Below are 72,089 nucleotides of genomic sequence, written 5' to 3'. Positions count from 1 at the left end.
TGAGGAGTACCTGTAGAGGATGCTGTTGCATCCTGTCCAGATTCCTTTTACCAGGCTGTTGCTTCTACACTCCTGATACTGTGAGATGTCTGCTAAGGGCTCACAGTGGACCCCCTCTTCTTCTGAATTGCACTTGTCCAAATTGAGGCATTTGCTTTTCTCACCTCTACTACTGTGGTATTTTTTTTAAATTTTTGTTTATTTATTATTTGACAGAAATGACAAGTAGGCAGAGAGGCAGGCAGAGAGAGTGGGGGTGGAAAGCAGGCTCCCTGCTGAGCAGAGAACCCGATGCGGGACTCCATCCCAGGACCCTGAGATCATGACCTGAGCCGAAGGCAGAGGTTTGACCCACTGAACTACCCAGGCACCCCCGTGGTATGTTTGTATATGTTTAACACCCAGCTTTCTCAAAAAGAAATGTATGCCTCTGTCTATGTCTCTCTATCTATATGTCTACTTTTATTATAAATTTTACTGATGTGAAAGATGTGTAGTATACAACAATAATAAAATATCCAATATTCTTTATTCTAAATTTGGTATAGCCAGATGATTCTTACAGAATGCTTTCCTTTTTCTTTTCTTTCTTTCTTTTACTCTTTCTTGTTTTTCCCCCAAACTCTTGTATTCATAGCGAACCTATATATTCAACTGACTAACCAACGTAATTACGTAAATGCTGGTTGATATTTGTGTTTATGTTTATAAATAGTATGGAAATGAAACAGCATGGACGTAGGCCAGGATTTCACTCATTTGTCAATGACGTGACTTCTTTGCTGAATCAGATAATAGTTTTCAAATACTCCAAGAGTATTTCCTTAATTTTTTGGTGCTATTCTCAGTCTAATGGCTACTTCATTAAGGTTTTCTTCATCACCTTTTTAGGACTACCTGATCAAGAAACAATAAACCAAGCCCCACTTTGTAATGTCTGTCAGTTTCTGTGTAAATACTTGCATCATGGCTGATTTCAAGCTACCAATGTGATGTCATGAATCTGGAATTGGAAAGCGATGCTCATTAATAAACCATTAATAGTATTTCTACTTACAGCATATACTAGATGTAATTAACCTCAAGAACATGGATAAAATATGGAAAAATAAGTAGGAAGTGAGGCATGTTGAGTATTTATTACCTTTATTTTTTATATACTTTAATTGTAGATTTATATAATTTAACTTATAATAGTAGCTGTGTTTAACAACCAGCTTACAAAATTTTGAGAAATTTAGAAATTGGCTCTCACAAGCCATATAAGCCCATTCCAGTATGCCACTCCCTGATTCCACTTTTTATGCAGTCTACCACCAATGACTGACTGACACGGAGGTAGAGAAGCCCATGTCTTTTGCCTCTGTGGGGCAATCCATAGGACTCCTTGTGGATTTGGCTAAAGCTAGTCTCTAGTTGAGATGACATTCTTGTTTGGACCTTTTCCCCTCTGCCCAATTATACTTCTCTCACTCCCTTTTTCTGAGAGCATTCCATGAATAAATCATTTGCACAAGAATTCCCATCTCAGGATCTGCTTCTTGGGAATCCACCCAAGACACTGTCTTATTAAGATTACATTTGGTAGGGCTAAAACTTAATTGAAAAGAGTGGGGAGTGAATTGTAAAGTGAGGAAATGGAGACAGCTTGTGCACACAGATTGCGAAGAGCAATAATGAATGAGAAAGTGAGTGGAAAGTGAGTGCGCTGCAAAGCTCATTGACATTGCTGGACCATAAAGTGGAAACCAGGTGGCAGGAGATGAGGCACTGGAATCCGTTCTTCCACTTCTCCTAACATCTTGTTCTCTTTCTCAGCTTCATAGCACTTATCCCATTTTGTAATTATATTCTCACTTCTGTGTTTGTAAACAGTAACTGGCTTCTCCCCATACATTGAAAGCTCTGTGAGTACAGGGACCTTGTCTGTTTATTCTCCATTAATAGTTACTGTCTAATGTAGGGCTTCTTCCGGAGTATTTATTGAAAGAATAAGTGAATGAATGAGTGAGTGAGTGAGTGAATGAATGAATGAATGAATAGTACACAAATGGACAGATAGGGTTACCCAAGCTTATGTATTTTTGGTTTAACATATTCAAAGTGAGTTCTTCAAATCAAAGGAAATTAAAAAATGAGAGAATGTCTTTCATATTTACTACATATTTACCTTTTTGGGGACCTTTCATACATTTGTGTGATCCGAGTTTCCATTAGGTGTTATTTTCCTTCGAGCTGGAGAACTTTCTTTAGCCTTTCTTACAGTGCAGGTCTGCTGATATCAAATTCTCACAGATTTTGCTTATCTGAGGACATCGTTTTTTAATCAGATGGAAATACATTTATTGTTTAAGAAAAAATCCATATATGGTGTATGTTTTCATTTTTGCTGTTAAACCTGTAAGTGTGAATTACAAAAGTAAAGATTTTACATCCAAATGTAACTGTAGTTATGAGGGAATTATACGATGAGGGGATTATAACTGATTTTTTTTACTTCTTTTTTTGGTCATCTAAATTGTTTCATATTGTAATATTTTCTTTTTTATTGTGTAAAATACATGTAATAATATTTATCATTTTTATAATTTATAAGAATGCAGTTCCTTGGCATTAAATACAGTCCTAATGTTGTGTAACATCACCCTCTATCTAAACTCATTTTATCATCCCCAACAAAATCTCTGTACATGTTAAATAATAACTTCCCCTCTGTTCTTCCTCCCCTCCCTGGTAATCTCAATTCTACTTTCTGTGTCCGAGAACTTGCCTGTTCTAGGTACCTCATGTATGTGGAATCATATAGTATTTGACCTTCTGTGTCTGACTTATTTCACCAAACATAATGTCCTCAAGATCCATCCATGTTGTAGGATATATCAAAATTTCATTCCCTTTTATGGGTGAATAATACTCTACTGGACACACAGACCACATTTTGTTTATCTCTGCTTTTATTTTATTTTATTTTTTAAAAGATTTTATATATTTGACAGACAGAGATCATAAGTAGGCAGAGAGGCAGGCAGAGAGAGGAGGAAGCAGGCTCCCCACTGAGCAGAGAGCCTGATGCAGGGCTCGATCCCAGGACCTTGAGTTCATGACCTGAGCCGAAGGCAGAGGCTTAACCCACTGAGCCATCCAGGAGCCCCTATTCCTGCATTTATTGATGGACAGCTGGGTTGTTTTGCCTTTTGGCTTTGGTGGATAATGCTACTGTGAGCTTTAGTGTACAAACACCCATTTGTGTCTCTGCTTTCAGTTTGTTCAGATATACACCTAGGAGGAAATGCTGGGTCATGTGGTAATTCTATGATTAACCTTTTGAGAAACTCTCAAACTGTTGTCTGTAGCAGCTATACCATTTTGTATTCCCACTAGCAATGCACAGGATTCTGATATCTCCATGTCCTTGCCTACACATGTTGTTTTCCAGCTTTAAAAAAAATTGTAGCCATCCTAGGAGGTGTGACGTGACACCTCATTGTGGTTTTGATTTGTGTTCTCCTAATTACTAATGTTGATTATCTCTTAATGTAATGTTGATTATCTCTTAATGTACAATATAGTGGCCATTTGTATATCTTCTTTGGGGAAATGTTTATTCAGGTCCTTTGCCTATTTTTAAAAAAAATATATTTTATTTATTTATTTGGCAGAGAGAGAGAGAGAGAGAGCGCAAGTAGAAGCAGTGGGGAGCGGTAGGCAAGGGGAGAGGGAGAATTAGGCTCCTTGCTGAGAATTAGGCCCCTCCCAATGCGGGGCTCAACCCAGGACCCTGGGATCATGACCTAAGCCAAAGGCTGATGCTTAACCAACTGAGCCACCCAGGCACCCCTCCTTTGCCTATTTTTGAATTGGGTTGTTTGTATTTTGTTGTTGAGTTTTAGGATTTCTTTATACACTAATATTAATCTCTTAACAGATATATGATTTGAAATATTTTCTCCCATTCCATAGGTTATTCTTTTACTTTCTTAGTATCTCTTGGTACATAAAAGTTTTTAATTTTGATGAGGTCCAGTTTGTATATTTTATCTTTTGTTGCCTGTGCTCTTGGTGTTATATTCATGAAATCAATGTCAAATTTGATGTTATGAAGATTTTCCCATGCCCTTCATTTTTGAAGGGTATTTTTTTCTGGATATAGAATAGTAGGTTGATTTTTTTTTTTTTAATTCAGGTCTTTAAAGATGCTGTTTCATATTCTCAAGTTTGCATTCTTTCTGATAAGAAATGTGAGATTATTATGATCTTTGTTCTGTTGATCTCATAGATCATTATTATGATCTATGTTCCCGTTTTTTTTTTCTTTCTTAAAGATTTTATTTATTTATTTGACAGAGAGAGAGATCACAAGTAGGCAGAGAGGCAGGCAGAGAGAGGGGGGAAGCACGCTCCCCGCTGAGCAGAGAGCCTGACATGGGGCTCGATCTCAGGACCCTGAGATCATGACCTGAGCTGAAGGCAGAGACTTAACCCTCTGAGCCACCGAGGTGCCCCTATGTTCTCATTTTTAGGAACCTCTCTTCTCACTGGTTTTCAGCAATTTGACTATGATGTGCCTTGGTGTTTTTCTTTTTGTTTATCTTGTTTGGAGTTCATTGAGATTCTTGGGTTGTTGGGTTTTTAGTATTCATCAAATTTGTAAAAATCATTCTGCCACTATTTCATCAAATATATATATATATATATTTTGTATATATTTTTTGTATATATGTCTTTTTCTCTGAAACTCCAGTTACTATTTGTGAGACCATTTGATATTATTCCACAGATTATTTGTTAAGGTTTTGTTATATTTTTTTCCAGTCTTTTTTTCTTTCTATGCTTCTGTTTGGATGGAATTTACTACTATTTCATTTTATGTCAACTGCTGTCTGAGGAAGTCTTAAGTCTTGAGTTTATCCATGATTAGAAGTCAGGAATCTCAGATTTTATTGACAATTGCTATTCTTTTTGGAGGTATGTATGTATGTATGTATGTATATATTTTAAGTAGACCAGCATGGAGCCCAATGTGGGTCTGAACTCTGAGATCAAGACCTGAGCTGAGATCAAGAGTCAGATGCTTAACTGACTGAGCCACCTAGGAGACCCATATTCTTTTTGGAGGTCTTTAAAGTATTATGGAAAAAAAAAACAAGATCCCTGAAGCTGGATAGATATAGATTTAAATGATACAGATTACAAATGGCTGTGTAACTTTGGGAAAATTATCCTCTAAACATCGGTTTTCTTTTCTATTAATAGGATTTATTTTACCTACTTTATAGGGTTACTGTGAATGCATACTAGGTATTTAGTAAATGCTACCTGTCTTCTGGGCACCCTTAAGTTGTTTATTCTGGTTATGCCGACAACTGTGCTTTCATTTGTTTTTTGGAGTAGTAGGTACTTTAATGAGCCTGTCCTCTCAGGTGCCTTGATCATATATTGATTTATCTTTCTGCAAATTTTACAGTGTTTCTGTGATTTCACTGAGTTTGTTAGAAAAGTGGACATGGCAATTTACCCACTAAGTGAAATTTATTTAGTTAGACAAACAAACAAACAAAAAAAAGGGAAATCACCTGAGTTTAAGGATCCCATTTAGAAGGTAGAGCCCTGAAAACCTAGAAAGATCCTTTATTTACTCAGTTTACCTCTTCTTATTTCTACATTTTCTTCTTGCATAAATATTACTACTTTCATATCTATGGCTCTCTAACCAGGTGTTGAGAATGGTAGCAAAAACAAAAGAGAACAAGGCAATGTAATTGTTTCATACCCACTAAAAATTAGGCTGTGAGAAGCTGGAAGAGCAGGGCTTTGCAGCAATAGGCAGCAAAGAGGGATGCCATGAAGTGGATGAGACTGAATACCTGGAGATGCTGAACTAAGGTTATGACTTCAAAGATCCTCTAGAATAGCACTGACCACTAGAACTTTCTGTAAGGATGGCATGTTCTGTATCCGCACTGTTCAATATGGTGGCCACTAGCTAGCCGCAGGTAACAAATATAACACTTGAAATATGGCTAGGGAGACCGAGGAGCTGAATTTCTAATTTCTAATTTTAATTAATTGAAATATAAATGTTCATGTGTAGCAGTGGCGGCCATATTGGACAGTGTAGTTCTATGGCGATCCTGTTTTTATTATAGGAAGAACTTACAAGAAATCCATACATTTACAGATGGTCCTATCAACTTCCTATTGTAGATGTGAAAATGCTAGATGTGGAAAAGGTATTTGGACAGGCAGTTTATAAAACAAGAAAGAATGTATTGGCTATTGAATGTGGTGGAGTCCTTTGATATACCTAGAGGCCCTTGAATTAGGGAGAGGACTCAGGTCACACTGATCTGGCCCATGAAGTAATGGATATCTGAATTTTTAAGTAATAATTTTTAGAACTTTATTTTTTTACAGTGGCACTGATATGTACACGATCCTCCTGCCCTTTTTTTCCAACCTAAAATAAGTCCCTTCAGGCTAATTGAAGGTGGTGTAAACTGCTTAGGAAAAATGGAGAGAATTTGTGATATGTTAGAAAATCATGTTTAGATTGAAACACTTTTAAAAGAAGTGTTTGTTACTGCATTCTTCTTAAACATCAATTCTCAAATAACAATCACACATTTAAATAGATTGAATAATATTTATGGTCAGTTTCACATGTATTCTCTCATCTATTCCCATCATTGGCCCTGAGTCAAATAGAATGGACATTATTATTTCTGCTTATAGATGTGACCACTGTGGCTCCGAGAAGCTCAGTGACTTGCTCTTGGTCGCTGAGCAGTTGAACCAAAGCAGTTTTACCCATTTTTTATTCTTGCCCTCATATGCTGGTACATACACTAGTTCATGAGGCCACTTGGCTTTTTAAATTGATGACTGTTTTTTTAGCATCTTCAGAACATCATGACTTTGGGCTTTTGTGGCCTCACCCTTATAATTTCTATGCTTCAAGAAGAAGACAGCTTCGATTCACATCAGTTGTCTGAAATTAATGGTACGCTCATATTTTATTTAATAAATATTAATGGTTGGATTTGGCAGAGGGCAGGGGGCTATTTTAGACCTTTACTGTAAAGAAGATCATTATCACATGCCCAAATTTGATTTCTAGAGTGCTTATTTATCAATATTTATTAGACGCTTTGGTTAGTTCTAATTATCCTTCTTCAGGCAGTGTTACCTCAGCTAAGTGTATTCGAATGCACTTATTTAGCAGTTCTGTCCTTCAGCGGAGGTACGGTCTATCTTTGAGCTACAGCTCAGTTGTTGTCGTTTTTGTCAGCACACGATACAAAAGAAATCCTAAATCAATAACACTTTTTATTCCTACGCAATTGATGCAGAACAGCCTTCTTCACGTTGAGGTTTAATGTGTTGTAAATTAATTATCTGGAATGAATACAGGGTCAATGGACCTTGGTATGACCAGGATGTAATGCTAAAGTGTTCCATTTCCTCCTCCACGTCTCAGCATTCTTACTCTGTCTTTTGTGTATGTCCGTTAGCCCATCTTCTTCAGTAAGCTCCCTTAAGAGTAGTTAATGCCCCTCTAGGGATTGATCGATAGAAAAAAATTTGCTTTACCATAAATTTGCTAAACTATTTTCTGCCTTCCAGACAAAAATGGGACATTTTTATTTGTAATACATATAGTGGTGCTTAAAAAAAAAATTAATTGGAATTTGAAATTGCCAAATTCAAACTATCACACATTGTCTCTTAATTCAGAGTGATATCTGAAAGATTCGTGCAAATACATGCGGGTTCCATTATCTACCACTTTGTATCAGAAATGAGGATAATTGTTTGTTTTCCAGAATGCAGTTCAAGAAAAGATAACTTTATCTGTGCCATAATCTAAATGTGGATATGATGGTAACCCCATTTCAAATGATATAAAATCAGGTACAGTGAAGTAAATTTTCCATCAGAAGCCAAGCAATTAAAAAGCAGGAATTCACTAAGTTTTAAAGTACTCAATTTTCTATTTTCTTTAAAATAAGAATGAGAGAGGCAAACTCCATTATAGTTTCGAGGGTAGCTCTGCTATTAGTAGCTATAGAAACAAGGTAACCAGGTAGTGAAGAAGAGAGAGGGAGGAAGGGAGGCACAGAATATGAATAGGGCAAAGGAAACCACCAAACCTAGCTGTACCACTTAAATACTAATATTGTGATTTAGGAATTGGGAAGGAGATTAGCCAATATCTTTGCTAGTTTATCAGTATGAATACTTCATTGTTAATCTCTGGTTTCTCTGACTCGTGGGCCTATAGTGCAGCACCCAAGCAAAATAAATACAACCATCTTCAAAGAGGTGGTAAAGAAAAGAGATATAAATACACAACACCAAATTGCAGGAAGCACACTAGGGTCAGCTTCGTGATTTTTTTTTGTAGAAGCCCTTTCCCTTGTCAGGTGAAGGGATGGAGAGTGGAATCAAATCTGCTTTACTTCCCTTGACAACGACGTCAACACCTCTTGTAAATCTGGCCTCCTCCCCTTGCAGCTGTAAGTGTCAAAGGTGGGGAGCTCAGTGGGACATTGATTTCATACAAGACAGCACATTTTCCAGCCTCCAACTTGCCACATGCCTGGGGAAATGCCTCTGATCTTAGTTTAAGTTCTCCGGGAATATTTTCAGCTCAGACTTTATCCTCACATCTGTCCTGGATCATCAGACGGTATTACACTGTCCCTTGATCTTTAGAAACAAACACCCTAACAATCTAGCTGGATGCTCTACATGGACAGCTCTTCGAGTCAACAGAGTGCGTTTTCTTGCTGGTTAAGAGCCCTAGAGGACCATGCAGGTACAAATATAGCCCCGGTGCTTCTAATTTCAGAGACACAAATTATGGGATATCCCAATAGATATTTCAAATGCCAGTAACTGCTAAAAACCTAAGCTTCAATAGAAGGGAGGCCTATGTTTTCAATGTATCATTTTGAGCTCCTAAGCAGAATGACAAGGAGGTCAGTGTGTTCCCAATACAGAAGCAACCAAATGATTTCAGGTTTTCGGAGTGAAATGTATATTTGTTCTAAGAGGCAGTATCATGTAAGGGTTAAGAGAGGGGTTGGCACACTAGAGCCATGGGCCAAATCGAGTCCTCCACCTGCCTGTTTTTGTCAATAAAGCTTTATTGATAGAGTCATGCCTATTTGTTTACATATTATCTATGACTGCTTTCCCCCTGCCATGGCAAATTGAATAGCTTTGACAGAGACCCTATGGCCTGCAGAGTTGAAAATATTTACTGTCTGGCTCTTTATGGAAAGAGTTTGCCAACTCCTAGTGAAGAGTGTGGGCTTCGGAGTCACACTGTCTGGATTTGAATCCTGGCTTTGGTATTTACTGGCTGTGGTGCCTGGAGCAGATACTCTTTATGTTTAAGTCTCCTGACCTATAAAATGGGTATACCAATAGCAGTTTTCTTTTAGGTTGCTGTCACAATGATATCACTTAATATTATCTTAGGAGTCCACCTGGCTTGGAGTAACCAATCCTATTCTACTGCTCCCCTATTCTTAAACGTCTCAGACAGGGTTCTAGATCTCTACTAAAACTATTTTTGCTTTTCACTGTCTACAGGACAATTTTATATTTTTAGGAATATTAAATTTGTAGGCATTGAAACTCTTATTTCTTAAAAATGTGCACATAGGCAGCCTACTCTTATTGGAAGAAGTTACAAGAACTTTGGTCACCTATGGGATCTTCACTTACTTAAAATTTCTAGCATTGTTCAAATTTTGGCACCAAATGTGTTTCACAAAGGAACCCAATCATTTGTCCTTAAAATATCCCAGTAAGACCAGCAGAAGCAAATCTAAGCCATCCTACCTGGCAGAGGTATAGGATAAGGCAGACAGGAGAAATGTGGATAGCTCATTCTGAGAGAACCAAGCCCCTGTCTTTGAACCCTTAACTTTGTGTCCTTCCAAACAGAATAGGAGTCTGCATCCTATGGCACTAGAGACTGAGGAGTCACAGGGAATTATTCTTAGTGGCTAGTTGTACTAGAAACTGTTGCCAGATTGGCAAAGTACATCTCCCCTGGCTCGATATCCCTTTCCTTGGCTTGGTGCCTCCTTTCCTCATTGTCTTTGGCAGTTCACACGTCGCTAATGCATGACACTCTTCAGGTCAAACTGCCTCCAAAGTGATTCATGTTCCAAATGGTCTTTCCTTATTCACCCTATGGTCCCTGATCAAAACTCTCAGTTTGAGACCCATCTGTACTAAAAATAGAGCTGATCAAACTGACTCCTTCTCAGGGAATATTCACATTTCAAAAGGAGAACGTTTAATACAAATGAAACTCTTAAATGGTGAGCTGTTTCTCAGCAGAGGGACCTTCCTAATGCTCTTTGCTTTTTCTAGGTAAAGTCCCTTTTCCCTCAAGTCCATTAGTCAGCAATTTAGAAGGCCTGACTTCTGAAAGACTGCTGAGTCTTGCCTTAGGCCAGATTGTATCATACTCTTATTCAAGGATATACCCTAAAGCACCACGTGTACAGTAGATTCTCCCTGTGCTATGACGGATTGGAAGTGATGGTACAGTAGCTCTAGTGAGTGCCCCTGTAAGCCTGCAGATGGCACCAGACTGTGCCTAGCGTGTCTTAAATACATCAGTATGGAAACCGAGGAGTTTCACGTAAAGAGCTTCAAAGCAAACAAGTATATACGAGTTCTGTTTCCATTCCCCTCCCAGTTAACGAAATTGCCTGTTTGATGGAGAATTCAGAGTATAGTTCCTACTAGGCATCTGGAATTTGTGATTCTTTCATAAGTATTGCACTTTAACCAATCACTTTTTAAACTCTGTTGATGGGTAGTAAGGAGGGCACTTGTTATGATGAGCACTGGGTGTTGTATGTAAGTGATGAATCACTAAATGCTACCCCTGAAACCAATAACACACCATATTTTAACTAACTAGAATTTAACTAAAAATTTGAAGAAAAAAACACAACAACAACAAACCAGACACCTAACTCTGTCAAGACATTTTCAGGTCATTTCAACTCATCTGGAGTTTGAAAGACATATATAAACCTTTTCATAAAATATCCTGGCTGGTGCCAGGTACATGATATGATTTACTTAATCTGTGTATAATAACATCAATATATACTGGTTATTTGTACTAGAATCCTGGATTTACAGAGCTCTTTCTTCCTTAGAGTCTTATTTTCCCAAAGGTTATTGCATTTTCACTTAGAGCACCAATATAAGTTAGAGGGCAATTTCCATTATTTCATTATTTTAGAGGAGAGACTTGGTGTCGAAGTGACTGACTTATCCAAGGTCAGCCATTTTTCAGACATGGACCTGGGATGACAACTCAGGCTCCTTCCAGCCCCAGCCAATTCTCCATTGTAGACCACACTACTTCAATGGTGTGTTGTCTTGGACTGATACTGAGGCACCATGCTGTGGGTTCATGTTCTGAACTATCTTTTCTTTGTTTGATTGTTTGTATTTTTATTTATTTATTTTTATTATGTTATCTTAGTCACAATTCAGTACATCATTAGTTTTTGATGGAGTGTTCTGTGATTCATTGTTTACATATAACACCCAGTGTTCCATGCAATACATGCCTTCCTTAATAACTATCACTGAGCTCACCCATCCTCCCACCCCCTCCTGTCTAAAACCCTCAGTTTGTTTCCCAGAGTACATAGTCTTTCATTGTTTGTCTACCCCTCTGATTTCTCCCGCCCTTCGTTTTCGCCTTCTCCTAATATCCTCCATGCTATTCCTTATGTTTCACAAATACGTGAAACCATATGATAATTGACTTTCTCTGCTTGACTTATTTCACTCAGCATAATCTCTTCCAGTCTCATCCATGTTGATGCAAAAGTTGGGTACTCATCCTTTCTGGTGGCTGAGTAATATTCCATTGTGTATCTGGAGCACATCTTTATCCATTCATCTGTTGAAGGGCATCTTGGCTCTTTCCACAGTTTGGCTATTGTGGCAATTGCTGCTATGAACATTGGGGTGCATATGGCCCTTCTTTTCACTATATCTGTATCTTTGGGGTAAATACCCAGTAGTGCAATTGCTGGGTCATAGGGTAGCTCTATTTTTAATTTTTTGAGGTACCTTGACACTGTTTTCCAAAGTGGCTGCACCAGCTTGTATTTCCATCAACAGTGTAAGAGGGTTCCCCTTTCTCTGCAACCTCTCTAACACTTGTTTCTTGCCTTATTAATTTTTGCCATTCTAACTGGTATAAGGTGGTATCTCAGTGTGGTTTTGATTTGAATTTCCCTAATGGCTAATGATGTTGAACATTTTTTTTCATGTATCTATTAGCCATTTGTATGTCTTCTTTTGAGAAGTGTCTGTTCATGTCTTCTGCCCATGTTTTGACTTGATTATTTGGTTTTTGGGTGTTGAGTTTGATGAGTTCTTCACAGATCTTGGGTATCAGCCCTTTGTAGTGTCATTTGCAAATATCTTCTCCCATTCCGTGGGTTGCCTCTTTGTTTTGTTGACTATTTCCTTTGCTGTATAGAAGCTTTTTATCTTGATGAAGTCCCAAAAGTTCATTTTTGGTTTTGTTTCCCTTGCCTTTGGAGACCTGTCTTGAAAGAAGTTGCTGTGGCCGATGTTGAAGAAGTTATTGCGCATGTTCTCTTCTAAGTTTTTGATGGATTCCTGTCTCACGTTGAGGTCTTTCACCCATTTAGAGTTTATCTTTGTGCATAAACTTTTTAAAAAAATCTTTAAACTTCGGGTAAGGGAAAGGTCGAATTTCATTCTTCTATATATAGCTGTCCAGTTTTCCCAGCACCATTCATTGAAGAGACTCTTCTTTTCCATTGGGCATTTTTTTCTGCTTTGTCGAAGATTATTTAACCATAGAGTTGAGGGTCCATATCTGGGTTTTCTTTTCTGCTCCACTGGTCTTTCTGTCTGTTTTTGTGCCAGTACCATGCTGTCTTGGTGATCATACCTTTGTAATAAAGCTTGAAAGCAGGTGATGTGATGCCATCAGCTTTGTTTTTCTTTTTCAACATTTCCTTCTGAACTATCTTTTAAAGAAATCATTTGGTTTGGCAACTAAGCCCTTTGGATTAGGTTGCAGATGAACCGACCTTACACTGAATGCCTCCCTATGATGAGAGTGTAGGGCCGCCACACAGAAGAGGTGTTACATCCTTACTTACCGCCTCTGAGCAAGACTCAGACAAGCTTGCTTCTGTGTGGAAGAACTTCATTCTTCATCTGATACATAAAATAAGGACAATAGCATCAGTTTTAGAGATGAGCACAAAATGCCTATATTTAAGACTCTTTTGACATATACGTAGGCATGAATTACTTGGGTAATAAAGTATAAACACTTGATTTTTTTAACATTTTAAAAAAATATTTTATTTATTTATTTGAGAGAGATAGCATGAGAGAGGAGAGGGCCAGAGGGAGAAAGAGTCTCCCCGCCAAGCAGGGAACCCCATGTGAGACTCAATCCTGGGACACCAGGATCATGACCTGAGCTGAAGGCAGTTGCTTAACCAATTGAGCCACCCAGGCACCCTAGACACTTGATTTTTTTTTTTTTAAGATCTTATTTATTTATTTGACAGAGAGAGATCACAAGTAGACAGAGAGGCAGGCAGAGAGAGAGAGAGAGAGGGAAGCAGGCTCCCCGCCGAGCAGAGAGCCTGATGCGGGACTCGATCCCAGGACCCTGAGATCATGACCTGAGCCGAAGGCAGCGGCTTAACCCACTGAGCCACCCAGGCGCCCCGACACTTGATTTTTTAAACTGCAATAAAAAGTAAAGGTTTTTTAATTTTTTTTTTTTTTTTAGAAACCAACACTTGGGAAGGAGCCACAGTAGAGGTGTCGAGAAGACCTCATTCTGAGATGGTGGGGGTGCTTCTCTGCTACGTGTACCATTTGCTAAGAACTTTCATTTCAAAAGCTTTTTTTTTGGGGGGGTGGGGTGCAGGTCACAATCCCTTTAACACTTGTTCTTTATCTTACATCCCACCGTGTGCCATCTTGAAGTGATGTTGGGAAACAAGGTCATTTCTTTAGTTGGTTGCAGTGTGGTTGCTTGTTGGTTTGTGTGGATCTGGCTTCTGCACCTGGAGTAAGTATAGAGTTTGACAACTTCATTGATATTCTCCAGTTCGAATCCGTGGAGACCAGATCCTCTTGGGTCTAGTTGGCTTAAATCAGCAACTATATAAATGTACAGTGAAAATAAAAATATCATCAAATGTCCCACAGGAAAAAGAGGAACTTTTATGGGTAGCTCAAATCAGTTCTTTCTGTAATTTACTTTTTTCATTTTTGTTAATGTCATTCTTACTTTTGACATGTCTCCTTAATGATGAAATTCATTAAAATATAAAACATTGTGTTATAAGCAAGATATTTCAAGAAAACAGATATAATATAGGAAGATTTGACACTGAGACAGGAATCAACAGACAGACTTTTTTTTAAATAATTTACTTATTATTTAGAGAGAGTGTGGAAGATGAGGAGGGGCAAATGGAGAGAAAGTTTCAAGCAGACTCTGCACAGAGTCGGAAGTGGGGCTTGATCTCATGACCCTGAGATCAGGACCCTGAGAACAGAACCTGAGCCAAAACCGAGTTGGAGGCTCAATGGACTGGGCCCCCCAGGCAAATGGGCAGGCTTTTGCACAGGATGATTATCAGGGATGATATAAGAAGACTGATAACTTTTAAACAGTTAAGCCTCTGCCTTTGGCTCAGGTCAGGATCCCAGGGTCCTGGGCTGGGCCAGGGAATCTGCTTCTCCCTCTCCTTCTGTAGCTCCCCCTGCTTGTACTCTCTCTCTCTCTGTCTCTCCATCAATAAATAAATAAAATCTATATAAAATAAATAAAAGAAGAGGTAGGTTCTAAGATAATGTAAAAGGACCAAGAAAAATACATTCTGTGAAGAAGAGCAATTGGTTCTAGGGAGAACTATGAAATGTACATGAAACACACATGGTAGTTGGCTATTGTTAATCATTTCTCCACCTTGAATTCAGTTGTTGATTACTTACCCTTACTGTGAGCTGTACAAGATAGTAACTAAGGCCAATGGGTCAGTAGCAAGCAAAGCAAGTGGAAGAAATCACACATTTAAAACAGCCCATAAATGGTATGGTCAATTCCTGAATAATTGAAAGGTGAAGTATTGAACAAAACCCTTGGGGGCTGTGGAAAGGTACATTTAAAGTAAATATTTTAAAGAAGAAAAAGGGAAGGACTCTATGCTTTTTGAGAAATATTTTATTATTCGTATTTGTACAGGTGAGGAAAGTGAAAATTTGAGGGGAAGTAGCCCAACTTAGGTCACAAAGCTACCTAGTGGTAGAGCTGGGATTCAGGAAAAAGCCTCTTTGGCTCCAAAACCTGTCACTTTTTTAGTGATACCTTCAGGAATGGTTGGGGAGAGAGGACACCTAACATAGAATATGATACATTATAGGGTGAGATAGAGGGGAGATAAGCTAATTCAAGAGACCATGGGGAGGTTGGTTTCCTCAGGGCAGAAACTTAAAGTCTCTTGGAACTTTTTCAACTCTCCCCTTCACCTATCTCCCAGTCCAGTAAAGGGATTTACAAGTTATTACAAATGCAGCAGAACTACCTTAACTACTTAAGGAGAAAACTAATTTTAAGGATGTCTATTACAATAAGAAAATTAATAGCACTTATTTTTCTCTGATTTGCATGATTACTCAAATGGAACTAAGGCATTATGTATATATTTCACACTTCTGTTCCCTTCTCTTCCCCTCCATTAAGTACTTAGTATCCCAAGATGCAGTATTATTAAATACATCAGTATAATTCCTTTAGTTTACATTAGTAATCTACATCTTAAAAAATATAGAGTGTAATCTGTTCTTCATATAACTGGTCTACATTTTTTGTTATGTGAAGAGAAAAAAAATCAATTATTTCTTTTATCTGTGCCTTCCCAAATGAAGGCAGTCTAGTAAAAATATACATATGAACTGATAAATTCATCAGCTTGGTCATAAGTCTGCATTAATTAATATTTGTAACTGCAAACTTTTTTTTTTTAAAGGATCTGCTTTCCTAAATTCTAATGCTAATAGCAAATAATGTAATTTCTAAAGCTGGGTCTGTGTTATCTTCAATTCCATGAAATGTCTCAGTAAGTTAGTTTAATTGTTAATAAATCTAAATCTAAATGATCTTATCAGAATGATTTATTAATTTAGATAGAAGTTTTATTTTGCAATATTTCTTACATGAACCATTTAATATCCAGATTGTCTCATGAACCATTCAATATCTAGATCATTTTAGAAGAGAGCCATAAACAAAATATGCAGTAACTTGGGCTTATATCTGCTTATATTTAGGGATGACTGGAAAACTAGTGACATTTGCAGATGATGGCCGAGCTATTTGCATTTATTGTTTTCAGTACAAGAAAGACAGTCTGCCTGAACTAGATCTAGAGGGGAAATTCTTAAAGGAGTGAAGTTCTAGAGAACAGTCTAAGTCTATGTGTTATGGTTTAAAAATAGGGAAAACAGAAAAGAGAGGGGAAAAAAAAATTCACCTGCCATAGATTTGCAGAGAAGGCCCTGACAGGTGCTACAGGCCTGCCCATAACCCAGGTCTGGACTCCTCAGTAACTCTGATGGAGGATGTTATGAGCTGAACCATGTCTCTCCAGATTCATATGTTCAAGTCCTAAAACCCCCCAGTACCTCAGAATGTGACTATGTTTGGAGATGGGTCTTTAAAGAGTTAACTGAGGAAAAAATGAGGTCATTTGGATAGGCCTTAATTTGATATGACTGGTGTGCTAATAATAATAAGAAATTTGTCACAGAAAATATAGACAGAGGGGCTGAGCACCCTAGGACACAGCAAGAAGGCAGCCCAGGCATCTACAAGCTGAGAAGACAGTCTTCAGAAGAAGCCAAATTTGCTGACACTTTGATCTTGGACTTCCAGCCCCTGGAAATGTGATAAAATTAATTTCTTTTGTTTAAGGCACCCAGTGTGTGGTACTTTGTAATGGCAGCCCCAGCAGAATAATGCAGAAAACACCACTGTAGGCAGCTGGAGGAGCTGTGCAACTAGGTCAAAGAGATATGGGCTCAGTGGGAAAATGGCCCACTTTGGACTTTTTTATTTTTTTAAGTGCCTATCAATTTTAGTATTTACAGCAAAGTGAGTAATCTCATACCTCTGACAAAGGGAGGTGAAAGTCTTTGACTAGCTCTTCTGCTATCTTGGGTTCTTCTTTTGAGCTCTCTCTTCTTCATTCTCCTTCATTCTCTGTGTCTTTCTTCCCTTCCACATCTCTTTTTGCCCACATCCCTTCCCACGGAGGCTCATGCCTACCAGTTATTATCTCGTTAACAAAGCTGTGCAGCACGTTCCAAAGATTGTGGTGTATCGGTGAGCAGTGATTCATTTTGCATACTGCTTAGAGTGAAGCATATTTTTGCTGCTTAGTGAACTCTTGATGGAGAGTTTCCATGTTTCATATTACGTATTTTCCATATGTCCCATATTTCATATTTCTCACAGAGGACAGGATGTGAGCTGGCAAGGTCTGATCAAGGTGACCAGTGGAAAAATAGGGAAGAATATCTCAACCCTAAGGAGGATCTGGGGAGTTTTCTAGTGAAGCCGGTGCTTCGTGAAGTCCTCATTTTAAAAAGCTCAGGGGTCACAGGGAGGGTGTGGGTGGTAATAGCACCAGGCGATGTTGGCTAGATCTGTGGGCAAAGATCTATGCAATACTAAAGAGATTTCTTCAAGGAAAAAAAAAAAAAAGTTACTTCCTGGGGGTATTCAGGTTTTTTTGTTTAATAAAAATTTAAACGTTTAACTGTGGTAAAAATTACATAACATAAAATTTATCATCTTAACCAATTTCAGGCATACAAGTCATTGGTATTGTGTGTTCACATTGTGTTCAAGTTCTTAAATAATGAGTCATGTGGTCAAAATTCCACATTCTTATGTGAAATTTTGGTACAGATGTTCAAATATAATCATTAGATTTTAATTTTAGGAGTAGCATTAAAAGTCAAAACCAGTCTAATATAAAATTGACTTAATTTTACAGAAGTCTAGTCATAGCATTTACTATGAACAGGCACTGTTTCAGATAACTGCCAATATAGCAGTGAACAAGAGAGAACAAGGGCCTGGTTTTCATGGAGCTCACATTTCCAGGGCGTGTGATGAGAGGAGGAGAAGGTTGTCAAGAATTGCAAAGGGTTGGAGATGTTACCGTACTTGCAAGCCAACAAGTTAACCTGCTACCATTTCATGACTCCTGGGTTAGAGCCAATGGAGAGTTTACTATTCCTATCAATAGAAGTAGCAGATAGACACTCTTTTCCTTTTGTTCATTCCCAGAACTCCTGTTCCCACAGGGCAGTGTAAAGAGGGCTAGGAACACCTGCACATACAGTGAGTTATGTTACAAGAGAGGGACCTTAAACTTGGGGAACCCACATCTTTTTTAATGGGCAGTAAGCACGCCACTCTTTAGCTTTGTTAGGGAGACAGGAAATCTCTCTTCCTGTCTGTAAGCAAATCTTCCTTTTGCTCTGAAGGGAAACACTGTGTCTAATTTCAAAAGTTATTTTTATGCAAACATTCCTGAAAAGATAACATAGAAGAAGGGAAGCAGTGCATGTGCAGAAGCATGAGGGACCTAAGCAGAACGATCTCCAGCGGAGGTACGGTGGAGACATTGATACTGATATTGGACGATTTATACAAACAGTGGGGAGTCAACTCGGGTAAATATGAGTTCTGACCTATGATTTACATCAGCAGTGGTGGTTCCCAGCACTGGTTTCAGCAATCTTGTGAAAGAGCATGAACTTCATATTATCTGGTGGAGTGAGCCAGTGCCATATAACCAGTGGGGATCGGGATTTACATTTCCACTGCCCCTCTCTTGCCATGTCACTTTGGCTGATTGTATAGCTTCTATCAATCCATTTCCTATAAGGTAGAAATAATAAAAGCTATCTTTTCGAGTTATTGGAAAATTCAGTGAATGATGTTTGCAAAATACTTAGCATAAAGTCTGAATATGATAAGCATTCAATAAATGGTAGATATTTTTATTTACTGAATATTTCCTAGGTGTCCATACGCTTTACTTACATCATTTAATTCAATCCTCATAACACCTCTGTGATGTCGGTATTGCTGTCCTCAGTTTATAGATTAGGAAGTGGAGACTCACATTAATCTGAGGTTCTGGCTAATAAGCGGTATCACCAAATCCCAATACAGGTCAGTCAATGTCAAAGCCCACACCATTCACTATGTAAAAGAGCTTAGTGCTTAGTGCCTGTACTCTCCAGGAAAATTTCCCAGCTCGAAATCCACCTCTGCCATTTATTATGTGTGTGATTTTGAATGAAATTCTCATCTAAAAAAATGGGGAGGATATTAGTATCTGTTAGGTAATATGGTTATGAGGATTAAATGAAATGCTATCTACATAATGCTTGACAAATAGTAATAAAAACTTACATTTGTTGATGTTATTAATATTAGTTTTTATTATTATTGCTATGACAATAACATGAAGGCAACATTATTTATTCCAGGTGGCCATTTGCCCTCATGGAAATTTGAGTCTCAACCTTCAACCTTTGTGATAAAAGTTTCTTATAAGCTGTACATTAGAATGGTTTTGAGGAACAATAAATACATAGATTATAAAGCAGGGTGACTACTCAATATGTAACTTCAGATTTGATTAGAAGAAAGAGGAAAACATAATGTTTTATCAGTATAAAGGCAATATTGCTTTTCTGTTCTATTTTCCATTTCTCCCATAATTTTGGTAAATTATACAGAACTGTAATTGACCCAAACAAATGGATAAAATGTCACTTAATTTGCTTTAGCTCGTTATACACATTTGTTCTATGGATTAACTTACCTCACATACATCTCACACAATATTTAACATTTATTTTGGAGAAAAAGTGTTAGTAATAAGACTTCTCATTAATGCCTACTAGTGAGTATTTGTCAGTGGAGTAACCATTTAATTATTAATTTCAATAAAAAATAACATTGAAGACAAGTCAGTAAAACCAAGAAAAATGATCTTCCTTACTCTTTAGCTTCCAGAGATGTATTGCTGTAGAACAGGGTTATGACCAATGTCAAGGGCCATATAGTGTAGCGGGAAAGACCACACACCCAGGACCAGCATGCCTGGCTTTGCATCCCAGCTCTGGTGCTTACTAGTTGTGTGAACCTGGGTAAGCCCAACTACAGGAGGTTCATCTCCTTCTTGGGAAAATGAGAATAATAAAAATATGTATCTCATGAACTGGTAGGTGGGCTGAACGAGCTAATAAATATATGAAGTACTGAAAAGAGCTCGTGGCTCTTGCACTCACATTATACAAGAGTTAGCTCTTGTTGTTGCTGTCTTCTCAGCCCCCTGGCATGTGTCTCCTCTCCTCGACCATTGTCCTCAACCCTCATGTCCGCAGAGGCTGCGGCCAGAGTTTTCGAGACACAGCTACGGGAGGCCCTAGAATACTGCCTTCAGTGCCGTGACTCAAAAGAAATCATTGCTCAGACTGAACTGTTTTGATTGGGTTTGTGAGATCTGGTATTGCTGAATGTTTTGTGAAGATACGCTAAGGAAATATCTTCGAATCCTATTTTCCTTTCCAAGTATTCCTTGTCCATATACACAAGTACTTTTGACTTTCACAGCATTTACCAAGTTACCAGTTAAATTGTTCATGTTGATGCTAGACTATTTTAGCTGGAATAAGAATTCAATTTTAAAGCAATTTACAGCATTGTACCTGATGCTAGTCAATTGCCTTTTTATTAGTTTTCTAAATCTGATAGCATACATATTAAATTCCAGGACCAAAGAAATTTGAGGCTGAATGTTCTTTATCCCCTAAATTGTTTTGCAGGTCTTTCATATATAGTTAATAAAAAAAAAATGTCTTCTCATTCTAGAGCCTCTCCCAGTCTAACATACCATCCTATCTGTCCCCCTCTGGTCACCCTGCCCTTGCTGCTTTCCTCCTCCCCATGCTGTTTTCCATTCTTTAAGTCTTTTCTTAAGCCTCCTGTAAATTTGGCTAGGTTTAGTCTCAGCACACCTTACCTGATTTTGGCTTTCTCTGTAGAGTTATTGGGAAATTTCTATCTTATTTCTATCTTATTCTCTGGTGTGAAAAGCATAACTCCATTAATTTTTTTAAAGTCCCTTTTCTTAAAAGGGAAATAAGTGATCACACGTCAACAACAATAAAAGGACCCTTGTAAGGAAAAAGAATGGAAAAAGCTAACAACTTGTTGAAAACCACATCCTTTAAGAAATAATAGTAGTAATAGTAGAACATTATGAGAACACTAATGAAGAAAAAAAAATGAAGGGAAAAGGGTACTTTCTCTTTTTTTCCAACCATTCTAATGATGAAACTTTGAGATGAGCTAATGTATCCCTAAGTGCTAACTGTCTGAAGGACTCCCTCCCTCCCAAAAGGAAATTGATCCTGCCCCTGGGGCACTCGTGCTAAATGGACATTGCAGGGATATATTCTTTACAGTTACCCTCCTGGGAAAGGCTGGTGCGAAACAATGAAGAAAGGCAACAGACCATTCATAAAAAGCCCAGAAATGAAAGAGTTTAAACATCGTATTTATAAAATGTAATTCTCCCAGTTTCCCTCCACAGCAGACGGCTACAGTCATTTAAATAATCTACATGTTTTCTAGAATCCCCTTAGAGCTGTACCTGCTGTTTTAATGCTTTCTTTTTAATAGCAATGAATTTGTGAAGGATCGAAGCCCCTTGAAGAGTTTCAGGCTGTGCCAAAAATCCTAATCATGTGTTGGTTGACTAGATACATTTGTACAATTTGTGGCCTGAATTACTGTGAAATAAGAAGCAGAGCCTGGGTAATCATTTTACATCTCTTGACCAGAGACACTAATTCCTTGGACCAGTTAGAACAACCATTAAAACACCTGGTAGTCAAACAAACAATTTTCTGCTAGCACATTATTTTGAAAGAAGGCTGGAGAACCACACTGAAAGGTCTTCACTAGCTGGCCCCCAGATGGTGGGGATGGTGGATAGTACAGGACAGAGGGAAGGTTTGGCATTACCTTCAATTGCTTCTAGCCGCAGCCATGAGAAAGGTCAGTTGCGTTAGCATACCGAAGAAGGTCCCTAAAAGATGGCTGGAATAGAATGGGGAGAAAGGCCTGCACTCTGGAGGCCAGAGGAAGTGCTGAGAGGTTGCATACAATTGTCAGCCTAACAGAAGGCCTTCCAGGGAGCTTACTGTAGAGCAGTAACATGATACCTTAACATGCCCGACACCACCAATACAAGCTCATTTGAAAGCCAGGCTCATGGGAAGAAAACATGTCAGAGCAGAGTGGTGTTATTTTTAATGGAGCATGTGTTTGTCTTGTAAATGTGTCAGAAAGAGGGGAGCAGGTGTCTGGTTCCCGGTCACCGCCTCTGATGCATGGTGGGGGGTGGCCACTGGATTTCCCACGGCCACACAGCATCTTTGATATTGCAAATGAAATTACACCCACCCAGAGTACGTGCACTATCCTTTCTCAATATTTGTGTACAGTTGTTTTGAAAGTAAGCTGTCCTCAGGGTGTGGATTTATGAGCGGTCTTTGGGATCAAGCCAGGTCCTGTTAGGCAAAGATTAACAGCCCAATAAATAGAACTCGTGCACCACTCTAAGATTAACACAAGGAAACAGCAAAGTTGATCTAAAGTCTACTCCTAAGGAAAAGTTGTGCCCCACCCCCCCTTTTTTTTGTGAAGAGTAAGAACATGAATTTGTCAATAGTAAATGAATAACCCTCGTGTTAGAGAGTTGTCAGTATGAGAGACTCTATTTCCCATGTTCAGTAATAAAGCTACCTATTATTTTGGTAAGAAATGCCTAAATTGAAATTCTAAAGGGCATTATGAACTTGAATTAAAAAGGTAATGGATTTTTTAATAAGTTCTGGGTCAAGATGTATTATCAAACTATTTTCCATAGGGCATAGAATATACCATCTATCCTTTTAATAATACTAGATCTAGCTTTACTTCCAGAAGCCAGCTGAGGCTGCCTGTCTATTATAGTCTCTCCCACCATCCCTAACAATGAACGAATAACTAGACGGCTGCGAAACATTTTAAATAGAACTGCCTCCTAGAGAAACTGTTACTGGCAGAGATAGGCCTGATCTGGACCTGGGTAACTTGATTTGGGAAAGAGCACATCAATACAGTTTGGGAGTAAGTAGTAGAGGGAAATATGATGGATTAATTAAATCATAAAGCACATGGTCTACGCACCGACACGCAGCCTTATTCTGCCTGAATGTCTGATTCAGGTTTGTGCAGAGGATAATTCTGTGTGCTTTGAAATTCAAAGGCCTTAAAAAAAAAACGGTTTTAATTATGCAAACTGTTTATTAGTAATGAAAGTACTATGCCTGCAAATCTTTAAAGATTGAGAAGAACTTAACCACGCATTTGAAAAGTGGTCTGCATATTCTAAGTTGGAGATGAGCGTTCCTCTTCTCTGATTTACAGTTTGGACCCAAAGCTTTTTTTTTTTTTTTTAAGGAATGTTTTATTTATTTGACAGAAAGAGATCACAAGTAGGCAGAGAGGCAGGCAGAGAGAGAGGGAGGAAGCAGGCTCCCTGCCGAGCAGAGAGACCAATGCAGGGCTCCAACCCAGGACCCTGAGATCATGACCTGAGCCGAAGGCAGAGGCTTTAACCCACTGAGCCACCCAGGCGCCCCACTTTGTGTTACTCTTAACTGTGTGACTCCTTTACACTCTGTAAACCTTCCTCTTGATTGTGTGCTCTGTTAGCAACCTCCCTTGCACACACCCTGAATCCTTTCTTGTATCTCTATTTGGTGCTGGGGACTTGGACACTTCTTTATGTAGCAATGGTAGAAAAGAGGGGGGTAAGCCTAATGACCTACACAATAGCTGAACTCACCAGAAATTAAGTGTTCTTATAGTCTCATTGAAAAAGTATATTACTAATAGTTAATAAAAGCACAGAAATTAACTGCTTCATGACATGTTTAGATACCGTGTGGTTGGGAATGAATTAGTGTACAGTGGTGTCATAGCGGTCTTCATAGCTGCATCCATTTTAGATGGTTTTAGATTAGGGCAGGGATTTACTTTGTAAGGTAATTTAGTCTTGGAAGCATTAAATTGTTACAAATTGTCTTCTGTTTTCTGTATCTTCCATAAAACAAAGCTCTCGGTAAGATAAAAGAACGCCTGTGACTTTCATCACAGACATGTAGAGAGTGAGTGGATCTGGAAAACAAATTTATACTTTTTCTGGAAATGGGAACCACTCATAAAACACTTAATGAGTTCAAGGTCCCTTGTTGTCATTCCTTCTCCTATTCGTATGGACTGTGTACAACCCAGGGGTAGTCGGGGTAGTAGCATATTATTGGATGACTGCTTCAGATTTGAAGAATTTATGGAAACTCTAAATGCCAGACAAAAATACACATTTTCCTTTTTAAAAAGGGGTGAGATTAATATTCTGCAATCACAATATGTAATTAGAGAGAAAAATGGAACAAACTGTTTATGCAGGCACAGTGAGTTGCTTTAATATCACAATAGACCTGAAAGTCTGTGGCAAATTTTAAAAATTTTGCTCAGAAGTGTAAAGCCCCTCTGAGGTGTTCTCACAAACTATAACCCCCATTGCCATTTTTTATGCATGTTGTGAACTTGTTTACCAGCTGCCTTTATGCACGATGTTCAAATGTCTCCCGGTGCTTGTCTCCCTCTGTGCATCTTTATGTACTATATGCCCTCATTAATTTTGGAAGGAATTTTTAAAGAGTTGCTCAAATAACACTTCCAATTAGTAACCGATATATCTTTTTTTTAGGCGTTGGAGGGCAAGGCTCATTGAAACAACCCCCAGATGGTTGGATTTTATTCTAAGAACAATTCCTGATAAGAAAAAGGCTAACTGATGTCTGGAGGTCTCAGTGAATCTTCCAACTCAGTTAAAATTCTGTTCCTGCTGTCTAAATTCTGTTCTTCATCTCTAAACTTTAGATGTGGGGCAAAACCCACCAGCTTCACTTTCTCAAAGAGCATACATTTGCATTTTATTGTCAGAGCAGTAGCCTGGATGAATTTGTATTAACATTCCCCCCCACCCAATATCTCCCTCCCCCACCAAATGAATTCTGTGATGACTTTGCAGGGCAGGTGTTGGGGGGGGGCGTTCTGAAGTGTGGTTGCTCTGTATGGGATGCTGGTGAGAAAGGAGATGAGCGAGCACATATGTCACAAAGGGATAATTGCCACTCATTTATATGATTCTGGAGGGCATCCTGAAATTTGGAAGGAAAGTTTAACAACTGGGATCTCCTGGTCTTGTATGCAATGAAGGCTGTCAGGGAGGGAATTATTTAGAATCTAGGGTGTCAAAGATGAGTGAGAGTTAAGAGATGAATAGTTGAGAGTAGGGCAGTGAATCAGAAGTTGTCTTGATGCTGCCATTTTTCCCTCTCCACTAAGAAAATGTGCATGTTTTTATTTCAAGTCTTCCTGTTACTAAGGCATACTGACCTCTAGGTGTCTCCTTTGGGATACCTAATCCCAAGCAGCCTATCATCTCTTCCCTCTTAGGTGGCTCAGCACCAGATCCTAGAGAGTAAGATGTGGGGTTCTCACCCCTTTGGCCCTTCCACTGCTGCTGCTCCCTAGAACTATGGCTGCCCCTTGTGCTCTGCCTCCTTAACAACCACAACAAAAGCACCTTCCTTTTGATAGTTATGTGGGTGATGCTTTTGCTCTCTCTCAAAATAGACTGGTCACTAACATGAAGAAATAGTGCAAGTTGTCAGGAGAAATTGGGGAGCCAAAAAGGCTCCTGATTTGAGGTAAAGAACATTTTTAAAAAGGCTTCTATAAAATAATGCCATTTGCTCATTCTTCTTTTTTCTAAATTTTAGTCATTCCCATACAATATTCAGAATTTTTGCCATATATCTATTACCTATTGTTGAGTATTATCTTAAGCTAACTTTTAAAGTTTGCATAGATTTTAGTTAAAAGGAAACTTTGAATCACTCCCATAAATGGAAAACCAATATTGCTTTTCTTAAATAGAAGACATTACTAGTCAATAGAGTGACACATGCCATTGAACTTTAACTAGGTGACTATGACATGCTCAGGGCTCTGAGCCTGAGGTTTATTCTTCTTCTTAAAAAGGGGTATTAGTACGAGTTGGAGAGGACTTCAAGGAGTATTAGAACCAAAATGAGAAATTCCCCTTGATTTTACCCATGAAGAGTAGGAAAAGGTTTAAAAAAGGAATACTCCTTTTAGTATAAATTCTATATTGTTCAATTTTGTGTCCATGTATCATTTGTGGCATCTGCTCCACACTGATCAGCCCAACGAAACTCTAAGTGATATGATTTTCGAGTTAGAAATGAAAGGAGAAAAAAACCTAGAGTATCCTGGAGAGGAAGGATCTCACCCTCTTCACATTAGCCCCATTTCCAGTTGGAGAGAAGATTCAGAGAGAAGTAACTCTCTCATTCTTTTGTGTGTATTATTTTAGCTCTTCCTGAGCAAATTGGAGACTCTCTGGAAAACTGACAAGAAAATAGGGAGCACGGGGAGTGCAGCACTCTAAACCCAAGGAAATGTGTTTGTACGCCTATTAAACATGAGTTCTTTCTGTTCTAATGTGAGGTTAGCTCTATGTGAAGTTCTTTGTATTGATTTGTAAGTTGTTGAAGTAACTCGTTTTTCCCTCTTGAAATCCCACAAAAATCAGTTGGTTAAAATACAGATCATGTTCTAGAAGACAGTTTATAGGGATATAAAATACTGGGACAACCAGAAATACCACATTTTAGATGTCAGGGCATTTGATCCGTTTCTGTGGAGCCTTTGGTTGATTGAATGTCTAACCTTGTAAATTTAAGTGCCTTTTACTCTGAAGATCTGTAATTCTTCTTTTAAAAAATCTTTTTAGGAAATTGAGAATTCTCTGAGTTGCTTGACCCTAGATGAAGTCCATGGGGCACTCCAGGTTCTAACCTTCTCTCTATAAATGTTAAATTTATAACAACTCTCTGTCGTGGGTGAAACTATGAATAGTATAATTTAGGGATTCTGAATTTATGAATGAACAGGCAGCTTTGAACTCCTGATGGGAGCAGGCACCATATGCCATTCAAAGGTAATTTTCCTTAGATTTACATTTCATTTATTCATCTTGTGCCTCTAATGCCAAGTGCTGTGTCAGGTCTTGAAAGGAAACATAACAGCGAATAGCAGTCCAGAGAAAGGACGATAAAGCTGACAAATGGTAGCCTCTTCAATAAATCACAGGTTCCACAGAGAGAAGTTGACTGTCAAGCCTACACACTAGAGAAAGAAATGTAAGAAGAGGAAATGAAAACAATAGAATGTAACTTGGCATGATTCAATGAATGAGGAAATTGCATCACAGGGACCCGAAGTAAAAGAAAAATTATTTTCTAATTTTATGAAGCAAAACTTAAAAAAATAAGTTTGCTAAACAGTTTTGAAAAAAAAAAAAGAATAAAAATTATTATGTAGAGGGATAAGAAAAGAGATAAAATCCAGTCAGTTTTCAAAAAATGTCAAGGTTGGGCTTTTCAAACAAGGTGGAATTGAAGTGACGGGTTTTCTTCTTCTTCCATTTTGTCCATTTTCTTCCAACATTCTCTTTCTTTCTCTCTCTCTCTCTTTCTTTCTTTCTTCTTTCTTTCTTTCTTTCTTTCTTTCTTTCTTTCTCTTTCTTCTTTCTTCTTCCATTTTATCTTAGGAAAATTCCCACCTCAGCTAGGTTTTGTAGTGTTTGATGTTTGAAGATTTAGTGTGGCTTTCTTTAAGAGAAAAAATTCAAATATTATAAATAGAAAATTAGGCATGGAACTTTGGACGGTGTCCATGACATTGAGGAGCCCTGTTGTGTAAATTTCATTAACCTCAAAATAATTCTATCTCTGGTCCCCTTTGGAGACTGGTTCCCTATGTGACCGGGAGGATAAGGTGGACTTTGGGCTGCTGCATGGGGAAGGTGGCCTCTGATTCATCTTCTTGCATGAGGTGACTTGGGTCAGTGTATCCTCATCCTTAGAATGGTAAACTAGAGAGAGTTGTGAATCTGAGTAGGCTTAGAAGATAAAGTTATTCCTGGCCAAGGCAGTGATTACTGTATTTCAGGAATGTGAAGGGATCAGTAAAAAACACCCCCTTCATCTCATTTGAGTGGCCAGATATACCAGAGAGTGTGCTGGGCACTTGGCATACAAAGAAGAAGAATAAATGATGAATGAGACTTGGTTTTGGGGATGAGGGGGGTTGGGTCATTGGGAGGAGAGAAGCAGAAGGAAACTAGAGTATCATACCAGGAGATCTTATACTTGGAATGGAGTCTCAAAATCATTTATTTAATAAAAATTTATGGAGTGTTACATTGTTGGAGGAGTTAGGGATTCAGCAGCAACAAAAACAGCCCCAAATCCCAGCTCACATGGTAATTTTATTCTAGTGGAGAGAAAAGGGGAGTGGATAAGTAAATTAATCTAAGTAAGTTTATCTATAGTAAACTACAGATACAGATGTAGATGTGTATATGGACAGATGCTGGTAAGTGCTATGGAGTAAATTAGAAATAGGTTATGGGGACATTTTTAGGTGTGTGTGTGTGTGTGTGTGTGCACGCGCGTGTAGGGAGCTGTTGGCTTTTTTATATAGAGTGGCCAAGAAAGAACTCAATGATGAAATGGCATTTGAAAAGAGACTTAGAAGTGAGGAAGAGAGCACTGTGGGAGGAGCCCTCTAAGCAGAGGGAATAGTGAGTGTACTTGGTGTGTCTGAGATGCAGCACAGAGGCCATGCGGTGAAGTAAGTGAAGTAAGCAGTGGGGAGAGAGAAGGAGATAAGGTCAGAGAGGTAGCAAGAGCCAATCCAAAAACGCTTGTAGGTCATGGTAAATACTTTGGTCTTCCCTCTAAGTGGGGTGGGAAGCCATTGGAGGGAGTCGTGGGATCTGGCTTCTGTTTTTAAAGCTGCACTCTGCTCTGTGAAGACTCTGGAAGGACAAGTCTGCAATCAGGGAGCTCAGTTGGGAGAATGCTGGAGTAATCTGGGTAGGAAAGGGTAGTTTAGTAGGTTGGCAGCCATGGGCGATGGGAAGTGTTTTTTTGTTATTTATTTAAGAGATAGAGAGAGAGAGAGGTGGAGGGAGGGACAGAAGGAGAGAATCTCAAGCAGATACCCTGCTGAGCGCAGAGCCAGACTCAGAGCTCAATGCCAGGACCTATGGGAAACCAAATGAACCATCCAGGCACCACTCAAGTGGTTGGTTTCTGATTACCCATTCAAGAAGGAGCTAGAACAGTATCCTTGCAGATCAGATAATGCCGTTAGAGTGAAGGTTTCAGGCTGAGTAACTAGAAGTCACTCATTTAATGAGATAAGGAGGCAGGTGGGAGGAACAGATTGGGAGGGGGTGGTAGGTTTCTGTACTGCACTTAAGTTCAACGTCTCCCATAGGCATTTGATTGGGAACTGGATGTGAATTTGGAGTTCAGGGCAGTGGTTGAGGCTGTAGATACGTATTTGGAAGTCAGGAGCAAACAGATGGTACTTAAGGCTAGGAGATTAGACAAAATCACCTAAGGAATAAATGCAATAGAGAAAAAATTTTTCCTGAGCCTTTGCGTATAATTGCCACTGAACTTCTAGAAGTGAGGTTGGGCATTTTTCTTTCTCCATATAAATACCTATGACATAGGATTTATACACCTCAACATTTCATGCAAGGCTTTCCGTAATCTGACTTGTAGTTGCTCACTTCCCCAGTTTTAGTTGCAGCAAACAGCAAAAGTAATGTGCGTCTTTGCTCATGCATTTCTTTATGAAATGCCCACTCTGCTTCCAATGCCAGCTTCTCTGTCTTTGCCTGTCTGGCTGGCTGTCGGTCTCTCTTACACATGTATGTGCACATACAGCCACCCCCACACTCACTTCTGGGTAATTTTATTCATCTGTAAGTCACTGACTAAGTATCATGTCCTCTGAGAAGTCTTCCTCTCAGTCCATCCCCAGATGGATTAAGCCCATCTTCTACACCCCATCATCCTATGCTTGGAGATAATTTCCTTATCCCACTGCATTATAGCTATTGTTTCTTACTATTATTTGTCCAATTCTTGCTACAGAGAATACTCAAAGCATTTGTGAAAGTGAACCAAAATATTAACAGAAAAGGTAGGAGAAAAGTGATGAGTGAACTAAATCTCTTGATCCCGCTGCAGCAGAACAAAAGTAAAATCAAGTCCCAATTCAGTCAGAAACTATGAGCTAAGTTCCTCAATGTCTTCTGCACCCAGCATGGTCTTAATGAATGTGAAATAACAGACTTTTTGTGATCGATTGATGGAAAAGAGGAAACAAATAGGAAAATAAATCTTAGTAGGAAGGAGGAAGAAAGGGGAGAAAGGGGAGAGAGGGGATCCTATTCTGAGGACAAACTGGAATGTTCCTACTGCAATCCATCTCTCATTTGACTAATGAGAGTGAGCCTCCTGACTAAAGAAATTGATAGTCTCAACTGGGGCCTTAAAAGTAACTTACAAATATAAAACCGTGCGAGTCAAAGAGGTAATTAATTGTTTTTAAACACACCTTGTGAATTCTTTAAAATTCACTAATCCAATCAAGTCATTAATTTCACAATTTTGAAATTGTTTTGAAAGAGTTGCCACTCTATAAAAAGAAATTTTGAAAACTTAGATTCGGTTACTATTTTCCCTACATTACAAAAGCCGTCATCTGTAAACCGCTGATAGAGTAGATGGCAGTAGGGTAATACTGTGCACACTAGTTGCTTTCCTAATGCAAATTGGCTTTAACGTCTTTTATTTATTACCTCACTCAACTGAAATTCCTTAAAAGCAAAAATTACATGCTATATGTCTTAGTGTATACATGGAAATTTAGGGTTGGAATTGCATGATTACAGCACATTCTTGGCTTCTTTGTAGCACGTACATGCCATTCCATAGTAATATGTTCCAATAATAGGACAGTCATGATTTCTTAGCATTTTCAAGCTGCAGGTGCTTTAGTTCATCTCATCCATACTGGGTCCTATTTTTTTCGGTGGAGAAGAGGCAGACATTATGGAACTTTAAGCAGTTTACCCAGGCTTAGAAACAAATTTTGTCCAGGAAAAAAGCCTAAACTTTTTCTTTATGCCTTGACACATTTACACAAAACCTAAACACTTGTGTACCTGTCCTGCATCAATTAAAGAATTCCATTAATTAGGAAACCCTAACTACATAAGTATATTTGAAAATGTTGATTAAAACATCAGTCAAGATTTTTCATTATCAAACAAAAGTGATACCTTGGAGTTATTACCTCAAATGTGGATTAATTTTTACAAGGATCACAAAGAAGCAGTCAGTCATAATTGAATAAAGAAAATATTTACTTCAGATAGCTCACTAAATAATAGAATTTCATTCCTATTTAACAACTAGGATTTAATTAGTATAAAATATGCAAATATATAATATGAATATGTAAATATGTAAGTTTGGTAACATATTTCCTCTCTGAAAAATAAAAATTAATGAAGAATAAAGTCCTAGTTTAATGTTTCCTTCTAGGCAATCAAGTTTCTAATGTTTTATTATTTGCCTCTCACCACCTAGGAAATATATCCAATGCTTCTATCACAATGAACTATAAAATAAGTTGAGAAGGATGTTCCTTTATTCAAACTTGCCTGGGATGTCTTTCCAGCCTAGTCCACCTAAAGAATCATTTCCATATTTTTAAAAAATCAGCTGGTGACTCATAGTGAATTTTTATTTGAAGGCCAGCATCCTGTCCTCAGTTCCTGTTGGCCACTGGTCATCTCTACTTGAATTTTTCTGGGTCATCTCAACTTACCATGAGATACTTTTTCTGTGACCCCCCTGAGAACAGTGAATGGATTATTCTCTTTTCGGTACCTCCACTGTAACTTTGTATAAACTTGTGTAGTACTGTCTGTGATGCTTTATTCAAGGTCTACAAATATTTGGCACACAGGTCACCATTGCTTTTCTTTATTTATGGGATCTTATTGTAATCATAATAGCTATTATTATTATTAATATCTTCTGAACTTATATGACTATAGTAGGGACCTAATGTCAAGAGATGAGAAGTGACGGGTCATAGCAAAGCTATTTGCCATTTCTGCAAATACATATTTTTATATCATCTTCATAAACATGTTAGTTTCTGATAGCACTGGTAGATAAATTAATGAATCAATGAGTAAATACATTTACAAAATCATAGATATTAATAAGCAAGTCATACTATTTTCTTATGTAAGATTTTGATGAAAGACAAAGTTACTTTAGGGAACTCAAAGTCTGCCTCTTGATTCTACGTGGAGAAGGTCATGTTTGATGACAGCCAATCTCACAATCCAGCCCATTTCTTCAGCAGTGAACCAATTAACCAAAGTTTAATGCCAAAAAGTTTCTCTCCCGTGAATAAAGGGAAAAGATGCACAATAACTACCTGTGACAAGTATGCAATATTAATTGTGTAGTTAATTAATTTTTAATCACATGCCAGTTTAATTAGTAACCAAGAGTGGTGGCTGCCACATACAGCTAGAGCTTGTATATTATGTAGGTGTGAAAGCTGACACTGCAATAGGGGTTATAACCTCACATGCACTTCAAGATTTATGAACCTTACATGATACTTAACAAAGTCCTCTCAGGCCAAATTATAATTATTAAGTAGTTGGAATTTTAATTACATGATATATTTCCTTTTTTAAAGAGAGATGTTATCTAAGAGATTTTTGACTGCTGGAGGCTAATAGGATCAGGCCCTTCATGGAATTTTGTTTTTCCATGAACTACAAACATATTAAAAAAAATGTCTTTAGAAGAGAAAAAAATAATTAATCACTAATCAGTGAATTGCTTTGGTCTTCATATCCAGAGAACAATCTCGGTTCTGTCCTGGAAAGTCCTGAGTTCATTTTATTTATTTGTCTAAATGTTTCGAGATGATAGAGTTGGTAACTCCTCTGTCTCTATTATTTCCTGTTTCCTATGTTATGGAGCCTCTATATCATTCTGTAGAGTCAGGTGGAAGGGAAAAAGGAAGCATTGTTAAACTGACTTTAAAAAAGCAAGAGAAAATAACTCTTCCACTTTATATGTTTAAAAGAGAAATTTGATAATAGACTTCAAACACAACTTTTTGCAGCATTTTGGTAATTACGTTCTTGGAATATATGATGTGTTTTTTATTTTTGTAATTAACAGGAAATACATGTTATACATTAAATGTGACACAAGAGATATGAATTATGCAGTCAACTCGGTATGTACTGAGGAGCACAAAGCCCAAGGCACGTTCAGTCGAGTTTCTATGAAGATCTATAACGAGTTTCAAGTACATCATTTCCTGATGGAGGATAAGAAAACATCCATCAATGCAAATTTTTGCACATTTTTTTAGCTTTTATGAATACTTTACAACTTCTAAAAAGAGTGAATTTCCAAAGTGCAACTTGAGCAAATTCTATGAGTAATTTTATATTATACTGTTTAGGCTCAGTGGAAACCTTGAAGATATGTCTATATATACACACATGTATATTTAAAGTTATTTTAGAGTGCTATAAATGAAGGTGGCTAGTGTTGCACAGTTTCATGCTGTACAATTTAATATCTAGCTAATGTCTAAACCTAGGATATTAGCTTATGATGGAAAATAAATTAGTGCCATGCAACACAAAGTAAACCAATATTTGCAAACGAAACACTGTTGTAAATTCATAATTAAGACTTTTCATATACATACATGCATATTTTAGTCATTTAATTCTTTTGAAAGGGTTTCGATTCCTGTGAAAATCTTAAAGTTTATGTTGGATTGCATTTTTATTTTCTGTTAGGATAGCATTTAAACCTATACTAATGAGGACTGAAGGAAAATGCTTTAGGAGTTTAATTGTGTTGAATATTAAATAAACACCAAAAATTATAGCACCGTGGGGTCCTTGGAGATATTTTATAGAATAATATATAGTTATTATATAAGAAAGTCCAATAAGACAAAGCCTCCTAATTGGTTCCCTTAACACGTCTCTCCCCCCACAGTCCATTTTCCACAATAAAGAGTTATCATCCTGAAAAGCTAATCTGACCACATGGCTTCCCTGTTTAAAGACCTCTGTTGGCTCCCTGGTGCCTAGAGGATGAAGGCTAATCTCCCTAGCCTGGCCCCAGCCTGCTTTTCCAGCCTCATTTCCTGGCAAGCTCCCCCACACACCTTAACCTCTGGTCCCTGAACCATAGAGGGGGGGCGGGGTGCTGTCTGCTCAGGGTCTGGGCTGGGACCGGTTGGCTGGGCCAGCAAAGAAGTCTCATGGACACAACCTGACCTGTGCTTCTCCCCTTGAATGACTTGCCACCTCTTTTATATCCAAGATGATGGGCAGTTCTGTCGTCCACTGCTTTTATATTTCGCCTGTTCTCCCTTCTCTAACGGAAGTATTACAAAGCAACAAGCAGTTGGAAATTCTTAACAACATGGTGCAAATGTAAAGTGAAAATCTACTTTTGCTCCCTTCCCTCGCTATAAATTTCCTTATGGATATGGAAAGTGACAGTCACCAGTCCCATAGACTCACAGAGGAAGGATGCATTGCCCCAAGGAGAATGACCAGAAAGCGCCTTGACCTGCTGAGTTAGGATTGTCCACGGGTTCCTACGCACACATTCCAGGTTCTTCATAGTGAGTTCAGCATGCGTGTCCTCCCTAGATGTTTGCTAGCAAGATGCATTTAATCCACAGATACCTTTTAGTAGTTAGTAGGTCGAAAGAAGTAAAATCATTTTAATGATCCTACACATCAATTTATTTCGAATGCTGGAAAATATTTCTTTTTCTACCATTCTGTTAACACCTTTCATGATAAGGAATTCTATTTTTGGCTTAAGAGAAAAAAAATGCAAACCAAGTGATTGTTTATTAGTGAGAACTACAAATTATTAAGGGCCCAATTGTACAAGGTGTTTCATCAACCTTTTCTTTTCCTGTTTCCACACAACTTTAGAAGTTGGTATTATGTCTTTTGTTTTTACACTGAGGGACCAAGTAACATAGCCTGGAGCACTCTGATAACAAGTGGGGAGTCAAATGCGTATTTACCAGATTCAGAGGAAATGATCTTCCTACCATGCCACACAGACTATTCATATAGACCAGAGGCTTTAAAAAATTTCCTCTCCAACTCAGGAAGTCATTGATCTGAGACTCCTTACTAAAAATGGATCTTTCTCAATTCTCTGAAGTTTAACATTAGGGGCCAGTATTTCGGTTGTAAAGTAGGCAGGGGGAAATAGATGATCTCCTATGTAATCAGAGCTCATCCCTCGTCGGACTTTATGGATTCATTTGCAGATTCAAAAAGGGAACTATCCTTAATATCTCTAAGTATTTTATAACTCTTGTAGTAAGAAGAAATGTTACAAAAAGACATTCAATATTGAACGATCTACTTGAATAGGCACCAGCACGATCAAATTCCCATTTAAGTTTCATTGTTTATGTAAGGAATATCTCTTCAAGAACCATTAAACCAAAACTATGGCAGAGCATAAAAGAGCTTGTACATCAAGCACTTAGTCAGAAGTTATATTATGCTAACAAGCTGAAGAGCTTGTCAACATCTCCTGGGTTAAGTATGCCTCTTCTTTGATCATCCAAAAAGGTTTCCAACACTGTAGGTGGCCCTAATTAACAGGGACCTGTGATCTTCTTTTACTGCTAGATTTCACAAGTCAGGCAATATACTACATTCTATTAACGCTTACTAATATTGTCCTATTCAAATCCCAATATCTCCCCAGATATACAACTGATTATAAATGTGTGTCTTGTTTTAATAGTGTCTTTCAAGAGAAAGTTTGATGCTTCTTATCTAAATATCCTCAGGGTTCCTGTAGTCAATTATATTTTCTCATTATGGTCTAAGAATGCCCCACACTCAGAATAAGCTCCGTATCTGAATAATCCGCATCTGATTCTACCCTTGAGTCAATTTACATGATCTTCCTGGGGCTGGAGAAGGGGGAGATGAGGATGTGTGTTTGTGTGTGTGTGTGGGGTGTGTGTGTGTGTGTATGGTTTGGTTTCATGTGCATTTAACTCATTCTGTTTCAGTAGCTGCAAGGAAAGATGCTGGTTGCTTTAAATATATACATTTCTCTTACTAGTCAATCCAACCCCATGAAATAGTTACTATGATGTTCATTTTAGAGATTAAGAGACCTGAACTTATTCTGTGGAAAGGTGGCAGATTGAATATATGCATCTAATTTTATTTATTTTGAAACTGCAGTGAAAATACAGTATAGAGATTTAAGAAAAAATATATAACCATAACCAGGATGGAGAAAATGGGACAAAGTAGAACATGTCAGTGCCAGAAAGCAGATGGTTGAGTGATAACAGACTTGACAGACCTGAAAACATCAAGCCCTACTCAAAATGTGGAAAGCTCAGACCCAGTGAAATGTAGAATCCTTAAAAGGTCAGAAATGTTCAGTACAAGGTGCTTCAAGAAGTGGGAGTAAAAAGGCATTAGGGAGCCAAAGTAAGAATTTACTGAAAACTGTTCAAGAAACAACTAGATCCTTAGCTCTTTTGCTCAGTGACTGTCTATTTTCAACTCCTTTGCTTTGAGGCTTATGCTATGGAGAGGGTAAAACCACACAGGTGTACCTGGGGGGCCCTGGGGAGAGTTGAGGGAGTGGACACTCCACCACCCAAACCAAGGGAGCCAGTAAACCTACGCCTCTGAATGCTGACCCTCCACAGCCCTCCATGACCTGGTTTGGATTCCAGAACACCAGGCAGGCAGTTGAGACAGGCTTCTGTGTGGGGAGTCAGAGCAGGGGGTGGGGGGTTGTGGAGAGCCCTAAACATTCTATAACAGAAGATGCCCCTGGAACAGTCCAGCCAGTCACCCTAAAGTGAGGCTTATAGATTACAAGTAGCACTCTCTGCATAGGGCTTATGAATCCTCCACACTTTGTTTTAAACTTTGTTGTGAAAATTAGCACATACGCAGCAGAATGCATAAAACATAGAAACAGCTGACATAATTCTCATAAAACAAACTTCCCCAAAACATTGTCAGCATCCTCAAGCTCCTTTCTTGTTTCTTCCTAATCCTGTTCACTCCTTTCCATTAAAGGTAAGCACTACTCTGCTTTTTTATGGTAATAGCTTATTTGCCTTTTTTTTTTTTTTTTAGATTTTATTTATTTATTTGAGAGAGAAAGAGAAAGCATGAGAGGAGAGAGGTCAGCCCGAGAAGCAGACTCCCTGCCGAGCAGGGAGCCCGATATGGGACTCGATCCCAGGACTCCAGGATCATGACCTGAGCCGAAGACAGTCGCTTAACCAACTGAGCCACACAGGTGTCCCATGCCTTTTTTTCCTTTTTAACCAACTGAATGTGGATCTTTAAACACTATGATTTAGTGTTACCTTTTTTGAACTTTGTGTAAGTGGAATTAGAGGGTATATATTATTTTGTGTTTGGCTTTAGTATGAGATTCATTCATGAATGTTGGTAATAACCAACTAGGTTTGTTCATTATTATTGTTCCATAGTATTCTAATATATATATTCATATACTAGAATTTATCCATGATACTGTTGATGGATGCTAAGCTTGTTTCTAGTTTGGGACTACTATGAATATCATTTTGCTGTCATATTCCTATATAATCTTCTGCTGTGTATGCATATGCATTTCTTTAGGGAAGGGGTTGGCAAGCTTTTTCTATAATGGGTCAGATAGTAAATATTTTAGTTTTTTAGATCATACGAACTCTGTCTTAACTACTAAAATCTGTGAGAAAGCACCTATAGACATATATATAAGTGAATATGTATACTGTGTTCCAATAAAACTTTATTTTTATAGAGCCCTAGTTTGCTCGCCCTCATTTTAGGGTATATACTAGGAATAGAATTGCTGGTTATAAGGCTAAGGTTATAAGGTCATCTTTAGCTTAAATAACATCAAACTGGTTTTGAGAGTAGTTGCATAAATTTATATTCTCATAAACAAAGTATGAAAGTAATCATTGCACAACATTTTATACTTCAACTCTTGGTATTGCCAGACCTTTTAATTTTGGCCATTGTGGTGGACTTGTTAGTGGTCACTCATTGTACTTTAAATCTCAATTCCCGGATCTGTTTTGAAGTTTTCATGTCAATTGAATGGTTGGTTTTTGTTTTTCTTTTTGGGGAGTGCTTGACCAGGTGCTATGGTCTGAATGTTTGTGTTCCCCTCAAATTCATATATTGAAATCCTTACCTCCAAAGGGGATGGTATTAGCAGGTGTTAGATCATGAGAGTGGAGTTCCCATGATGGGATTAATGCTTTTATAAGAGAAATCCTGTGTAATGTACAACATAGAAAATCTAGTCAATAATTGTCATAACTTTGTGTGGTGACAGATGGTAACTGGACATCGTGGAGGTCGTTTCACAATATATAAAAATATTGAATTACTGTGATGTACACCTGAAACTAATAAGATATTTTATGCCAATTATACTTCAATAGGAAAGAGAGAGCTAGTCCACAGAGCTCCCTAGCCCTGGACACAGAGAGGACAGAGCAAGAATGTGCAGACTATGAACCAGGAAGTCAGCCCTCACCAGAACAAGACCATGCTGACACCTTGATCTTGGACTTTCAGCCTCCAGAGCTGTAAGCAATAAATTTCTGTTGTTTCTAATTCACCCAGTGTCTGATATTTTGTATAGCAGCCCAAACAGATAACATATCGCTTTTTTTTAACTTGTAATGTATTATTAGCCCCAGGGGTACAGGTCTGTGAATCGCCAGATTTACACACTTCACAGCACTCACCACAGCACATACCTTCCCCAGTGTCCATAACGCAACCACCCAAGACATCATTTTTTTTTTTGAGTCTCTGCATTTTTCTTTTTTGATTTGTAAAACTTATTTATGTATTCTGAATATGAGCCCTTTTAAAAAGTTATTTGTGTTTTAATGCCTTCCCCACTTCATGGTAGGTTTTTACATTCTTTTAATAGAATAGAATTTGTTTAAAGGAATGTTTATTCTTTATTCAATTGATGTCATTCATCAAATTTCCTTTAACACTGGTTATTTTTGTGTTCCATTTAAAATTAATTTTTTCCTAGTCCAAAACCTCCATATTTCATTCTTTTTTTTTTTAGATTTTTAAAAAATTTATTTATTTGATAGAGATCACAAGCAGGCAGAGAGAGAGAGTGGGGGGAAGCAGGCTCCCCACTGAGCAGAGAGCCCAATGCGGGTCTCGATACCAGGACTCTGGGACCATGACCCGAGGCAAAGGCAGAGGCCTTAACCCACTGAGCCACCCAGGCGCCCCTCCATATTTCATTCTAAACTCTTGTTTTACTCTTGAAATTTATGTCTATAATGCATTGAAACTGTGTTTTAAAATATATATGCTTAGCTGTTAAGTTAGCTGTCAAGTTCTAATTGTTTTCCATCTGAAATTTAATCGAAGCAGCACCGTTAATTGAAGATACCACTCTTTCTAGACTGCTCTGCAGTGCTAATTTTATAAGTATCCATGTATATATATGTATGTGGGGGGATTGGTGTCTGGTTTCTTGGTCTGTTTCATTGGGTTTTTTGTCTGTCCTTGGCCCAGTACCATACTACCTGCATGCTACTGCATTGTAAATCTCACTACCTGGTAGAATGAGTCATCTCCCTTTGTGTTCCATTCCTGCAACCTATCTATACTGAGTGCACTCGTTTCACTGCCTGATCCGTTATGACCTACCCTTCTTCTGAGAATTGGAAGTTGGCCGTGATAAACTAAGAAAGGGAAATGTCTGCCTACCTCCCACACTCTTGTGGGATGTCCAGTACTTGGCCCGTGCTACATCTTTGCCAGAGGCCCTGATGGTGCTGAAGTCCTTTTTTGGCCAGATATTACAGCCCTGTCCACACAGTTCCCCAGGAAGGTTCTTGTAAACTCTCGGGGGAATTAAATACAGGCTGCGCCATAGAGCTTTTCCATTGAGCCTCTCCTGGGACCTTACTCATGTTAATAGTGCCCTTTCCAGGCATAGCTGGCTTGAGCTGGCTACTCAAGTTTATAGTCATTACCTTTCACTTTAATTAAGATGTAAATATTAATCAGTACAATAAAATGATTAATAATTACTGTTAATCCTCTGTCCCTTCTGGCCCACCTCATACATGGGCAGAGAAGTCTTCTGTAGTTAGAGGGACCGCCTCAGGCATGGACATATTATTGGTACTGGTGAGGTCCATGAGAAGACACTGAAAGACCCAAGGAACATGAGAGGGGTGACAACAGTATCTGTGCACTGTGCATACTTTGAAAGTCACTTAATACCCTCCTTTTTTGTTCATGAAATACTGCTGTTTCTCAATAATGGTTTTCCTGTGTATAGAAACATTTCCTTGAATTATGTATTTTTTCCTTTCTATTTATCTTATTCTTCATTGTTCATTTTATTTTATTTTGCTCACTTTTAAAGAAATTTCTTTCTAGTTTCCCAAGTTTTATGCAGTTGCATGTTCTGTTGTGTTTCCATCATGGCTTTCATTTACTTGATGGGGTTTTCCTTCCAATATTTCCTTAACTCCGATGGCTCATCTTTTGTTTCCTTCCACTGTCTTCTCTGATCCATACTTTAGCTCTTGTTTTAAAGAATTATTATTATTATTACTTTTTAAAAGTTTATTTACTTATTTGAGAGAGACAGAGAGAGGGAGAGGGAGTGTGCATGAATGGGAGAGGCAGAGGGAGAGGGGGAGAGAATCCGAAGCAGGCTTCACGCTGATCCTGGAGTCTGACATGGGCTTCAATCTCATGACCCCGAGATCGTGACCCAAGCCAAAACCAAGAGTCCGATGCCTGACTGACTATGCCACCCAGGCACCCCAAGAATTATTATTATGATTAGATATTATTTGGTTTCTAGAAATACATTGGGTATCAGTTTTCATGTGTAATATGACAATGTTTTTTGGTGAATTTTTTTTCAACTATTTGTTTTTCCTGCTCTTTCTCTTCCTCCTCTTCCTCCTTCCCTCCCCACCCCCCTGTGTTCTTTTTCTTCTTTTTATATTACCTGTTTACAGATCCTGTGCTTGTTTATTATTATAGTTATCATGATGATTAATCTTTAAGTGAGATGAATTCTTTCTGGACCAGCTCTTTGCAAGTTTGTGGAGAACAAGTCCAGGGCAGTTTCCTGGCTAGCAGGACCTGGGTTCTTAGGAAGTTTCCTTATGGCACAAGTTTATGCAGTTGAGTGAGTTCTTTTAAACTTATTTTTCCCTCGTTGAAGGAGATGTGCAGTTACATGCTTGCTCGCTGTCCAGAGCCCCTCTCTTCATAGCTTACTTCCTGGCACATGGCCTTCAGCAGTGACCAAGCATCTGAACAGTCCTTGTTCAGCTCCGGATTTTTGCTTTTCCACTTTGCCAGATGTGATTCTAGGAAGTTCCTTCCACAAGTCCCCCCAGATTCTCATTCAGGAAAGGGCTTGTTGGAGTCACTCTTCAGCCTTGATTACTTGCTTTGACAACTGTGCTCTGTAGGCTTTTCCAAAATCTGCAGCCACAGATGTCTTCCTGGTATCTTTCCACATGTCTCTTAGATCCTTGCTGACTTTCTTTATACATTGTGGTTTGGGGTTACAGCATCTCATCATTTCACCAGTGATGGCATTTACATTTTAATTTCTTATTTTTGTTGTTGTTTTCGGGTGATTACTAAGGGAAGAGAGAGCATAAATGTCTTTTTTTCTCCTATTTCAAAGATAGAAGCTGATAGTTTCTTAGAGGATATACTCTGTCTTGTCCCTCTGCTTCTCATGAATATGTTGCCTCTGCTCTAGTCTAGCAATGTTCAATACAGCTTGTGTGACAGTCACACGAACACTTGAAATGTGGCTGGTGTGACTGAGCAATAGAATTTTAAATCTTATTTACATTAATTTATTTAAAATCAAATAGCCAAACCCTAGTTCTTTAGTTTCTCTAAAGGTATGTGCTTTTAGAAAGCATATCTCTTTCCAGATTTTGTTTTTTTCTTCTGCCTGTTATATCCCTTCTCTGTAGCAAAGATCATGGAACCCCCAACTGCTTGAAAGTAAAAGGGAATATGTTAGGAAAAAAAGAATGTAGGCTAATGTCTTAGATATCTTATCGTCCATTAACTGGCATCTAACTCTCCTCTTTTGGTGGGAGTCAAAGACTTAGAGGTAGTTGGTGACATCCAGCAGCTTCTCTGGATGCAGATATGCAGCACCTTTTAGCTCAGCTGCCACTTTTTGGTACCTAAGGCAAATACCAGTGTGGCTTTGTGTGGAATTTCTAATTAGATATGAAGAAAAGGACTTCATGGCTGGATTCCTAGGTCTAAGGGGCATGAAACAAAGGGGAGAAAATACATGAAATTGAGTGTGTTGTTTCTCCCAAGCAGTGGCTGGCTCACAAAACCTTCATGCCTTGGCCCTCACTTACATCTCCAGTGTCTTCTTGCAACTTCCCCTTTTGTTCTTTGTGATCTGGACTCAGACTCCAAAAATGTGCTATGTCCCTGCTCACATTGCTCCCTGTGTTTGAAATCCCCACCTTTCCTTTGTCATTGTTCACTTTTTAAAAATTTTTTAATTTTTTTTATTGACATATAATGTATTATTAGCCCCAGGGGTACAGGTCTGTGAATCACCAGGTTTACACACTTCATAGGACTCACCATAGCACATACCTTCCCCAATGTCCATAACCCCACCACCCTCTCCTTACCTCCTTCCTCCTGGCAACCCTCAGTTTGTTTTGTGAGATTAAGAGTCTCTTATGGTTTTTCTCCCTCCCGATCCCATCTTGTTTCATTTATTCTTTTCCTACCCCCAAGCCTCCCATGTTGCTTCTCAACTTCCTCATATCAGGGAGATCATATGATAATTGTCCTTCTCTGATCGACTTATTTCGCTCAGCATAATACCCTCTAGCTCCATCCACGTCGTCCCAAAAGGCAAGATTTCATTTCTTTTGATGGGGGCATAGTATTCCATTGTATACATATACCACATCTTCTTTATCCATTCATCTGTTGATGGACATCTAAGTTCTTTCCATAGTTTGGCTATTGTGAACTCATTGTTCACTTTTAATCTCTACTCATTCTTCAGATTAAGAATATTTTCCTCAGGGAAGCCTTCTTTGACTCCTTTGTCTTGGTCAGTTAGTTGCCCCTTCATGAGTTAAGTGATTTAGGTATCTGCCCCAGAAAGGTCACAATTTTTTTGAATTAGAGCCACAACTGGGAACACATCTGCTCCTACTCTCCATGTCTAAGATACATAGATGGAAATAGTGTTTATCATTTTAAGGTGCTTGAATGAATGGATTCCAGTTTCAGAGTGATCATCCAGAAGCAGAGGATGAAATTTCCTATTTGCATCCTGTGCTATAAACCATTGCCTCATGCGAACAAATTATACAAGTCCCCCTCTCATGTTCCAGTAAAACATTGAGCTCTCTGGGTGATTTGCAACTGGACTGCTAGACTTTTTAGTTGTAATTTTAAACAATGGTTAAATTTTTTCATTCGTAGAACTCACAGGGTTTAAACAGACATTTTTAAGAAATGCAGAGTGGAATCATAAAAAATCATGGCAAAATTTTATTGAAGGGGGAAAGGTAGTGCTTTTACCTAATGAATGAAATTAGTTTCCAGTTTGCTGGCCTACAGAGTAAATTCATTGTTCTCTACCAATTTAGTGCCTCGCAATTAATGGAGGTAGGGCCGGATAGTGGATGAACTGAAAGAAAGGCAATGAAGAAAAAGGAAAATAAGAGAGAAGGATTGGCTTAGGATAGAGTGAAGGAAATCCCTAAGACTGATTTTCTCAATACAAGAGAGCCTGTAAAAGCAATTTCCCCCTTTCAAAAACTACACTGATTATGCTGAGTCAGGCAAATGCTAGGTTAATATCTAAGCTGTTTTGTTCTGTTGTCTGGGAGGCTCATAGTATTATTCATTGACAAAGGGGACTTACTGACCAAATAACATGACTTCTTTGAGTTTTCCAGTGTATCTGGAGTGAGTTGTTCATTAACAAGGACTAGTGTGAAAGGCCACTAGTTGTTACTTCCTAATTGGAGTTAACTCAGGCTAGATTAGGCAAAAGGAGGATCATCAGGAAGCAGCTGGGATATTAGGCTATTTCTAAATGATGTGAGTCAAATCAAGCTTTATTTTTCTTTATAGACTCAATTTAATTTTAAATTTATGAATGCACTAAATTTCCTACACTTTGGTTGTACAATAATTTATATTAATGTACCAGGAATAGATCCACAAAAAGATCCAAAATGCCAATAATGTCATCAACCCATAAATGCGAAATTCTCAACTCCTTCGTATGGGTGGTGACCCAGAAGAAATTAGGACAGGCAGGGGTACCTATTTACGGATGGGAACGTGGTCTGTGATTCCTTAGAGATGACTAATTCTAATCGGTCATGTAATTGTTCCAAAGTAGCCTGAAAATAAAATGAAATTCAGATGAAGTCATTATGCAGGCCTAACAGCCTTCTGAGAGTCTAGGCCTGAGGCTAAGAAAATAAAAATGGACTTTATTTGTATTTAGCCAACAAATGAATTAATTAGCTCCTTCAAAAGCTTTAAAAATGTCATATTTAAGTAGCCTTCCTCAGTTAGAATTGGAGAGAGTATTGCTGTAAGTCAATCATAATCAGTATCCAGTGGAAGTGAAGGTACATACCATGCACATGGAATTTGTTTGTATTTCTTTCTCTTCATCTGCCCGAGTATTCTTCAGTGAAGGATACATAATCCTATAGCTGAGTGGGGCTTTTTTTTGGGGGGGGGGTGATTGGTGGCCCCTCATTTGAAGGCCTTGGCAGAGCGGGGATAGAAAAGACCCAACACTGGTTTCAGAGTGCTGGGGTGAAACTCACAAACTCATAAGAGGGGACTCCTAGAGTCTCTTAGTCTGACCAGAAATATGAACTTGTCACAGACACAATGTCATTAACATGTGTCCATAAGACAGCATACCCACAATTTAGGATTTCTTTGTTTTAATTGTGAATTTTGCTACAAGAGCGGAGAATGATACTCAAAGTAATAAAAAGTAATGAGCCATAAACTGAAGAGTTTGTTCTTATGTTGAAATAAAATTTATATTGTCTAACATATTTAACAAAATTTATAAACAACTTGGTATTACCTTATAAATAAGCATAGATTGAAAGCTTTGTGCTTTCACAAAGAATCTGAGAGACTGGCTGTATTCAGATAACCTTAGCCTTCTATCAGGCCCAGAGAAGATAACCCTTTTGCCTGAGAACACACAGGTAGTAAATATTCACACTCTTCTCTTGAGTTTGGAATTTAATTAGAATATAATTTTAATTAGAATATAGTTTAATTAGAATACAATATTTCCCCCCCCTTTGGAGGGGACATTGAATGAGAATTTCTATAATTCTTCTAAAATCTAACAATAAAATTATAATAGTTTTACATGAATTTTTTAAAAAATTTTTTTTTAAAGATTTTATTTATTCATTTGACAGACAGAGATCACAAGTAGGCAGAGAGGCAGGCAGAGAGAGAGAGGGAGAAGCAGGCTCCCCGCTGAGCAGAGAGCCCGATGCGGGGCTCGATCCCAGGACCTTGAGATCATGACCTAAGCCAAAGGCAGTGGCTCAACCCACTGAGCCACCCAGGCGCCCCTAGTTTTACATGAATTTTTAACTGAGTAACATTCTCTTCATAATCAACAAAATTCACCAAGTATCTTTTTTTGTTTCATCCTCACTTTTACCATTACTACCACTCAGGTATACTCAAATGTATTTTATTTTGGTAAAATACTCATATTAACTTGTTCATTACAGTGGTTACTTTACCTCAACACCCTCCCCCCCCTTTTTTTCAATTTAAGATGTGAATTTTTTTTTTATTTTAGAATTAAAATTCTGTCTTACAAATTTCCTCTTGAGATCCTCTGTTCCAAATGAGAAGTTTTTTGAGCAGATCTCATGCTCCCCTGTTCTCCTGTCCTACCTTAATCTTTTTATTTTTTAAGATTTATTTACTTACTTGAGAGAAAGAGAGAGAGAGAGAGAGAGAGAGCAAGCACATAGGGGAGGGGCAGAAGGAGAGGGAGAGAGAGTCTTAAGCAAACTCCCTGCTGAGCTTGAAGCCCTATGTGGGGCTCAATCCCAGGACCCTGAAATCAAGACCTGAGCCAAAATCAAGAGCTGGTCACTTCAATGACTGCGTCATCCCAGCGCCCCTCTCCCACCTTAATCTATAGATTTTTCAGGATGCTGGAGCATTTGAAGCAGAAGAAAGTGGTGTGGTGAGGTGTGAAGTAATTCAGGTGGGAAGTTATGGCATAAAGGCTCCAAAGAAGGAGAAGAAGACAGGCCCCAGTCAGGGATGGAACCAGAAGAGGGGAGAATGAACACGAAACAGGGGAGCTGGAGAAGGTGGGGCCTGACAATGAAATGGGAACAAGGAGTTGAGGTTTGTTCTAGGAAAGGGTTTAGGGAGACTTACTTTAGGATTCAGCTTATGTGGTTTTCTAGAAGAAGCAAAGTACATATGCTTTGTTTTTTGGAGTCAGGAAAGAACGCCTTGCTTCTCAGAAGAACTAGTCTCTCCTGCCACTCCCTATCCATGTCCCAGATCCTTTTAAAAGAGCACGAAGCTTTTCCTTCCACAAAATTAGAAGTCTTAACCCATTTGGAAGAGTTAAGGGGATGTGGGCAGGAAGGTAAATATAAGTATCAGATCCTTTCTGGTTTTGATAGAAGCAGGGCTCTCTGGGAACCAACAAGTGCAGGTCTCCTGAAGTGAGGGGACTAGAACAGAAAAGGTAAGACTGATTATCAAAGACAAAACCCTTGTTTTATGATTTGCTTGTGGGGGCCAGGGGAGAACTCAAGTATTTCTTTTTTTCTTCTTTAAGATTTATTTATTCATTGTGGTATATATATATATATATATATATATATATATATATATATATATAGAGAGAGAGAGAGAGAGAGAGAGAGAGAGAGAGAGTGGGGGGGGGGCGGAGGGAAAAGGAGGGGGAGAGAGTCTCCAGAGACTCCCTGCTGAGAGCATAACCCAGCCATGGGGCTCCATCCCACAGCCCTGAGATCATGACCTGAGCCGAAATCAAGAGTCAGATGCTTAACTGACTGAGCCACCCAAGCACCCCTGAAGTACTTCTTTCATACCACCACTGGTCACTAATTTATTTTCCTCTAGAAATATTCCCCCTCCCCTCCCAAAAAAAGAAAGAAGGAAAGAAAACCTTTGCTGTAAATGATGCACAAACATTCTAGCTGTTTGATTGCTGGTTTATAGAATATAACTGACATAATGGCATGAGATTTTGAATCTGTGTTACCTGAAACCAAGAGTAGATGATCATCCTGGTTTTTGGTATGGGTTTCTAGTCAGAAAAGGCAGAGCCAAATAGTGCTGGTGCCTAAAGGGGGGCAATAGACCAAGAAACTATTTGTATCTTTTTGTTATAACTTGCCTTGTTTGCTTTCTGCTTAAGAATGACATTTTGAGGTGCCTTGGGAAATGTCATACCACTGTGTCTTTCTGTTTAGTTTTGCTTTGTTTGCAGTTGCTTAGGCTGTGCAAACACTAGACAAGAGCGGGTCCCTCTGCTTCCTGATTGTAGCACATCCTGGGCAACCAGTCAGAGCCCTGGGACTGTTGTGACTTCACAGTCACATCCCACTTTAAACAGCTTCCTTTTCCCTTCCACGGGCTTGGAAATGAACTAAAAAATGAATACTTCAGCCTCAGCAAGTGGGAAACAGTAAATTAAGGAAAATAAATTGTGGTGATAATGAATTTATTCAGCTGTGATCCTAGCTCTGGAGAGAGTGGTCTAAGTTGTGGAGTACCTGAGGAGATGAATTAAAATAAGACTTTCTGATTTAAAATGTTTAATTTTTTATTTTGAAATAATTTTAAAATGTTTAATTTTTTATTTCGATATAATTTTAGACTTGGAAGAATGTGGCAAAAATGGTACAAAGAATTCCCGTATGTCTTTCACCTGTCTTCTCCAAATCATATAATTCACATTGATTTCATTCTATTTAGTCATCTTCAGATTTTATTCGGACTTGCTGACTGTCTCAGGTCCAGCATCCAGTCTGAGATGTAGTTGCTCACATGTAGTTGCTGGATAATGTAACACCCACACTTTTTTTTTTTTAAAGCCATTAGGAACCTTTAGAATAATGATGTCATAATTGTAAGACTAGCTCAGTAAAAATGTCCAAGCCTGCTGATTATGAATTCAAATAACTGCTCTGATGTATTTATTCTAGGTAGAATGGAAAGTAAAAAAAAAAAATCAAAAATTTCCCAAGCACGTTTACTTCTCACCCATTTTAAATGGGAAGTGTTATTACAGTCTTAGAAGTATTTTGCCAGGCCAGCACTTCCCATGGTCATCTGGATCAGAAGCCAGATTAGAATTGTCTCTTATTTTTAATCCATTTTTGACCTGAGTTCTAATATCATTAGGTGATTTCCATCTTTAGCCAAAAGTAGCCAAGTTTATCCAAAAAGCTTTTTAACCATTTTTAACCAGGAGAGCAGGTGATGTAAGTTCCAGTCCAAAAGCTGGTAGGCTTAAGACCCAAGAAGAGCCTATGTTTCAGAGTCTGAAGACCAAAAAACCCCCACAGTGTCCCAGCTTAAGTCGTCATAGAGGAAGAGTTTCCTCTTTTGGAGTCTTTTGTTCTATTTAGATGTTCAGTAAGTTGGTTGAGGCCCACTCATGTTAGGGAGGGAAAGCTACTTTACTCAGTCCTTTGATTCAAATGTTAATCTTATCCAGAAACACACTTTTACGGATAGACCCAGAATAATGTTTGACCAAAGGTGTAGATATCCTGTGGCCCAGTCAAGTTAACACATACAATTAACCATCACTGTGTATTATTATTATAGGAATATAGCAAATGGAGGCCAGTGCGGCTTGGAATAGTGAACTTGACCTGAGCCTTCAAGTGTAGACAGTGCTTGGGGACAGGAGGAGGGTCTGAGTAAATATCGAAGGTATTTTGAAAACAGCAAACAAACAACAAACAGCACCAAAACAGAAATAGGACAGCAATTATCATCTGTTACAGAGTGAAATTTTAGAATGATTAACTGAAAAATGATACTATTTAATGTTAAGGTACCCTGCCAAATCCCACCCTAAGAAATGACCTAAAAAGCGTGATGATTTGGAAGATCAATCTGGTAGAAATATTAGTATGAATTTGAGTGGATTGAGGAATGGAAACTGGTTAAGAGACAACTATCAAAATAATTCAGACAAGAGGATAATGCCTTAGAAGGGAAGAAGATGACCATGAAAGGAAAAGAAGACTAATCTAAGAAAACTTACTGCCACTAAGTGGCTGATGAAATAAAGAAGTCAAGGAAAAAAGGAGCCAAAAATCCTAATTCCCACCATTTACTTATTGCTTACTATGTCTTAGGGAAGTGCTAAGACTTTAATATGAATTATAGTGCAGTCACTTTTGTCAAGTGTTCAAATCCCCACAGAGTAAAATCTAAACTTTCAGTTGCACAGCACACAGCTGTTTGTGTGTAGACCTTGTTTAACTGGTTAAACTCATCTCTGTCCAGTAGGTCGGTAGATACTAGACTTTATTTATTACATGCATAGACTGAATTCTCTCAAGATTCTGTTTCTTTGCTAGCATGAAACCCCATGGTTTATTCCCCTGAAAAGCTACTCACCTTTCCAAATTCAGCGTAATGCTACTTTCTGTGGAATGCCTTTCTTGCTTCCTTCAGGCTGGCTGACATGTTTTGGGGCCCTTACTTGACTCACTGGATTGCTGGATACTTGAAAAAGGGAGGCTGTACTTTTTATATGGTACTCTTGGATTCTAACAATATCAAGAAAAGTAGAGTTCATTTAGATTAATTTTTTTCCTGCCTCATGCTTAAATGTACAAATAACACAGAAAGACAACAGTCCTCAGGCTCACACGAGTCCTTCCATTCTCACAATGGCAGACTGTATAGGCCTTCACTCTGGAGGCATCATGGGTTCCTTTGGGAGCTGGAGCTGGAAGTGGAGCTGGAGCTGCAGCGTCAGCCTGGGCCTTGGTTTGAGCCTTGGCCTTGGCCTTTGGCTGGCAGAGCCTGACACCCTTGGCGATGTGGGTATGAGCACATTTTCTGAGCTTGGACTGGACATTGTAGACAAGTTGATGGAGTTAGTGACTGATGCCCATTGGGATCTTGGGCTTGACCTCCTAGAACTTTAGCAGGGCCTTGATAGACTGGACATATGTACTCATGGCTTTGGCATTGTTGGCCTGCATCTTCTTTAAGCCCTTCTTGTGCTTCTTGACAGTTTGGAAGTTTCTCAGGAACTTGAGCTGCACCCCCTTAAAAGACTTATATCTTTGTGATTGGGATTTCTTGACACCATCTCCGTGCCATTTTTGGGATTGGTTGTGCATGGTGTGGTTCTTGGATTTGGCCATTTTTGCACTGAAGCCCATGGCTCCTAAAGGGGCCTGAACTGGAAGAGAAAAAGTAAATAAATACTGTTGATGAATGAATGATTGAATGATGAGTATTACATCACTAATGTAAATGATTAGTTAAATGGATTGCGAGTTGACTGCTTAACATACTTTCTCCCTGTTGTTTCTTCCAACATCTAGAAATCGTCTTCTCTTTTGCTGTCTTTCTTCCCTTATTAGCATATGTTATCCAGAATAACTGACAAAATAGCAACCATGTTGTCACCTCACTGTCAAACTGGACAGATTCTTCTTCCTGGTTCCATCTTTTAGTGGGCATCGAAGACCGAGAATTTATTACCACTTGAAGACTTTTTGCTAGGGAAGAGCTTATTTTTAAAATCTCTTAATTAGTTATTATAAGGAGATGGTAATCTTGTAAAAATGATATCAGAACAGATTTTCTCCATTCTTTGGTAATAGTTGTCATTTTTTGAACTTCTACTGTATGCCAGGTGATTTCATTTTTATTTATTTCACAAAAATTTATTGAGCACATACTATATGCCAAATACTTCTTTGAGTGCCTGGGTTTTTTTAGTGCAGTAAAAAAATGGACAGAAATGTACACACGTCACCTATTTTTGTAAGATGAATTGGTTTGAGTTCTATAATTAGAGTCATGCAATCCTTCCAACAGCTTTTCAAGACAGATTTTAGTTTCTCTCTTTTATAAAAAAGATAAAGAAGCATAGAGGGGTTATGTCACTTATTTGTGATTTCATGGTTAGTGAGTTTCAAACTGAGATTTGGGTCGAGGACTATCTTCCTCCATAGCTAATATACTTTGTTTTAGATGTTCCTCCTCATTAGTATGACATTGTGGAGACGCTCAGAACTGAAGGTCAGAAGACATGGGGGAAAAAAATCCCAGGTTAGTAACTCAGCTTAGTGTGACTTTGGATGTATTTTGCAGCATCTCTGAATCTTAGTTTCCCCAGCTGGGTCGTAATAAGACTCTGACTTGCAGTGTTATTGTGAAGAGGAAATAAAATATTCTAGATGAAAGCCTAAAGCATAGTTCATGGCACAAAATAGATATCCAGCAAATGTTAGTTTCATCTGAATTGCCAGTAAAAAGAATGTTATAATCTTTTTACCCCATGTTTAAAATTCCTTTTTAAGGGTATAATAAAACTAATTGTTTCCAGTGTCTGTGTGATAAATCAAATTTTTCAGGTAATCTCTCTTCATATTTTATTTTCTGAATAACACCTGGGTTTATAGGTTAAATCAATGAAGGAACTCAGTGGGAGGGCAGGGAGATGGTGAAAATGTTAGCAGAGATGGATTCAGCTTCCCAGGCCATGGAGGAGCTGTCTTCTTAAGTGATCTATGTCCTTAAAGTGGCTCTTGGATGGTCCCAAGGCTGCTGGGAACTGAGTCCCTCCATCCTGCTTCCTCCCCGAGGAGCCTCCCTCTGCAGAGCTGTCACACACTCTGGTCCTCTATTGCTGACTGTCTTCTCAGCCACAGTATCTGTGATCGGCCCTACCCCTGATGTTCATATGGTGCCTTTGTTGCAGCTACTGCTATGGTCACTGTTACTGCCGATCCAAGAAGCCTTGCTGGAAAAGGCAAAAACATTGTCTGGGAGTCAGGGTAACGATGTGACTAAGGGAATGTTAGTCAATACCTCTAGATTCCTATTTTCTGAAAAAACAAAACAAAACAAATAAAAAAAAAACGAGATTAGAGGAGATGATTTCTCAGATTTCTTTCAGTTCTCTAATTCTCTGATTCTTCTTCTGCATTTTGTTCATTCTCCCACCTGCTTTAAGTTCCACTGAAAAAAGTGCTTTCATAAGGGTAGGTACTAGCTGTCGGTAACAGCTTATCCTTCTTCCCCCAGAGCGAGCGGGCCCATCCGCTGCTCAAAGAACATCCTCCCTCCCTCAGTAACTTCTTCCCTATTCACATAAGCTTTGTTTTTCAACGTCCATCTATTGCTAGGTGTGTAGGTTTGGTTAGTCACCAAAAAAAGGGATTCTTTTTTGGGTGTTGGGTAATTTTCTCAAGTGTTTTTGAAGCTTAGGGGTCCAATTAGATTACTCTCTAGAAGGCTATGGCTTCACTATAATAACAATAATGAACAAAATACTTTCCAAGGCATTTTTCATGTATGTCATTCTACTTTACAATATGAAAAGCTATTGTGAAAAAAAAAAAAAGAATGAACATGATATATTCTGTATAGAATTACAAAGGCATTATTTTCCTTCCATGGAGGCATTTTAAAGCTGTTAGTGGGATCCTCTTACTTCCTTAAGTGGTTAACTCACAAACTGGACTCCACGGAATTTTTTAAATGCCTATAAATTTTTTAAAAAATTAAAAAATTTAAAAAATTTAAAAAAATTGACCATGTATGACATTTAAAGTGTGATCTCATTTATGATGTCTTATGTATTTTTTTATCACAAAGTAACACAATTTACATTTCTTTAAGATTAGCATGTTAAATGCATACAAACAGAAATAGGCTTGACAAATAAAGGCCAGAGTAGAGTGTCTGTCTTCTGCGGAAAGCACATCAGAGTTGACAAAAGGATCTCAGCTGTCAAGGATCATTTAAAACGAATGAATTAAAAATCAGGAGGTCAGGGAGAGCCGTACAGAGATGATAAGGCTCTCTGTATTTGTCTTAGCAAAGGAAGTATTAAACCAGAGTGATTTTCTTCTTCATTCTCCACCCACCCTTCGCTGGGGAGAAATGTGAAACTCAATTTTACCCTTGGTTGAGAAGGTGCTAATTTGTCTGACAAGTTGTTGGAATCCGAGGATGCTCAAGGTATCCTTGATGTCTCAAACCTTCATGCTGAGTGAAGCATGCCTCTAATGTGTCAATGTTTAGGAGGTATTGTATATCTCATTAGGTAAGAACAATGTAAACCACATGCATGCAAATGGGGCAGGAACTTGTCCCCTGTCAAAGGGAAAACCTTCAACTTGTTATAACCAAGCCATCTTTTTTGAATCACCCTCATTCAAGTAAATATTTGATCAGAAGTTAACTATCCTTTTATATCCTAGAGGATTTAACTGAACTTTCTCTCCGTTTGCTGCCTATTTCACGAGAGGTGCGATCTCCAAATCTTTCCCTTTATTGATTGCTGTATCAGTGAGTATTTATCAAGAAGGCTCCTAGGAGAGATGGCAATGGAAATATGAAAACTTTAATTCCTTTTCTTTTTAATTGTGTATTCATTGATTTTTTTCATATACTTTCTAAAGCCAAGAATTAGCTATGTGAGTGACCTTTGCATGTTAACTAAATCCTCGTTGGTAAACTGATGCATTATTAAGAGAAAAGTCCTGTTGGCAAAAAAGCCTTTTCCTAGCACATAATTCACCCAAGTTGCGTGACTGAAAAGAATAGCTAACACTTATATAATTCGTACTGTGTGCTAGGGCACTTTTCTAAGTGTTTTTACTCATATTAACTCAAGTAATCCTCATAATAAGCCTGCGAGGTGCGTATTATTATTTTAGCTTTATAGAAGTCAAAAAGCGATGACCAAAATTGCACAGCTATAAAGTAATGGAGTCAAATTCAGACTCAGACTGTCTGGCTTCAGAGCCAGCTCCTAACTCCTATGCGGTGCTGCTTTTTCTCATAATGTAGAGCCTCGTTTTGGAATGATAAAGTATGTGGGGTAGGAGTGCCATTCTGCAGTGAAGGGAAAATGCTACTCTAGTCAGCAAACCTTCCACAAGGATTTGTTTATAGCTGTTTTCAAAAGATAAAATTATGAAATAAATTTTAATATTTTCAGTAACATTTACTTGTTACTTTTTTTTTTTAAAGATTTTTTTTTTTTTTTAATTTGACAGATCACAAGCAGGCAGAGAGGCAGGCAGAGAGAGAGAGGAGGAAGCAGGCTCCCCACTGAGCAGATAGCCGATGCGGGGCTCCATCTCAGGACCCTGGGATCATGACCTGAGCCGAAGGCAGAGGCTTTAACCCACTGAGCCACCCAGGTGCCCCTACTTGTTACTTTTTAAACCATCATTGTATGCTATATGAAAATCGAGCTTCTGAAGCACTTCTTCTAACATAATAAAAGCTATTACTTGTTGTTGAGTCCCTACTATGTGTGAGGCATTTTACGTTCATCTTATCTTTGAAATAACTTATGTCAGTATTATTATTTATATTTTGCATAGAAGAACATGAGATTCAGGGAGGGTAAGTAATATGCCCAAGGCTCCATGTCCTAGAAAGGGCTGGCTGTTTCTCAATATTCACTCTTTCGTACTTCATCAGTAATAAGCCCTCCTGACTATTAGATGTTATAAGAATGCCTGGAATAAAGACTGCTTTTAAGTATTCCTTGCAGCTAGGTGTTACCATGTGATTAAGTTCCGGCCAATAAGATGTCGGCAAATATGTGTGGCTTCTGAAAAGTGTCCTTAAAAGTGAGAGTGTATCTTTATCCTCCACTCCTGCCCCAATACTACTTTTTTCTGCTGGCAGGAGCATAGATATGATGGCTGGTGCTCCAACAGCCATTTTAGATTGTGAGGAGAAATCATTGCTAAGATTTGAGAAGTCCTGGCGGTGTCAGCTCTTCTCTGGACCACTAGTACCTCAGTGCTTTTCAAACTCTCATGTGCTTCCAGATCACTTAGAGGTCTTATTAAAATATAGATTCTGATTCAGTAAGTCTGGGGTAGGCATCTCAGAATTTGCATTGCTTTTAAAAATTTTTTAATTTTAATTCTAGTGTAGATAACATACATTGTCACATTAGTCATGATGTACAGTATGGTCATTCAACACTCCCATGCATCACCTAGTGCTCATCAGGACAAGTGTACTCCTTAATCCCCTAGTTAATTTGTCCCCCACCACCTCTCCTCTGGGAACTGTCAATTTGTTCTCTATAGTTAAAAGTATGTTTCTTGCTTTGTCTCTCTTTTTTTTCCTTTGCTCACTTGTTTTGTATCTTAAATTCCACGTATGAGTGAAATCATATGGTATTTGTCTTTCTCTGACTGACTTATTTTGCTTAGCATTATACTCTCTGGATCCATCTATGTTGTTGTAAATGGCAAAATTTCATTCTTTTTTATGACTGAATAATATTCCTGTGTGTGTATGTGTGTATGTGTATGAATATAGATGGATAAAGATGATGTCATAATGCGATACACCCACACTGTTTATATATTTACACATACATACATACATACATACATACATCTAGGATGGATACTTGGGGTGCTTCCATAGTTGCCTATTGTACATAATGCTGCTATAAACACAGGGATGCATGTATCCCTTTGAATTCAGCTTTTGCATTTCTAATAAGAACCCAGGTAATGCTAGTGCTGCTTGCTAGTCCATGGGCCACACACTGATTAGTGAGGTAGTAAGAGATAGTATCAGAATTAGTACCTAGGGTTTTCAGATACCAAACCTCACACCCTTTTCTTTACATCTGGCAGCCTCCTTTAATATTTTCACTTTTGTAATTCCTCCTTATGCCCAAACAATCACGACCATAGCATACTTACATTAATGCCTCAATAACCTGTCTCCTGGGGCAGCTGGGTGGCTCAGTCAGTTAAGTGTCTGTCTTTGGCTCAGATCATTATTCCAGGGTCCTAGGATCGAGTCTCATGTCAGGCTCCCTGCTTAGCAGGGAGCCTGCTTCTCCTTCTCTCTCTTTGCCTGCCTCTCTTTCTCTCTCTCTCTCTCTCTCTCTCTCTGTCAAATAAATATCTGTCTCCTTAGCAAATTCAGGATAAAATGTACGTTCTTCATGTAAAACATAATTGTTTGATGCAGGTGAGGTTGACGTGGAGTGAGACTAAAAGGAAGTAATGGGTTCATGTACTAATTTCAGTGTATCGAGTGATTCAGTTGAGCATATAGTTAATTGACTTACGGTTGATTTTGAAGAGGACTAAATGTCATACTGAGGCGACAGTAATAGTAAGATCATAGGAGAAGACAGAGGTACTCACCCTTTATTACGAATTAGACTCTGCTGGGGATACCTAGAATTTCTGTTGCCCAGGCTGGAACCCAGGCCAGATAGAGCAGAGTCTTTGGGGTGGGTACTAGACATCAGCTTTCTCAAATCTCTCCATGTAATTTCAAGTGTAACCATGTTTACAAACCACTGACCTAAATGGAAGTTTTCTTTTTTTTTTATTAGACTTTTTAAAAAATTAACATATATTATTTGCCCTAGGGTACAGGTCTGTGAATCATCAGGCTTCCACACTTCCCAGCACTCACCCTCTGCAATGGCCATCACCCCACCACCTTCTCCATATTGCCCCTCCCCCAGCAACCCTCAGTTTGTTTTGTGAGATTAAGAGTCTCTTATAGTTTGTTTCCCTCCCAATCCCATCTTGTTTAATCTTTTCCTTAAATGGAAGTTTTCATGCAAAATTCTATACCTATTTCAAAAATTCTTCAGCCATTAAAATAAATATCAAATGATTTTTCTTGGAGTTTCTTTTGTCTGAGTCAAGAGTTACAACATAATTACTTGACTATCTCAGTGCCTGAAGTATATATTTGCTATGAAAGTATAAGATGTCATTTGTTAAGGTATTCATGGAGTTCAAGAGAGCCTATGTAATGCTCTAAAAGAGTCAATATAAATCAGGAGTATCTCTTCATACTTTAATAATTGTTCAAACCACTATTCCTGAAAACTTAGCAGTCCTTATATATGCGCAGAGCACATTTGTACGAGCATGTACTAGATATCTTCCTTTTGTCCCATCAAGTGCCCCGTCACCCTCCTTTACCTGGTTGACTTATGTGGAGTAGCTCCATGGTACCCATGCCCTCTGTATTCCCGTTGGCTTCAGTTAGTGGGAAATCCCATCCACCTACCCCAAGATTTAAAGGAAAATAAGACATTTATCCTCTTGTTTCACTTCAAGGTTTTCTCAGACTGGCTGTTTCCTTCTTCTGAAGGTCATTGCTGCCTTCAGGGTTGCCTTCTCTGCTGATTCTATCATTTTGGGTCTTTACCTTTCCCTCTCATGATGCCTATAAGGTGAGGGGAGGAGAGAGACTCCATTACTGCTGGTCTCCGGTTCCTGCATTATCTCTAGTGCTTAATCTATATTCCACCCACAAGTTCATGTAGTTTCTGTGAAAACAAACCCTACTCACGTCATCCCATCATGACTGTGCTATTTGTTTCATTGGGACCGTGACGGGTACAGTGCTTGATAAACCCTGAGGTAAGAAAATTCGGCCTGAGATCATACCAGTGACAGACGCAGCAACCGGAAGACAGTGGAGTGACATGTCATTAATACACACACTGGAATCCAGATCTAATGTGGAAGTGTGTTTAACAGTCTTTTAAGGGCATGTTTGCCTCAGTTTTCACAGGCGAATTACAAGTTAGCTTCTGTGGCCAATTTACCATTGTGTCATTTAATAACATTAATTTAAAGACCTGTTGAGTATCAAAATCTGCATAGCATGGCCTTTATTTATTACTGCTCTCAGTTATAGCTCCCTCTGGAGTTATTTGCTTTTCTTAGTACGTGCCCTGGATTTTTCTACATCTGTCTCTTAGCTGACCTCTTACCTACTCTTAGAATTCAAGGTCTAGATTAGGGGTGCCTGGGTGGCTCAGGAATCCTGTCAGTTGAGTGTCTCACTTGTGGATTTGGCTCAGGTCATGATCTCATGGGTCCTGGGATTGAGCACAGAGTGGGGCTTCATGCATGCTGAGTGGGGAGTCTGCTAGAAGATCCTCTCCCCCTGCTACTCCCCCTACTCATACTTGCTCTTTCTCAAATAAATAAATAAATAAATAATTTTTTTTTTTTTTTAAAAAAAGAAGAATTCAAGATCTAGATCAAATGCCATCTCTGCCATGAAATTCTCCTTGATTTTTCTCATCTGTTTCTAGGAAATCTAGCCCATTATCCATATGTCTTGTTGCACTTTTCTCTTTACTTTGTACCTCACATTCATTCTATTGATCACTGGCTGTCCTTGACCAAGCAACTATATTTTCTTCTGTTTTGTTTTTCTTATCTCTAAAGTGGGGATAACAATAATGCCTATCTTGGTGAGTTGTTAGGTTTGTATTAGATAAGGTAGGTAAAGTATTTCAATTAGTGTCTGGCATGTAACGAGCAATAAATATTAACTGTTTCATTATAATTATGCCCTTGTAATGAAATTATTTGGCCTGTGCTATTTTTCTGCAATTTATTTAATGGACAATGACAGATTTACCTTTGTATTCCTGGCATGGCATAGATTTGGTGGGTAGATAGTTGGCTAGTTCATTCAAGTATGTATTTGTTTAATGAAAAGAGGACAATATGGTACAGTGGTTAAGCCCAGGCTTAGAGATGTATTTCCTGGGTTGGAGCTCTGGTTTCTGGCACTTAATGTTTGTGTGGCTCTGAGCAAAGTATTCAATCTCATTTTGCCTCAGCCATCTCATCTATGAATTAGATAATATAATTCTACCTCATAGGATTGTTAAGACTTAATTGAGATACTTAGGTAAATTACCTAGCACCATGCCTAGAACGTTGTAACCATTCAGTAAATAATAGTACTATTAAAGGAATTACAGGATTAGAAAGAAAGCAGTCCATGGAGAAGATCACATATGAAGCAAAAAATGCCGTGGTTTAATGATTATTGTATTAAAGGTATACTACATTGAAAAAAATTACAGTGAAAAAATACAGTCCTGATAGATAAGGAAAGCACTTTGAGGTTGAGAGTTATGTCAGGACAGGGTATCCTTGTATAAAACTGCTCTAGTGATGTGAAAAAGATTCATATAGTCTATCTCTTGCCAAAGGGTATGTCAAATATGAGATTTACACGTCCTAAGTGTTGTGGATTGTGATACATGCCATTTATTTGCGTGTCAGTAACTCTATATTCATTCCTATAGAGGACCCATTCACTTCTCACTGACCTCCCCTTTCCACTCTGTACATTCCTCATTACATACCAGATGTGCAGTCTGATGAATGGCCAAAAATCTAGGTGAATCAAGAGCGGTGGTATGGAATAGATAGCAGCCGTGTCTTGCAGTGATTCATTCTAATTACACCAAAATCTAACTAATGGAGAAGTCAGTGCAGTTGGAAGAGGAAGAGGAATGTGGCCTCTCTTTCTGCCTTTTCTTTTCCAGAGACTGACCCTAGTGAACTGTTGGAACTTGATAGCCATAATCAATAGCTTGTAAAACAATAAGGTCAGCATTGTAAAGATTCAGATTTTCTGCTTCCAAATGTAATGGAAACAAGACTGGTGTGCTGAGCCATTGAGGTGAGTCTGACCTTAGCTGACTGACTGATAAAAGACCCAGAGCAGAGGAAGAGATAAAAGAATAACACAGGGAAGACGTGGTTGTAAATATAATATCCGCACAATCCTTGTTTTCACTCTGGGAACATGCTGAATTGTTATTTTGCTATTACATTAAAGGCAGAAAGTCCTAGTTCTGGTAAAATAGTAGATTATTTAAGAAGGCTCAGAAATGGGGGACATAGATATGTTGTGTGTGCCATTTAGTTAAGGTGTCTCCGTCAGTATGTTTCTGCTGTCTTTATACATATGAGTTAATTCCATATATGCACTCACATTTCCTAAATACTAAGTTTACGTAAAATTATTTTTTAAAGACCAGAGATTAGGATTGTTTATCTCAGAAATCTGGCTGGAACTGGTGGTGGTTCAGGGGTCAGATGTTTCTACATTTAAAATGCATCCTGAGGGAGTACTGTAGGTCTGCAGGTTTCTGAATCAGGCTGCTCTTGATAGAGTAGCTATTTCCAGTGTATTTCTGCAAAACATTTCAGAATTTGATTACAAAATATGGAGGAAAGAAATTGCCTCGTGGGCTAAATAAATGCTGTCTCCAAGTTAAGAGGTTGTTTCAATCACAGGCTAGGTACATATGAGCTGAGATGTGAAGTTCTACATTAGTTGCTGTCAGAAAAAAAGAAGGAAACAATTTCTTATTTTAAAAATATCTTTAAAATTTTTATGAAACTGTATCAGTGGCTTAAAAAGATCAAATCACCACCACCAATTTTACCTTTCGCAATTGAAGGGTGATTAGACATATAGAGAGCAAATTTCTCCTTGAAGTGTGAATTTAAAAATTAGAAGGAAAAGGTCTTCTTAGCATGCATTATGCATTTGTTGAAAGCAGATCATTTGAGAGTTCAAGATGCTGGCTAAAACTAAGAGGTTCAGAGATAGCCATTTTGAGAGATGAGGCCACTGAGGATATAACATCAGCTCGGGAACAGAGGCTCTCACTTAGGGGAAAAACAAGTAGGTGGAAAATGAAACAAAATGGACTCTTGCATTGAGTACAATTTGAGTTAAATTTATAGGAAAGTCTTGCTCAGTATTACATGATTGGAGCTTGTTTTCTGAACATGTGTAGTAAATGCCAGTCCTAATCCAGGTCTGCAAAGCCAAATGTATTCTCTCCTTGCTGGGTTAACTTCCGGGTTTGAACCTAAGTAAATATACCAGGAGACCTGACTGCATAGGATACAAGCTGCCATGACAAACAGTTGACAATTGCTACTTTCCCTTACACCCGTACTGTCCATGGAATTGTTGCTGTACAAGCTGAGAACAGTGGCCCTGCTAGTGGGGTAGACCTGAAGTTGTTAAATGGGATTATCCTTGATGTATTTTTTTGCTTAAAAAAAAGTGCAGTTATTTTGTTAATTTTCGAAGTCTACCTTTTTTTTTTTTTTTATCATAGTATGTATTCTGGCATTAAAGATGGGATTACTGATCAAATGAAAGCTCAAGAACTAGAAAGCATACCTTTTTCCACCAACAATTGAATAAAATCTCCACTCTGAAACTTCTGGGACTCTGCTAAAAATGTTTGGTTTGTGTGTAGTTGTTCGAGGTCTATCCTACTTTTACATGTATCCATTCCACAGTCCTCGGCTCCAGCAGCTGAGCAATTGAAGGGTGCGCCACCCTGCTTTCTAGATTCCTCCGTAGACATCCTTTCTTTCCAAAGGAGATGAAATTAGTCACTAAAACGAGGTACTTTGGGGTGCTCACTGTTGGGTAGCTGTTAAAGCCAGGGCATTAAAACTTCCATGATATCATTGAAATGATAAATATCACCAACATCACCTCTCACGGTGCCTTTCTCGTAATCATTATTAAGAAGCTTTTGGTAAAGTGGCTACTTATAAGAGATAGGCAGTTCTAATTTTGAAGATTTAAACAAAAAATACTAGTTTGCCCAGTTATTAAAATGTGAACTCGAAATTGTTACTTTTCAATGATCTCTCTTCATTGACCCAAATACAGGTATCCCCCACTTTTCAAAAGTTCGTGTTAGACCACTCTATCAGGCACCTGGGTGGCTCAGAGTTGGTTAAGCCTCTGCTTTTGGCTCATGTCATGATCTCAGGGTCCTGGGATAGAGCCCTGCATCGGGCTGGCTCTCTGCTCAGCAGGGAGCCTGCTTCCCTCTCTTTCTACCTGCCTTTCTGCCTACTTGTGATCTCTGCCAAATAAATAAATAAAAATATTAGACCACTCCATTTTTATGAAAGACCTACATTAGTATTTGTTTTTGGTTACCAAAAGGAATCCTGAGAGGATTTTTACTTCTACAAAAAAAGATGAAAAGCAGAAAATAGCATTCAGCTTCTGTTTCTCAGGGTGACCTTGTTGGGGCAGTACCCACCCTGAGCAGTGAGAGTAGCCCCACTAAGCTCCTTCCCCAGAAACTACACTTGCACTCCCTTGACTTTTTTCAGCTTACAAAAAATGGTTTTGTAGAATGCCCTACTTTCAGGTAGCTGGGGTGGGGGGGAGAAGGGAGAACCTGTATAAGATTTTGAAGGTTCAGACAAAGTTTTGGTTAGTGACCCTCATCAATGCCTGGGAGAGTAATTGAAGAGTAAGTTAGGAGAAATACTGGTCATTTCATACATTAAATAACATAGGGTAATGGACAAGTCAATACCAGAAGAGCATGCTCCAGACATGGCAATTCCTAAGTAGGTTTTGTTGAACTGCTGATTTAAATTGTTTTACATGTTTAAGACGGATTGAAATGTTTAAGAAAGTGAGTTAAAGATCTTACTAGAATAAAGACCACTTGGAGAGATTGACCACAAAGTTATTAGCATAATTTTTATTAACTATCTGTCACAACAGTTCACATCATTGCTATTAGGTGATCTTGAACATTCATAGGAGATTGAATCCTGGGAATTATATAATATTCCAGGGATTTAACTGAAGATCCCCAGGATACCAAAATATTTGCAATAGTACTCATATATGCCCACACATACAAGATAGACACTGATTATAAAATGTTAGTGATTTCATTATATTGTCTCTTAAGGACATTTATCAAATGTATTGAGACTTCCATGCATTTATCAAGATGATAAAATCTCAAGAATGCTGTGGAAAGCTGCGTTGTGAAAGTACACTGTGACTTCTCAAAAAAGAAGCTTGCCCTCAATTCCCCAATGTAATAAGCAAAAAGCCCTTTGAGAAGAAACACAAAGAATCCCCATCCAAAGCATTTATACCATTAGAAAGGTCTGATTTTAGGAAACTCTTGGAAGATTTCCCAAGATTTTGTCTACTCTTCTGAGGTGCTGGAGGTTTCTGGGAGGGAATCTGTATTATTTTCTCTGAATTGGCCATTGTACTAATTCACTTGAGAAGGAAATATTTCCCATTTTTTCAGGAAAAAAAATATAGAAAAACTCGATTACCAGATCAAACAAGCTTTCCTCAGAACAGCTGTATGTATTGCTGGGCTGATTGTTTGCTGGTTCTGAAATCTAGTGACTAGTAAAGTAAAACTAAGTGCAGATTCTAAATGGGTCTTTTTTTCACTTTTTATTTTAAGATAATTTTAGTCTTACAGAAAGATTGAAAAAATAGTATAGAGTTTATCTGTATCTTTCATCCAGATTCCTCTAATATTATCGTCTTACATAAGTATAGTGAGATTATCAAAACTAGAAAATTGCCCTTAGTATAATACTGTTAGCTAAACTACAGATTTTATATGAATTTTCCACTTTTGTCTGTTCCAGGATCCAATGGAGGATCTCCATTGCATTTAGTTGTGCCTCCTTATCTCCTACAACCTATAACATCTTCTCAGTCTTTGTGTTTCAGTTTACTTCTGAAAAGTACTGATCAGTAATTATGTAAAATATATCTTGATTTGAGTTTATCTGGGGTTACTCATAATTAGATTCAGGTTATGCATTTTTGGTAAGAATACCAAATGTGATGTGCCCTTCTCAGTGAATCCATCAGGAAGCACATGATGTTGATAGTGGAAATGTTCATTTGTTATGGTTTGTATTCCATTTTGGATTTCTTCCATTTCCTGGTTGATTATTTTCTAATTTACATACAATAAAAAATTACTATGTCATACAGTTATGTGTTTTTTGACAAATTCAGAGTCATTTGAATTATGATACAGAATATTTTTATTTTCCCTCTCATTCTGCCCCTTTGCAATTAACCCCTCCCTACATCTCATTCTGTCAATCACTGATTTGTTTTTAGTTTCTATACTTTTGCTTAGTAAAATACACTTAAGATGCACTCTTTTTTTTTAATTTTATTTTTTATAAACATATAATATATTTTTATCCCCAGGGGTACATTTTTTTTTTTTTTGCATGAATCAAGTTTGCCCCACTACCGCAATAGGAGTTGAATCTAATAGTAGAAGTTCGAGCCAGTGTAAAAAAGAAAGGATAACAAAGTAAAAGGCATTCAGGTGGTAAAGGAAGAAATAAAACTGTTTCTATTAGCAGACAACATGACTGTCAACAACAAAAATTGTTTTGACCATTCTGGTTCTTTTGTCTTTCCATAACCCATTTAAAAATAAGTGTGAAAATTTCTATGTCCTCTTTCTCCCCCCAACAAACAAACAAACCCAGCTTGCTTGGATATTAATTGAGAATGTAATGAATCTATAGATCAATTTTGAGTCTTCACAATGTTGTCCAAAACTATACAATATTATGTAATATTACAGTATTATGTAATTATAATAAAATTACAACATACTTACAATGCAACACACTTACAATACAATTACAATATTGTACAATATTATAGTATTATATACTATTTCATTATAATATTGTACTGATTCTTTCAGTCCATGAACAGATATAGCTCTCTACTTTTTAGGTTTTCTTGGTTTATTTTATCAGTGTTTTGTAGCATTTAGCATACAGGTCCTGTATATATTTTGTTAGATTTGTATCTTAGTATTTCATTTCTTTCTTTTTTGCTTTTTGGTGCTATTGTATACGACACTTTAAAAAATGAATTTGTATTCTAATTATTCATTGCTGTTATATAGAAATACAATTTATTTTTATATATTGACTTTATATTTTATGACTTAGATAAACTTTCATTAGTTCTAGAAGGTCTTGTAGATTATTTAGAATTTTCTTTATTGACAGTCATGTTGTCTGGTAATAGAAACAGTTTTATTTCTTCCTTTACCATCTGAATGCCTTTTACTTTGTTTTCCTTTCTTTTTTACACTGGCTTGAACTTCTACTATTAGATTCAATAGGAGTTGTGAGAAACTCCTATTGCGGGGATGGGGAACATTAAGTCTTTTGCCATTAGTTATAGATTTTTGATAAAGATTCCCTTTATCAAGTTTAGGATATTCTCTTCTATTCCTAGTTTACTGAGAGTTTTTATAATGGATGGATATTGAATTTTGTCAAATACTTTTCCCTGTATCAGTTGAGATGATCACATGCCTTTTCTTCTTTATTAATATGAATTGCTTGGATTAATTCTTGAATGTTGACAGTGCCTTACATTTCTGGATGAACTTGCTTAGTTGCTATTTATTGTCCTTTTTATATATTGATGGTTTTGATTTGGTAATATTTGGTTTACTATTTAGCATGTATCCTCATGAGGGACATTAGCCTGTAGATAGATAGATGTATGTATGTATGTATGTATGTATCTACATATATATATATAGACTTCATACTGGCTTCATAGACTGAGTTGTTTTTCTGGAAAATGTTATGCCGAATTTTTCCTATTTTTTTCCTTAAATATTTGGTATAATCCACCAGTGGAATTATCTGGACTTGGAAATTTCTGTAGTGGAAAGTGTTAAACAACAAATTAAATTTCATATGTATATGTTCAGATTATCTGTTTCTTCTGGTATAATTTTGGTCATTTTTGACTTTCAAGGAATAGATGCTTTCCACCTAAATCATTGAACTTATGAATATAAAATTTTTCTGTATTATTCCCTTTTTAACCTTTGAATAGGTTAAGTCCTATAGTGATGCCCTTCTTTCATTCCTGATTTGGTCATTTGTTTTCTCTGGTTTTTCTTTGTTAATTTGTCCAGAAGTTTCTCAACTTTATTACTCTTTTCAAAGGACAAACTTTGGTTTTATTGACTTTTTGAATTGAATTTAATTGATTTCTACTTGTTCCTATATTATTTCTTCCTTCTGCTTTCCTTACAATTAATTTGCTTTTCTTTCTCTTTTTTCTTAAGGGATAAAAATAGTTACTATTGGAAGGCTTTTTTTTTTTTAACATAAGTATTTGATGGCTATAAAATTCATTCTAGTTTCTAGTCATACACTACACATTTTGATTTGTTGCATTTTAATTTTTATTCAGTTAAAAATATTCTTATTTCCCTTGAGGTATTTTCTTTGATGCATGGGTTATTTAGAAGTGTGTTACTTATTTTCCCAAAACTTTGGGGTTTTTCTACCTTTCTGTTACTGAGTTTTATCTTATTTTATTTTTTTAAAAGATTTTATTTATTTATTGGACAGGCAGAGATCACAAGTAGGCAGAGAGGCAGGCAGAGAAAGAGGAGGAAGCAGGCTCCCTGCTGAGCAGAGAGCCTGATGCAGTGCTCGATCCCAGGCCCCTAGGATCATGACCTGAGCCAAAGGCAGAGGCTTTAACCCACTGAGCCATCTAGGTGCCCCCTGAGTTTTATTTTAATTTGTGTGTGTGTGTGTGTGTGCATATACATTGTATCCTATTCAGATACACATACATATATTTTTAACACAACAGGTTGGGTCATAATATACCTGTTGTCATGGAGATGCATAGAGATCTGTATCCGTCTGTTAGGTAACTACATTGTATAGATAAAACTTTACTTAAATATTGAATCCACTGTTCATGGACATTTAAGATGTTCAATTTTCAAATATTAACAACAATGCTGTAGCAATCTTCAGTTAAAATATATATTTAATATACTTTTGTATTCCTTTTTTTTTTTTTTTAAAGAGAGAGACAGAGTGTATGCATGCAAAGGGTGGGGAGGGGCAGCAGGGGTGGGAGAGAGAAGCTTAAACAGGCTCCAAGCTCTGTGTGGAGCCCAACACAGGGCTCGTTCTCATGACCTTGAGATCATGACTTGAGCAGAAATCAAGTGTTGGATGCTTAACTGACTGAGCCACCCAGGTGTCCCTATATTTGTATTCATAAGGAGTTTGAAACAAGGTAAAAAAAATTTTTTTTAAATGAGATAAATTTTTAAAGTAAACTTGCTAAGGAATATGGTATGCATACTTTGAATGTTGATGATTATTTCCACATATCTCCCCAGGAGGATCATACCACTCTCAATGACCACCAGAAGTATATGAGAGGGCCTGTTTTCCCCCATATCATTTCCAAATACTGCTTTCCTCTGGAGCATATTCTCAGAGCAATAGGATGCTACTAAAACTTTTTGTTTGTTACGGATATGATGAATTCAGTGTTTGCACATATTAGCTTGGCACTAGCATTAAGACAATGGATGGAGATGAGTGAATTTTGATGCATGGAGACAAATGTCATATTCCAGGCTTGAGGATTTGAAAGCCAGCACCAAGGTAGCTGGGTAGCAGTAGGAGTGTAGGGAAGGGATTAATGTTTCAAAGAAAGTGAAATAGGACTTACTAGTGCTTGAATGTGAGACTTGTGTTTGGATTCAGAAGACAAGGATTTGAGTCTCAGAGATGCCATTGTTACCAACCTAGTGACCTTGATCCATGTTTCCAATTTTCATTTTCTTTATTTCTAACAGGTTTATTGCAAGGATTAAACAAGGCATTTTATATGATAGTTTAAAATACTCTAATATTTGCTGCAAATGTAAGTGGCCCATGGGATCTCATGTTAGTTGGAGTCTGGCTTCTTAGTAGCATTTTTCCAAACATAATGTCTTTGGACAATGTTTGGAGGTTAAAGCTCAGTTTGTAGGCTTGGAAAAAAGGCATCACCTGTTTTAGCTTGAATTCTCTATTAGCTTGAATTATTGAAAAAATATTAGTTGATGTCATGAGAATTAAATCTAAATATAATGGAACTGCTTGATTTTTAGTTGATAGACCCTGGTAAGTAATAATGAAAATGATACCATTCTTGTCCTCAACAAGCTTTAAATCTGATAGGAAGAGGATTGACAACTAAGTTTAATAACATATACCTGGTGTTTTGTTAGGACTGTGTATTAATACAGTGGAGAAAGGAGAGGCAAAGGAGGGAGTGGTCAATTCTACATTCCAGGGGATGGAGGCGAGTATTTCAAGGGGATGTTGATTGAGCTGCATCTTGAAAGATAGTGCTTGTGGGTATACGAGGCAGGACATTTAAGGAAGAAAGAGCAGAAAGATCAATTGTATGGATGGGAGAAAAATCTGGAAATATTCCAGCGTGATGGCATCTGCAAGAGGGTCACTGTGACTAGAGCTCAGGGAGAGATGAGGTGAGGTGGGGCGGGCGGCATTGGCAGTGCCATGTTGGAGCCATGCCCTAGCTGGGATGGCGGTCTCCTCTGCCTTTCCCCAAATTCTGCCATCTACAGTCTTGGTTTTCCTTCATTTGAATACTGTGCTCTCCCTCACTCAGATAATGTGCCAATATTCTGTGCCCCCAACCTCCCCCACTCAATCCTAAACCTAAGATGATTTGGTGAGATTTGATCATGATTTGAAGGATTATATCATTGGTTCATAGTGACCGTGCTGTGATACAATGATAGTTAGGCCCAAGATTTATGTTGATATGTTGGATAATGTGAAGTCTTCTGAGCTTTGGTATTAGCAGATTTAAAAAAAGCAGGGGAAAAAAAAAAACACATTTTAACTCCTGGAAAAGAATAAATATGTGCTACTTCTCCCAAGCACAGTATACCATGACTTATGTGATACTGTAACCTAATGAAGCCTGAAGTGATTCAAAACACTGCATGCTGTATAATAATGCAGACAGATCACTTGTTTGTGACAGTGCCTGGAGACCCTCAGGCTCCCAGTGAAAAGAGAACTGTTCCAGTATTCAGCATCTCTGGTAGCGACCTGGTGGTCAGGCTGCCTGCGGCTGCTCTAAAGCCTCCCCTCCCCTCCATTAACTGATTTGCTCTTTCTCATTATTTGTTTTCCTGTACTGTACTACCTTTTCTTTGTCTTTGGTCTCAGTTATCTTGCCGTGAGAGTAATTTGCTTATTAACCTTATTAAGACTAGTTTGTCATGCCTTAGTTTTTCATCCAAAGGAAATGTCACTTGCTGCTTGTGCAAATTATTTTGACTTCGTGGCATCATAAATGTATATATTTTACATGGGGGATATAGTCTGACGTTCCACAAATATAGACAGCCTTTCTTTTAATATATTTTATTTAAATAAAACAAGAGCATAACGTATATTTTATCTTTAGATCATTAGGAAGCACAAAACATTGTCTATTCATACAAAGTCTTTAAACATTGCTTTTCTTGACCCGGGTTCTAGACCACACTTGCATCCTTTTTTTTTTTTTTAAACTTTATTTATTTGACAGAGAGCGAGAGGGAGGGAGTGAGCCCAAACAGGGGGCGAGGCAGAGGGAGGGGGAGAAGTAGGCTTCCTGCTGAACCCAGAGCCCGATGTGGGGCTCGATCCCAGGACCCTGGGGTCAGGACCTGAGCTGAAGGCAGATGCTTAACTGACTGAGCCACCCAGGCGCCCCACACTTGCATCTTGTAACTGGACATGGTCAATTCCTAGACTGTTTTCTGAGGGGTAGGCTTGAGTGGTAGCAGCTCCCTTTCTCATGCCTTGCATCATTTTGGTCTGGGGCATGGAGGGGCCCTGAGCGTTTGGTAAGATCTGTGTCAGAGGTATATGACCCAGGCCACTGTACTGCATACACAGAAACTCTTCCTCCCGCCATCTGATACCCCTTGTTGATTCCCTTCTTCTTGTCTCTGATATCAGGACTTCTGGGTCACTGCTCTATCTCCACTCCTTCCAGCTCTGTCCTGACTTCCCACAGTAGACACACAGTGGGTTTTTGCTGAGTACCTGCACCAGAGATGGCTATTCTATTAGAAGGTGTTTGTAGATGTGATGTGTTAGGTGGTGAAGTCAGCTGTCTCCATTGTGTGAGTTCAGAATACTTCAAAAGTGCCGAAACTTATCCCTTAAAGATGTTCCTGGCTTGACTTTCTCAGGTCTTTCCTGAAACATCTGTTTCTATCTCATTTTTTATATTTCTTTTAAGCGCTTGTCTGACACACCATATTCTTTCTTTTCGCCATTTATCAAATGTATTTATTTATTGTTAACCTTGGACTGAAGATTTGTCTCTTCACTCTGTTCCTAGAGTCTAGAACAGTGTTGGACGCATAGCAGGCATTTAACAAATGTATTTTGAATGAATGGATGAGTAAAAACACAGCCACTCTCTCTTCACTCTCTGCTTTCTTCTTTTCTCCACAGACTGGCTTTTTTTTTTTTTTTTTTTTTTTTTATGTTTTCAAGGCACAAATGGCACTAATCCAGTTCCCACGCCATAGCTCCAACCACATCCACAGTCTGCGTTGCTGTTTTTCTGTCTTAATCCCAAATTCCCAGGTGCAGAGATGAAAATGATGCTGCTTGCATCAGGGGGTGGGGGGTGCCGTGGTCGGGCTGGTCACGGCCAAGCTGTTGGGGACAGAAAGAAGCTGCTACGATTGTTTTCAGGATCCACTTTTCTGGGAAGGAAAGGAAATTCCAAGAAAAGAATAATTGTGTATTGAACAGGTAGGAAGTATTTCAGTGGTTCAATAGTACTGATGAATGCTTTTCAAATCATTTGAAATTTCCTAAATATTTTAAATGGGTTCACAGAAGGGTATTATATGAGCTGTGGCTGTCATAACAAAATACCATAGACTGAGTGGCTTAAACAGCAGAAACCTATTTGCTCCCAGTTCTGGAGGCTGGAATCTGAGTTCAGGGTGCTGGCAGAGTTGGGTTCTAATGAGAACTCTTGCTGCCTTGCAGATGGCCACCTCTCTGCACATGGCAGAGGGAGATGGAGAGTAAGAGCAAGCTCTCTAGTGCTTCAATATATGAATTATTTTGTGGGGGGTGGAGCACAAATCAGTCTGCAGCAGGTATTTTTTTCATTTTTGTAACCTCAGCATGTAGCAAAGTTCTCAGGAGAGAATCTCATGGTTTGAATGATCTTTATGCATTGCCTAATGGTTTTAGGTGTTTAATGCCTTTGTTCCACTGATGATGGACAACTGGTAAAAATTGGAAATTTTGGGGGTGCCTGAGTGGCTCAGTGAAATGTCTGCCTTCAGCTCAGGTCGTGATCTTAGGGTCCTGCGGTTGAGCTCTGTGGCAGGCTCCACACTTAGCGAGGAGTCTGCTTGCTTCTCCCTCTGCCTCTGTCCTTCTTCCTGCTTGTGCTTGCTCTGTCTCCCTGTCTCTCTCTCAAATAAATAAATAAATAAATAAATAATAATCTTTAAAAAAATGGGAGATTTTGGTTATTTGATAGCCACGTGGTGAAAAAGAAAAATAAGTTAGGGTATTTATGAGCAAATATTTTAAAAGGTGGTAACAGAAGAGAAAGGATTTAGAATGTGACTTAGGAAAGAGCAATGCTATGTGAAAATGTGTGGACATACTTGGACTACTGTTCCTGATGCACCCCTAGCAGGGGTTTGACTTCAGGATAATAGCTTACAAATGTCCCTTGCTGTTTGACAATGTTAATGGACAGGAAGCGAGTAACGATTTATAAAGTGATGTTGGAGCTGTAGTTAACACGTCTCCCTGAGCAGAGTGCAACGTGCAGAAGGAAGCAGCAGGGGCAGCTCGCAGAGGAGGGAAGGGGCTTTCCTTTGTCATCAGTTCCTATCTCACACTT

General features: G+C 38.2%; 1 pseudogene; it reads right to left on the bottom strand.

The window, feature by feature from the left end:
- Window positions 1-42,486: 42,486 nt before the first annotated feature.
- On the bottom strand, window positions 42,487-54,885 carry LOC111150950 (annotated as a pseudogene).
- Between the last annotated feature and the right edge of the window lie 17,204 nt (window positions 54,886-72,089).

Source organism: Enhydra lutris, unplaced genomic scaffold (genome assembly GCF_002288905.1).
Source record: "Enhydra lutris kenyoni isolate GAN:26980312 unplaced genomic scaffold, ASM228890v2 scaffoldscaffold25, whole genome shotgun sequence".
Lineage (NCBI taxonomy): Eukaryota > Metazoa > Chordata > Mammalia > Carnivora > Mustelidae > Enhydra > Enhydra lutris.
This window is presented reverse-complemented; position numbering and strand designations above follow the sequence as displayed.